We start from the raw sequence: 72,089 nt of genomic DNA on the forward strand, positions 1-72,089 counted from the left end.
CCCCTGATGTAAAGAAACGTATCCTTCTTGCAGGATGGAGTATCCTTTGAAGAGGTGGCTGTGCGTTTCACCACGGAGGAGTGGGACTTGTTGCGTCCAGCGCAAAGAGCTCTGTACAAGGAAGTCATGCTGGAGAACTTTCGGAATGTGTCTTCTCTGGGTGAGGATCCTTTTCTTCTGGGCTGATCCCAATAGCAGATCTGTGCTACCCTCCATGGTCCTTCCTCTGATTTGGGAGGCCCTTTGGGCTTACATTGCAGAGAGCAAACCACTGCCTGGCAATGCTGTGTTGGACCACCTGGATGGATGATTCTTGGCCCTGTACTGTCTTCTGTCCCAGTCCTAATACTTGCCTATTGTGTATTTCTAGATGGGCTGTCCAACTCACTGGGATAATTTATTTGCACTCAGGAGGGCTCTAATTTTGGTGATGGTTGTTTTCCCCAGATCCTCTGATTGCTAAGCCTGAGCTCATAGCCCAACTAGAAGAGGAAGCAGAGGTGTTTCTCAGGACCTTCGATGAAGAGGAGGGACTGGCAGGTAGCTACTATATGTGCCTTGGGCCTGTACTTTGCCTGTGCTTCCTTTTAAGAGCAGGTGGATTTCTATGAGGATTATCTTCACTGTTTGACTTTCCTCAGAGATTGAATGAGATGTGAATGTGAAGATGGTGGCTGTAGATCTGGAACCTATGAAAACAGCCTGCTTCCTTGTACCAAGTCAGATCACTTGTTCACTGTCCACCCTGAGTGGCTCTCTGGCAGGGCTGTTTCCCAGGCACCTGACACCCTTTCAGATGGAGATTGCAGGCACTGATCTGGGGGAATCTGTGGACTTTGTGGGTGGCTGCTGAGATGGGGGACCCTTCTGAGATGATACATGATTGAGAACAGTTGCTCTTTCTGATTGTGTGAAGTTATGTCGAGACTGTCTAATTTCTCCAATCCATTTCTGTAATTATTTTCCATTCCTATTTTTTCCCAGGTTTAGCTGAAATAAGAGAGAGGGAAAGTGGAGTTAGAGCCTTTGAGGGGACTGCTGCTTCTTCATTTTAATAAAAAGCTGGGGGAGAGAATGTGTCTTAACCAACTTCAAGAGTGCCTTTCTGAGAATCAGAGGACGATTCATTCATGCTCTGGCCAGGGGGACATTTGTGAGTCAAACACCACAAACAGAAAATTCCCACAAGAGCCCCAGTTCCATCAACCCTCACTGATCTGGGAACAGAAATCAATAAAGCAGTCAGATACATTTTTCACTTCTTAACAACAAAGTAGCAGGCCTGTGACTTCATTTGGGGGCCGGTGTTTTGACTTCCAGTTTAGGACAGTGCAGGATCTCTTAGCCAGAAACTTCCCCGATGAAATCCTATGCTACTTTTAATTGACACCAACTAAAGATCAGTCCGTATCATGTGGTATTTCACAGGACCAGATTGCAATCCAGGATTCTGGAAATGGTTTTTAGACACAGGGCGCTTCAGTTCTTGCATGCTGTACAACAAGTAATCTGTTCAGTCTCTAACATTCAAACTGTGGGGTTTTTTTTTAACTGTTCATACCACAGTGTTCCTCTCTTTCCACAGGAGAAGTGGAGTCAGGGAATGAAATGAAAGAGCATTACGTGAAGGAAAAACAAGATATATATTCAGATGGAAAAGACAGCACTGAATATTGCGATGCCCTGATAAAGGAGAACCCATATAAATTTCTGGAGTGTAGCAAAGACTTCAGTGAGTGTGGACAGCTTATCTGCCATCAAATCGTTCACACAGGGGAGAAACCATACAAATGCCTGGAGTGTGGAAAAGGCTTCTGCAAGAGGACACACCTCACTTCCCACCAAAGAATTCACACAGGGGAGAAACCATATGAATGCCTGGAGTGTGGAAAAGCCTTCAGTCACAGTTCAAGTCTTACTAAACACCAGAGGATTCACACAGGGGAGAAACCATACAAATGCCAAGAGTGTGGAAAAGCCTTCAGTCAGACAGCAAATCTTAATTCCCATCAAAGAATTCACACAGGGGAGGAACCATACAAATGCCTGGAGTGTGGAAAGGCCTTCCGTCAGAGAGACCTCCTTGCTTCCCATCAAACAATTCACACAGGGGAGAAACCATACAAATGCCAGGAGTGTGGAAAAGGCTTCTGCAAGAGGACACACCTCACTTCCCACCAAAGAACTCACACAGGGGAGAAACCATATGAATGCCTGGAGTGCGGAAAAGCCTTCAGTCACAGTTCAAGTCTTACGAAACACTGGAGGATTCACACAGGGGAGAAACCATACAAATGCCAGGACTGTGGAAAAGCCTTCAAACAGACAGCAAATCTTAATTCCCATCAAAGAATTCACACAGGGGAGGAACCATACAAATGCCTGGAGTGTGGAAAAGTCTTCCGTCAGAGTGACCTCCTTACTTCCCATCAAAGAATTCACACAGGGGAGGAACCATATAAATGCCTGGAATGTAGAAAAGCCTTCAGTCAGAGAGGAACTCTTACTTACCATCAAAGAATTTACACAGGGGAGAAAGCATACAAATGCCAGGAGTGTGGAAAAGTCTTCAGTCGGAGAGCAAATCTTACTTCCCATCAAAGAATTCACACAGGAGAGAAACCATACAAATGCTTTGAGTGTGGAAAAGCCTTCTGTCAGAGTGGAAGCCGTAATTTCCATCAAAGAATTCACACAGGAGAGAAACCATACAAATGCCAGGAGTGTGGAAAAACCTTCAGACTCAGTGGAGAGCGTACTTGCCATCAAAGAATTCACACAGGAGCGAAACCATACAAATGTCTGGAGTGTGGAAAAGCCTTCAGACGAAGTGGACAGCTTACTTCCCATCAAAGAATTCACACAGGGGAGAAACCATACAAATGCCAGGAGTGTGGAAAAGCCTTCAGGCAGAGTGGACAACACTTCCCACATCAAAGAGGTACACAGGGGAGAAACCATACAAATGCCAGGAGTGTGGAAAAGCCTTCAGACGAAGTGGACAGCTTACTTCCCATCAAAGAATTCACACAGGGGAGAAACCATACAAATGCCAGGAGTGTGGAAAAGCCTTCAGACTCAATGAATTGCTTACTTGCCATCAAAGAATTCACACAGGAGAGAAACCATACAAATGCTTTGAGTGTGGAAAAGCCTTCATTCAGAGTGGAAACCTTACTTCCCATCGAAGAATTCACACAGGAGAGAAGCCATACAAATGCCAGGAGTGTGGAAAAGTCTTCAGTCACAGCACAAGTCTTACTAAACACCAGAGGATTCACACAGGGGAGAAACCATACAAATGCCAGGAGTGTGGAAAAGCCTTCCATCACAGTGATCTCCTTATTTCCCATCAAATAACTCACACATGGGAGAAACCATACAAATGCCAGGAGTGTGGAGTAGCCTTCAAACACAGTTCCAGCCTCAATTCCCATCAAAAAATTCACACAGGAGAGAAACCATACAAATGCCTGGAGTGTGGAAAAGCCTTCAGACTCAGTGGAGAGCTTACTTGCCATCAAAGAATTCACACAGGAGAGACCCCATACAAATGCCAGGAGTGTGGAAAAGCCTACAGACGCAGTGGAATGCTTACTTCCCATCAAAGAATTCACACAGGAGAGAAACCGTACAAATGCCAGGAGTGTGGAAAAGCCTTCAGACTCAGTGGAGAGCTTACTTGCCATCAAAGAATTCACACAGGAGAGAAGCTGTACAAATGCCAGGCGTGTGGAAAACCCTTCAGATTCAGTGGACAGCTTAGTTGCCATCAAAGAATTCACACAGGAGAGAAGCCATACAAATGCCAGGAGTGTGAAAAAGCCTACAGATGCAGTAGACAGCTTACTTCCCATCAAAGAATTCACACAGTGGAGAAACCATAGAAATGTCTGGAATATGGGAAAGCCTTCTGTCAGAGTGACCTGCTTACTTCCCATCAAAGAATTCACACAGGAGAGAAACCATACAAATGCCAGGAGTGTGGAAAAGCCTTCAGTCAGAGTGGAAGCCTTACTACCCATCCAATAACTCACAAAGGGGAGAAACCATACAAATGCCAGGAGTGTGGAAAAAAATTCAGTTGGTGAACTAATCTTACTTCCATCAAATAACTCACTAAGGGGAGAAACCATACAAATGCCTGGAGTGTGGAAGAAGCTTCGGTCAGAGTGGAATCCGTAATTCCCATCAAAGAATTCACTCAGGAGAGAAACCATACAAATGCCAGGAGTGTTGAAAAACCTTCAGACAGAGAGCAAACCTTAGTTCCCATCCAATAACTCAATCAGGGGAGAAACCATACAAATGCCTGGAGTGTGGAAGAAGCTTCAGTCAGAGTGGAAGGCGTAATTCCCATCAAAGGATTCACTCAGGGGAGAAACCATACAAATGCCAGGAGTGTGGAAAAACCTTCAGACAGAGAGCACACCTTAGCTCCCATCAAAGAATTCACACAGGAGAGAAACCATTAAAATGCCTGGAGTGTGGAGAAGCCTTCAAACGGAAAGCAAATCTTACTTCCCATCAAATAATTCACACAGCGGAGAAACCATAGAAATGTCTGGAATGAAGCCTCCGGCCAGAGTGCGACCTCCCATTCTAATAAAGAATCTCACATAGGAGAGAAATGTGCCTGGAGTGTGGAAAAGCCTGCAGTTGGAGAACAAATCTTACTTCCCATCCAATAAGGGGAGAAACCATACAAATGCCTGGAGTGTGGAAGAAGCTTCGGTCAGAGTGGAATCCGTAATTCCCATCAAAGAATTCACTCAGGAGAGAAACCATACAAATGCCAGGAGTGTTGAAAAACCTTCAGACAGAGAGCAAACCTTAGTTCCCATCCAATAACTCAATCAGGGGAGAAACCATACAAATGCCTGGAGTGTGGAAGAAGCTTCAGTCAGAGTGGAAGGCGTAATTCCCATCAAAGGATTCACTCAGGGGAGAAACCATACAAATGCCAGGAGTGTGGAAAAACCTTCAGACAGAGAGCACACCTTAGCTCCCATCAAAGAATTCACACAGGAGAGAAACCATTAAAATGCCTGGAGTGTGGAGAAGCCTTCAAACGGAAAGCAAATCTTACTTCCCATCAAATAATTCACACAGCGGAGAAACCATAGAAATGTCTGGAATGTGGGAAAGCCTTCCGTCAGAGTGACCTCCTTACTTCCCATTAAAGAATTCACATAGGAGAGAAATGCCTGGAGTGTGGAAAAGCCTGCAGTTGGAGAACAAATCTTACTTCCCATCCAATAACTCAGCTGGAAGTTCCTTCTGCCCTCCCCTCTGGCAGAGGCATAGAGGGAAAATGGAGCCTGGTGCAAAATCTGAGTTTTGCGGCCCCCCCGCCCCGGCAGCCACTGTGATGCTGGAATCCACCCCCAAACAGCATCACTTTCAAAGGTGTTTAAACTAGAGAGCCCAGATTCTCCTTTTAAATCCACCTTAAAGGGAGAATCTGGGGTACCCAGTTAAACTACATTGAAAGTGATTCTGTTTGGGGGTGGATTATCCCCCACCGTGAAACAGCATCACTTTCAATGTGGCGTAGTGGTTAAGAGCAGGTGCATTTTAATCTGGAGGAACCGGGTTTGATTCCCTGCTCTGCCTCTTGAGCTGTGGAGGCTTATTTGGGGAATTCAAACTAGTCTGTGCACTCCCACACAGGCCAGCTGGGTGACCTTGAGCTAGTCACAGTTTTTCGGAGCTCTCTCAGCCCCACCTCACAGGGTGTTTGTTGTGAGGGGGGAAGGTCAAGGAGATTGTAAGCTCCTCTGAGTCTCCTACAGGAGAGAAAGGGGGGATATAAATCCAAACTCTTCTTCTTCTTGTAAACTGAGGACCCCATATTCTCCCTTTAAATCCATGCCGAAGGATGGATTTAAAAGGAGAATCTGGGGAAATTTGGGGGGTGCCTACTGTCAGGGGTGCAATTGTTAAGCTAGCAGCACCAAACTTTTAGGGTATCTTTAGGAGACTCTCCTAACGATACCACCCAGGTTTGGTGAAGTTTGGTTCAGGGGGTCTAAAGTTATGGACCCTCAAAGGTGTAGCCCCATCTCCTATTACCTTCCATTGGAAACAATGGGGGATGGGGGCACCCCCTTTGGAAGTCTATAGCTTTGGACCCCCTAGACCAAACTTCACAAAACCTGGGTAGTATCAGTAAGAGACTCTCCTGATGATACCTGCCAGGTTTGGTGATGTTTGGTTCAGGGTGTCCAAAGTTATGGCCCCCATCTTCTATTAGCTCCCATTGGAAACAATGGAGGATGGGGACACCCCCTTTGGGAGTCCATAACTTTGGACCCCCTGAACTAAACTTCACCAAACCTGGGTGGTATTGTTAGGAGAGTCTCCTAAAGATACCCTAAAAGTTTGATGCTGCTAGTTTAACAATTGCACCCCTGACAGTAGGCACCCTCCAAATTTCCCCAGATTCTCCTTTTAAATTCACCCCCTTCGGCATGGATTTGGGGGGTGCCATCATGACAATCTCACGAACTTTTGGGGTGCCATCATGACAATCTCCAGATGATACCCTGAAATTTTGGTGCTGATACGTCCAAAAATGCATCCCCTGCAGGAACATCCCAGAAATTTGCCCAAGATCTTTGTTCTGCATTGAGTTTTTTGAATTGCTGTCAATGGGGGTTGCAGGCGGGGGGGTGGGGGGGTGGGCACATTTCTGAAGGCACAGTCTCAAAACTTTCAGGGTCTCATCAGGAGACTTCCCTAATGATACCCCCCAGGTTTGGTGCAGTTTGGTTCAGGGGGGCCAAAGTTATGGACCCTCAAAACTGTAGCCCCATCTCCTATTAACTCACATTGGAAACAATGGGGGATGGGGCACCCTCTTTGGGAGTACATAACTTTGGACTCCCTGAACCAAGCCTCACCAAACTTGGGGGGTAGCATAAGGAGCATCTCCTGATGATACGCTGAAAATCTGGTGCTGCTAGCCTAAAAACTGCGCCCCCTGCAGGCCAAAAATGGAAAACCACTAAAAATACCCAAACACGAACCCTGCATTTTGATACCCCCCACAAGATGGTGCCCTGGGCAGCTGCCCACCTTGCCCAATGAGCATTACGCCCCTGGCCTGGAGCGTGGAAAAAGCTTCAGTGGGAGTGGAAAACTTACTTCCCATCAAAGACTTCACACAAAACTATACAAATGCTTGGAATGTGGTAAAGCCTTCAGTCGGAATGGACACCTTCCTTCCCATCAAAAAATTCACAAAGGGGTGAAACTGTATAAATGCCCAGTGTGTGAAAAAGGGTTCATTCAAAGTAGAAACCTTACTTTTCATCAAAGAATTAATGCAGGGCAGAAAACATGCTAGGAGTGCGGAGTAGTTTTCAGGCACAGCACAAACGTCACCTCCCATCAAAGAATTCACAGAAGGGAGAAACCGTCTTAATGCCTGGTGTGAGGAAAAGACTTCAGTCACAGGTGTGTCGTATGGCTGTGTTCAGAGGATCCTCTGAAGATGCCTGCCACAGATGCAGGCAAAACATAAGGAGAAAATACAGCCTGGAAACCACAACAACCCAGTGATTTCAGCCGTGGAAGCCTTCGACAATCCTTTGGTCATAGTACAAACCTCACTTGACATCAAATAATTCACACAGGGAGAAATGAAATAAATGCCTAGAATGCATAAAAAGCTTTCCATGAGAGTAGGGACTTATTTCTCATCGGAGAATTCACACTTATATGAAGACTTCATAAGTGCCTGGAGTGGGGGAAAAATTCAGCTGGCTTTCACACCTTACTTACCATTTTCTGCTGCAATCTTCCAGATAGCATTTGGCTCTGACACTTCTTATTGATGACTGATTCTTCTTTCTGATGTGGCCACCACTTCTAACATGAAAACACTGGCCGACGGTATCCTAAATATCTCCATAGACTCCATTTTCGGAACTATTTGTCTCTCAGTTATTTTGATCTAGATTACCTTTTTCTCTATTGAATCCTCTCTCTCTTTGTCCCAAGTTTTCTTCTGGCCATATTTTATTGCTCTTTTTTCTCTTCTTTTCCCTCCTGAGTTCTCAATCACTTTCTGTGATTGGCTGGTTTTCATATGGTTTTCATATGGTTCATATTGGCCGGGTTTTCATAGAATCAAACATCCCTTAGCATCCGAAAGTTCTACCTAACATTTAGGTGGAATCTCATTCCTTCACCTAGAATGCATTACTCCATGTCTTAATCTCTGGATCAGCAGAAAACAAGCTTGCTCCCTTTTCAACATGACATCCCTTCAAATATTTAAACATGGCTATCATGTCCCCCCTCCACTTAACCTTCTCTTCTTTAGACTCATCATATCCTGCTCCCTATGTTTTTTCTCATAGGGCATTTTTGCCCTACCCTTTATACCCAGCTTTATGGAACAGCAGATTCATACCAGTTTTATATAGGCAGATGCCAACAGCCATATATATGTGCGTGTAGCAGAATGTCAAGACCAAATATGATATTAAAACAGGCCAAACGTGCAAAAAGGGCTGTTTGCAAGGTTGAACCACTGAAAGAGTTAATTCAGTCAATATCTCTGGAAGCTTCATAGACATATCTTTGAGTACCACACCCCGCCAAGGTTGGTGCAATACAAAGGACCTAGGAAACACCCTGCCACAAGGTTTTGCATATCTCTGCCTTTAGCAACCATCTCCTTGACAATTACTCCTTTCCTGACAATGCACGCCTCAGCCAAATCTGCATACCTGGACAGACTCTTAAAAGAAACCTGGACAGACTCTTAAAAGAAACTCTGCATAAGCCATTCACAGCTACCCCTGATTCAATCAAAAGGCAATTGGCTCAATGGTCCTGGCATTTAGACATCAATAGGTAAACTGATTAATCAGCTCAACCCAGCAATCCCAGCATGGAAACCCAAGAAATCCAGGAAGAGAACTTTCTACTCAATCAATCAATATGCCTTTTATTAGCATAGTATAACAACAAATATATAAACATTTAAATAACTAATTAGATATAGATCAGCAGCAATAAGCAAATAAAAACAATAGCTATCGTTTTAAAATAATGTCCAGGAAGGAAGCAACTGCACAAGTAACATCAAAAGAATGGTCCTGTAAAAGAAAATGTACAGCATAAGTAGAGTTTTGTATTTTCTTTGCCAATAATACAGGGTGAATCAAACTCGACCGTACATCGGCATTTAGGAATCAAGCAGAATATGAGTCAGGGAGTCAAGTGAGCCACATCGACAGAACCTTTGATGTTTCTGGATTTTTTGGTATCTGCCAACATATACCAAACATAAAGGCCAACATAAAGGCCCGTCGCTGTTCAACAGATAAGGTAGAAACTAAGTATCTAGCTGGGACTCCATACTTAGGAGAAATTCCCAGTGCTCGAGGTGAACAAGTTGGGATCATGATTGAGTAAAAAAATGTCTCTCGTGATCTCTCAACCTATCACTAATTTGAGTCAAAATGAATTTTTCATTGCTATTGTATAATGCAGTTATGTCAATTCCAATATGTCTAATTTTTTGGACAATCATTTTAGGCCATTTTGAAATATAATTATCTGTAAGAAGATAGTATGTCATATTGTTTTGATTTGTTCTAAAATGAATCTTAAGCCAATACTTTATTGTAGTGATCCAAGCCTTGGCCTCAATTAATGATAAGCCAGCTTCAAGGCATAGTGCGGTAAGGGTTACACTATTAGGAACACCCGTAACTCACCTCAAAAGGTTTATTTGAACACGTTCAAGTTCTGAAGTAAAGGCTTCTATCCATATGGGGATTCCATAGAGGATCTTCCGGACTACTTTAGTTTGAAAGATCTTTAAAGCAGCATCCAAAGAATTTTGGCCTTTCCATAGTACAGGGGTAGGGAACCTGCGGCTCTCCAGATGTTCAGGAACTACAATTCCCATCAGCCTCTGTCAGCATGGCCCGAGATTATGCATGCTGGTAGGGCTGATGGGAGTGGTTCCCTGAACATCTGGAAGGGCTATGAGTCCATAGTAGAATTGCACAATACCCGAAGTTAGACATTTTCCAGATGTTACAGAACAGGATCTTTGTAGAGTCCAATTGAAATTATAATGGAAATTCAGCCCAAGATATTTAAATGACTTAACCTGTTCTAAGTAAATATTATCAATTTTCCATGTCAGTTGTTGCCATCGTTTTGAAAATACTACAATGTTTAATTTTGCATAATTGACTTTCAACCCATTCATATTACAATAATCAAAAAAGTCTCTAGGTATCTCTTAAGGCCAATTCTAGTTTGGGATAAAATGGCCGTATCATCAGCATACAACAAAAGTGGAATAGGTTTATGACCAAGTTTAGGGGGATGGCCGTCAAGATGCATTAAGATGGTCAAAAAGGTCATTTATATATAAACTGAATAGGTGTGGGGCCAATGCACAGCCCTGCTTTACTCCCCATGTAATTATTTTATTGGATAGTAAGCCTGAATGATCCAATTTAATTTGGCAAGATGTGGCATTATGCATTTTCTGAATTAGTATGAGTAGACGAGGATCCATATCTAATTTTGATAGTTTGGTCCAAAGGAGGTTCCTAGAAATTGAGTCAAATGCATTACTTAGATCCAAGAATGCAACATACAGTTTTTTTGGACTTTTATTGATATACTTATCTATGAGATGAGAGAGGATAAGACAGTGATCGGTTGTGGATTTCCCTTCCCTAAAACCACCTTGTTCTGGACCAATTATATTTCCACTGGTTATCCAAGCTTTTAGTTTTCCTTCCAGATATTTAGCATAAAGCTTGCCCAAAATAGATAAGAGACTAATAGGTCTATAATTTTCTGGTTTGTCTGTTGGTCCTTTTTTATGGATTGGGATAACAATTGATGCTACCCAAGTATCAGGTATTAAACCATGATGATTAATAAATGTGAAGAATTTGACTAAGATCGGGGCCCACCAGTCAGCATGTTCCAAGAGAAGTTCAGGCATGTGGATAAGGGGGAACCAGTGGATATTGTCTACTTGGATTTCCAAAAGGCTTTTGACAAAATTCCTCACCAGAGACTATTGAGAAAACTCAGCAATCAAGGAATAAGAGGGAAAGTCCTCCTATGGATTAAAAACTGGTTGAGAAACAGGAAGCAAAGAGTGGGTGTAAATGGAAAATTCTCACAATGGAGAGATGTAGGGAGTGGTGTCCCCCAAGGATCCGTATTGGGACCAGTGCTCTTTAACCTATTCATAAATTAACTGGAAGTAGGGGTGGGTAGCGTGGTGGCCAAGTTTGCAGATGATACCAAATTAGGTAGGGTGGTGAGAACCGCAAAGGATTGCGAAGAGCTCCAAGCGGACCTTGACAAATTAGATGAGCGGCTAAGAAATTGCAAATGCAGTTCAATGTAGCAAAATGCAAAGTGATGCACATAGGGGCAAAAAATTCAAACTTCACATACACGCTACAAGGGTCAGTGCTATCAGTCACAGACCAGGAAAGGGATTTAGGCGTCTTTGTTGATAGTTCCATGGGAATGTCAACTCAATGTATGGCAACTGAAAAAGGCAAACTCTATGCTGGGCATAATTAGGTCAGGAATTGATAATAAAACTGCAAAGATTGTCATGCCCTTATATAAAGCAGTGGTGCGACCACACTTGGAGTACTGTGTTCAGTTCTGGTCGCCACATCTCAAGAAGGATATTGAAGAGATAGAAAAAGTGCAGAGAAGGGCAACGAGGTTGATTGAGGGACTGGAGCGCCTTCCTTATGAGGAGAGGCTGCAGCGTTTGGGACTCTTTAGTTTGGAGAGGAGACGTCTGAGGGGGGATATGATTGAAGTCTATAAAATTATGCATGGGGTAGAAAATGTTGACAGAGAGAAATTTTTCTCTCTGTCTCACAATACTAGAACCAGGGGGCATACATTGAAAATGCTGGGGGGAAGAATTAGGACTAATAAAAGGAAACACTTCTTCATGCAATGCGTGATTGGTGTTTGGAGTATGCTGCCACAGGAGGTGGTGATGGCCACTAGCCTGGATAACTTTAAAAGGGGCTTGAACAGATTTATGGAGAAGTCGATCTGTGGCTACCAATCTTGATCCTTCTTTGCCTTAGCAGACCAGGTGCTTGGGAATAGCAGCAGCAGAAGGCCATTGCTTTCACCTCCTGCATGTGAGCTCCCAAAGGCACCTGGTGGGCTACTGCGAGTAGCAGAGTGCTGGACTAGATGGACTCTGGTCTCATCCAGCAGGCTCTTATGTTCTTATGTTCTGGGTTGTGTGGCCGAGGCCTGGTAGTTTTTGCTCAGCGCGTGGGCGGAACATTAGGAGCAAAGACTCCTAATTGGGCTGTTGGCAGCTCCTTCTTGCGGGTTTTGTTGCGTGCTATTTAGAGTCCCTGGAACACACAACGCAGAGCCGCTGATGGATCCGAGCAGTTTGCTTTCACCGAGCAAGACAGTCGGTAGGAGTCAGATCAGCAAATCTGGCCAATTTCAGAGCAAACAAACCAACTTGAGGGGGTGGGAGGGAGAGGGTGAGGTTGAAGCAGGGCCAGCAGAGGTACAGCAGCAGCGTAAAGCTAAACCAAGACTTGTAGAGTTTTCTCCCCAGAGGAAAGATCTCGCTGTTGTTTTTTACTGTGGATCCTGCTGTCCTTTGGGGATCTTGCCTTGTGGCTTGCCAGTTTTCAGTTCTTCTCTTTAAGCAGAAACGGGACTTTTCCTGGTCTACTTTTTAATTTATTCAATGTATCAACCGTTCTCCCTCGATGAGTGGAGCTCAGAGCAGTGCACAACAATATATACCATTAAAACTGTACAATAAAATATGAAGGTTTAAATCTACAATTCCCACAATATGCAACCCTTTCCTTTTTAAGCCTGAGGGCAGAGTAAATAACAAGTATAAAATATCAATGAAGAGCATAAACTGGAAAAAGGACACAAAAGATCATAAAACAGTTCATAAAAGGAGAGGCCGGCTAGATTGTCCAGCACTGGTGTCCTCCTCCATGGGCCTGGTGGAACAACTCCATCTTCTCCTGGGGTTGGCCGGGGCCAGGGCTGAACTGAGTCACTCTCCCCCTGCTTAGAAGGCCAGGATGAGGCCTGAATGACCTCCTAGTGTCCTCCACAGCAGTTTGATTGGCAGGAGAGGCTGGGCCAAAGGGGGGCTCCAAGTGGAACAGGGTTGCCAACCTCCAGGGGGTGACTGGAGATCTCCCAGCATCACAGCTGTCCTGCAGACAACAGCGACCAGCTCACCTGGAGAAAATGGCCCCTCTGAAAGGTGGATCTCCGGCATCATCATCCCCCATGGAAGACCCCTCCCCCTCCGCAGACTCCACCCCCAAACCTCCAGGTGTTTCCCAGAACGGAGTTATTATGCTCTATGGGACAGTAAGATGAATGCAGAGAACCGGGTTTGACCCCACACACCCCCTTTCTTCCACATGAGCAGTGAACTCTGATCTGGTGAACTGGGTTTTGGGTTGGAGGTATATTCTGTTTATAAAGTATTTAATGTAAATGGAAGAGCGGGGGAAACACCCCTGCTGAGAAAGGGACATTTCTGCGGGTCTCCCAGGCGCCCGCCGGCCCCTTCTGCGGCCCTCGGAGGGTTAAAGGAAGAGAGAGAGACGCAGTCCCAGAGCGGCGGCGGAGGGAGGGGGAAATACACTTCCGGGACGTCTCGGAAGTCTCCTCTACTCAAAGGTGGTCAGTTGTGCCCCAAAACCGGCCCTCGGAGGGTTAAAGGAAGAGAGAGACGAAGTCCCAGAGCGGCCGGAGAGAGAGGGGGAGACAAACTTCCTGCCCCTCCCGGAAGTCTCTACTCAAAAGTGGTCAGTTGTGCCCCAAAACCGTTATGGAGAGGGGGGTCATTCAAAGAACTTTCACAGGAAACGTGTTTGTAGCACAAAAAAGGATTTCCCCGCCCCTTTTATTTCTCCCCCTCCCCGGCAAGAGTGAAAAGACACGCTTGATGCCTCCTCCGCCATCTTCTGCACTGGGCAAAAGGAAGAGAGCCGCCATGCAGCCAGCTCAGGTAAGGGGGCGGGGACTGGCCAGACATGCACGAGAGGGCAGGGGTGGTTCCTTCTGTTCCAGGGCTCGCAGGATCGGGCTCCTTGCCCTTGGTTCTGCTGCTGCCAGATTTCAAGACTGCCCGTGGGAACTATGAAACAAAACTGGACCATTAATTTCCCATGTCAGTTACCGGGTGGAGATCTGTGGCCTCTTCCTCACAAGGCAGCTAGCCCCCCTGCCAGGGAAGAGAGTTGCTCTGGCTCCAGAATGAACATAAGAACATAATAAAGAGCCTGCTGGATCAGACCAGAGTCCATCTAGTCCAGCTCTCTGCTACTCGCAGTGGCCCACCAGGTGCCTTTGGGAGCTCACCTGCAGGAGGTGAAAGCAATGGCCTTCTGCGGCTGCTGCTCCTGAACACTTGGTCTGCTAAGGCATTTAAGAACATAAGAACAAGCCAGCTGGATCAGACCAGAGTCCATCTAGTCCAGCTCTCTGCTACTCGCAGTGGCCCACCAGGTGCCTTTGGGAGCTCACCTGCAGGAGGTGAAAGCAAGGGCCTTCTTCTTCTGCTGCTGCTGCTGCTCCCGAGCACCTGGTCTGCTAAGGCATTTGCGAAGAGAAGGTTAAGAAGTGACATGAAAGCCATGTTTAGATATTTGAAGGGATGTCATGTTGGTGAGGGAGCAAGCTTGTTTTCTGCTGCTCCAGAGACTAGGACCAGGAACAATGGGTTCAAGGTGAAGGAAAAGAGATTCCACCTAAACATCAGGAAAAACCTCCGGACTGCAGGGCAGTTCGACAGTGGAATGGACAACTTCGGAGGGTGGCGGAGTCTCCTTCTTTGGAGGTTTTTAAACGCTGAATGGCCATCTGTCAGGAGTGCTTTGATTGTGTGTTCCTGCGTGGCAGGGGGTTGGACTTGATGGCCCTTGGGGTCTCTTCCAACTTTATGATTCTATTATTTCTCATGATCCTGAGATTGCCAGATCCCCCCCGCCACAGATGGAGAGGGAAAGGGTTGGGGTTGCTAGATCCAGGTTGGACACGGTTAGATGGAGACCGCAATTTCATAAGGCTGTCTGGAAACAACATGGAGTTCAGTGAACATCAAATGGTAGGAGTTTTATTGTTAAACATGGTGTTGGTTTATAATCGCAGGCTGACAAACTGGTTTGCTTTCTCTTTATTGAAGAAGAGAGGATTTAGATTTATACCCCACTCTTCCCAACTGAAAGTAGTCCAAAAGCGATTCACAAATTCCTTTCCTTCCTCTAACTACAACAGGCACCTTGTGAGGCAGGTGGGGCTGAGAGAGTTCTGAGAGGTCACCCAACAGGCTTCATATGGAAAAGTGGGGAATTGAACCCAGTTCTCCGGATTAAAGTCCGCTGCTCACGTGGAGGAGTGGAGAATAAAACCCAGTTACGGTCAGCTGCTCTTAAGGACATAAGAACATAATAAAGAGCCTGCTGGATCAGACCAGAGTCCATCTAGTCCAGCATTCTGCTACTTGCAGTGGCCTACCAGGTGCCTTTGGGAGCTCACATGCAGGAGGTGAAAGCAATGGCCTTCTGCTGCTGCTGCTGCTCCCGAGCACCTGGTCTGTTAAGGCATTTTCAACCTCAGATCAAGGAGGATCAAGATTGGTAGCTATAAATCGACTTCTCCTCCATAAATCTGTCCAAGCCCCTTTTAAAGCTATCCAGGTTAGTGGCCATCACCACCCCCTGTGGCAGCATATTCCAAACACCAGTCGCACGTTGCGTGAAGAAGTGTTTCCTTTTATTAGTCCTAATTCTTCCCCCCAGCATTTTCAATGAATGCCCCCTGGTTCTTAATCACTACCCCACTCTGGCTCTGCATGGCTGCTCGACAATGTATCTCTGCACACAGGTCTACAGTTATATTTTGTGGATCAGGCATTTTGTCTTTGTCTTGATATTTTATGTAGACAGAGATTCCCAAGCATCCCTGATTACAAAATGGGGGACGTATAGGAAGTTAACAAGCGATTGGGGGAGCGGAATAAACCAGAGCACAGAATTTCCGCCAGAAAAAAAAACAGGAACGACTGAAGCACGTCAACTTGATATCTGGCTTTCCTCCCCGTTCTCAGTTCAGGTGACCAAGTTGTTAAACATTCCCAAACCACATTTCGTGGCCACGCCAGTAAAATGATGTGGTGACATTTCAGTTGTAATAAGCCGAATAATGTTTCCTGCATGCCACATTTCCCTTCTGTTTGCAAGAGCAGGGTGAGGCCCTGACTCAAGCACCGGCCGGCTCAAGTTGTGACGAGGACATTCCTTTTTTTTGCAAACACGCCAGCCTATTTCAGCATCCCGACAAGATTTGCTCTTCGCACCTGCCCACGATCGTCACGGCATGAACTTAAGACCCAGACGGCATTTCTCCTCTCCGTACCCACAGTAAGGCTGCCCGAGACTTGAATTTGTTCAGATCTGCTGCCCGGGAATTTGTGGGAGGAAGTGGAGAAAGGCTCCTGAGCACCTGGTCTGCTAAGGCCTTTGCAACCTCAGATCAAGGAGGATCAAGATTGGTAGCCATAGATCGACTTCTCCTCCATAAATCTGTCCAAGCCCTTTTTAAAGCTATCCAGGTTAGTGGCCATCACCACCTCCTGTGGCAGCATATTCCAAACACCAATCACACGTTGCGTGAAGAAGTGTTTCCTTTTATTAGTCCTAATTCTCCCCCCCAGCATTTTCAATGGATGCCCCCTAGTTCTAGTATTGTGAGAAAGAGAGAAAAATTTATTTGTCAGCATTTTCTACCCCATGCATAATTTTGTAGACTTCAATCATATTCCCCCTCAAACGTCTCCTCTCCCAAACGCTGCAGCCTCTCCTCATAAGGAAGGTGCTCCAATCCCTCAATCATCCTTTTTGCCCTTCTCTGCACTTTTTCTATCTCTTCGATATCCTTTTTGAGATGTGGCGACCAGAGAGGGGTGGGGGTGGGGGACCAAATGTCTCCACATGGCTCTGCTCCCTTCCTCTTTGTGCAGCTGTTCCACTATTAATTAACCGTCTCTAAAAATTAAGCGCATGGGACCACAATTCAGGAAGGATGTAGACAAACTGGAGCGTGTCCAGAGGAAGGCAACTGAAAGGGCCAGAATCCACACCCTGTGAGGAGAGGCATGTTTAGTCTGGGGAAGAAAAGGTTCAGGGGTGACATGATAGCCCTGCTTAAATATTTGAAGAGATGTCATGTTGAAGAGGGAACGTAGCGACCTCCTTTGTTGTCTAGCAAGGCAGGAGCGAAGGAGCCCAAGCCGGAACTATGAAACAAAACTGGACCATGAATTTCCCGTGTCAGTTACCGTGTGGAGATCGGTGGCCTCTTCCTCACAAGGCAGCTTGCCTCCCTGCCAGGGAAGACAGCCACTCAGGCTCCAGAATGTCCCTAAAGAGGGATGGGGGTGGGGGGCCAAATGTCTCCACAGGGCTCTCCTCCCCTCCTCTTTGTCCCAGTCCTAATACTTGCCTATTGTGTATTTCTGGATGGGCTGTCCAACTCACTTGGGGGAATTTATTTGCACTCAGGATAATTTTGGTGGTGGTTGTTTTTTTCCCTGATTCCAAGGTCCTCTGATTGCTAAGCCTGAGCTGATAGCCCAACTAGAAGAGGAAGAAGAGGTGTTTCTCAGGACCTTCGATGAAGAGGAGGAACTGGCAGGCAGCTACTATATGTGCCTTGGGCCTGTGTTTTGCCTGTGCTTCCTTTAAAGAGCAGGTGGATTTATATGAGGATTATCCTCACTGTTTGACTTTCCTCAGAGATTGAATGAGATGTGAACGTAAAGATGGTGTCTGTAGATCTGGAACCTATGAAAACAGCCTGCTTCCTTCTACCGTCAGATCACTCATTCACTGTCCACCCTGAGTGGCTCTCTGGCAGGGCTGTTTCTCAGGCACCTGACATCCTTTTAGATGGAGATATCAGGCATTGATCTGGGGGAATCTGTGGACTTTGTGGGAGGCTGCAGTCTGGACCCTTCTGAGGTGATACATGATTGAGAACAGCTGCTCTTTCTGATTACGTGAAGTTATGTCGAGACTGTCATCTAATTTCTCCAATCCATTTCTGTAATTATTTTCCATTCCTATTTTTTCCACCAGGTTTAGCTGAAATAAAAAAGAGAGAGGGAAAGTGCAGTTGGAGCCATTGAGGAGACTGCTGATCCTTCATTTTATTAAAAAGGTGGGGGAGAGAATGTGGCTTAAACAACTTCAGGGGTGCCTTTCTGAGAATCGGAGGACGATTCATTCATGCTCTGGCCAGGGGGACATTTGTGAGTCAAACACCACAAACAGAAAATTCCCACAAGAGCCCCAGTTCCATCAACCCTCACTGATCTGGGAACAGAAATCAATAGTCAGAGACATTTTTCACTGCTTAACAACAAAGTAGCAGGATTGTGGCTACGTTTGGGGGCCGGTGTTTTGATTTCCAGTTTAGGACAGTGCAGGATCTCTTAGTCAGTAATTTCCCCGATGAAATCCTATGCTCCTTTTAATTGACACCAACTAAAGATCAGTCTGTATCGTGTGGTATTTCACAAGACCAGATTGCAATCCAGGATTCTGGAAATGGTTTTTAGACACAGGGCGCTTCAGTTCTTGCATGCTGTACAGCAAATATTCAGTTCAGTCTCAAACATTCAAACCGTGGGTTTTTTAATACATACCACAGTTCTCCACTCTTTCCACAGGAGAAGTGGAGTCAGGGAATGAAATGATAGAGCATTGTGTGAAGGAAAAACAAGATATATATTCAGATGGAAAAGACAGTATTGAATATTACGATGCCCTGAAAAAGGATAACCCATATAAATATCTGGAGTGTAGCAAGGACTTCCATGAGAGTGGACACCTTATCTCCCATCGAATCTTTCACACAGGAGAGAAACCAAACAAATGCCTAGACTGTGGAAAAGGCTTCCGCAAAAGGGCACACCTCACTTCCCACCGAAGAATTCAGACAGGGGAGAAACCATATAAGTGCCTTGAGTGTGGAAAAGACTTTAGTCAGAGTGGAACCCTTATTTCCCATCAAAAAATTCACAGAGGGGAAAAACCACACAAATTTCTGGTGTGTGGAAAAGCTTTTAGTCACAGCACAAGTCTTACTAGACACCAGAGGATTCACATGGGGGAGAAACCATATAAGTGCCTTGAGTGTGGAAAAGGCTTTAGTCAGAGTGGAACATCATGGCCAGTGCAGGCAGGGAGGGCAGGAACTATTTCCTTGGATGGCAAGTTTTCTGTGTGCGGGGAGATAGTCACTCCTAGCTGTCACCTGCAACTTTTCGTCAAGCAGTCTGTCCCTTCCCCTCAGGATGCTGCCTGCTCAAAGCCAGCATAACCCCCCTAAATGTGCTGGGTAGGGTGTGGCGTACCTTCAGGCATGTCAGGAACTCTTTGGCCCGGATTGGATGTGCAGGGGTTGTAATGGGGGTGTATGAATGTGGGACCACTCTCAAATACAGTGGCTCAGTGGGAGAAAGATGATGGGTCAAACATTCTGGATCCTTTCTAAATCAAATGTGGTCCCCTCAAATGTGCTCCCCAAAGCCATTATGGAGAGAGGGTTATTCAAAGAACTGGCTCAGGAAACATGTCTGTAGCGCAAAGAAGGAATTCCCCACCCCTTTCATTTCTCCCCCTCCTAGGCAAGAGTGAAAAGACACACTTGATGCCTTCTCTGCCATCTCCTGCGCTGGGCAAAAGGAAGAGAGCCACCATGCAGCCAGCTCAGGTAAAGAGAGAGAGAGAGTGTGTGTGAGAGAGAGAGACTGGTCAGACATGCACGGGAGGGCAGGGATGGTGCCTTCTGTTCCAGGGCTCGCAGGATCGGGCTCCTTGCCCTTGGTTCTGCCAGATTTCAAGACTGCCTGTGGTGACCTCCTTTGTTGTCTAGCACAGCAGAAGCGGAGAAGCCCAACAAAACTGAATCATGAAATTTCCCGTGTCAGTTACTGTGTGGAGATCTGTGGCCTCTTCCTCACAAGGCAGCTAGCCCCCTGCCAGGAAAGACAGCCCCTCTGGCTCCAGGATGCCCCCAAAGAGGTGTGGGGGTGGGAGGCCAAATGTTCCCCCAGGGCTCTGCTCCCTTCCTCTTGGTGCAGCTGTTCCACTATTAATTAATTGACTCCTAATGTTAAGCGCATAGGACCACAATTCAGGAAGGATGTAGACAAGCTGGAGCATGTCCCGAGGAAGGCAACCAAAAGGGTCCAGAATCCACGCCCTGTGAGGAGAGGCATGTTTAGTCTGGGACAGAAAAGGTTCAGGGGGGACATAATAGCACTGTTTAAATATATTGAAGAGGTGTCATGTTGAAGAGCGAACAAATTTGTTTTCTGCTGCTCCAGAGACTAGAACACCAAGTAACAGATTCAAACCGTGAGAAAAGAGATTCCACCTAAACATTAGGAAGACGTTCCTGATGGTAAGGGCTGTTTGGCAGTGGAATGCGCTGCCTTGGAAGGTGGAGGAGTCTCCTTCTTTGGAGGTTTTTAAGGAGAAGCTGTATGGCCATCTGTGAGGAGTGCTGTGATTGTGTGTTCCTGCATTGCAGCGGGTTGTACTTGATGGCCTTCGGGGTCTTCTCCAAATCTATGATTCTATGGATACAATAGAGATTCTGAATCAACCCAGTGCCAAAGCCTGGAATACAAAATGGCTGCATAAACCTTGCCATTGTTGACAGCAAATTCATGGTCTGATAATTTATGGGACTACCAGCACCACCTTTTTTGTGGGAACTATTATTGCTCGCTTCCACTCTGCAGGAATAATTCCTGATGCATTCATTTGAGTGAAAGGTGAGGTCAACAGGTTTTTCCAGTTTAAATAAGCAAACCCATTGTTCCTTCGATCAGGAACAGATTTACCCTGGAATCCATCTCAATTTACCCTGGAATCCATCTCAATGTGTCTGTTTTTGGCTGTCCAACCCACAGACCACCTTTCCACTGATGTAAAGAAATGTATCCTTCTTGCAGGATGGAGTATCCTTTGAAGAGGTGGCTGTGTATTTCACCACGGAGGAGCGGGACCTGTTGCGGCCAGCTCAGTGGGCTCTGTACAAGGAAGTCATGCTGGAGAACTTTCGGAATGTGTCTTCTCTGGGTGAGGATCCTTTTCTTCTTGGCTGATCACAAATCTGTGCTACCCTCCATGGTCCTTCCTCTGATTTGGGAAGTCCTTTGGGGTTACATTGCAGAGAGCAAACCCCTGGCTGGAAATGCTGTGTTGGACCACCTAGATGGATGATTCTTGGCCCTGTACTGTCTTCTGTCCTAATACTTGCCTATTGTGTATTTTTGGATGGGCTGTCAAACTCACTGGGGGAATTTATTTCCACTCAAGGGAGCTCTAATTTTGGTGGTGGTTGTTTTTTCCCCCCTGATTCCCAGATCCTCTGATTGCTAAGCCTGAGCTCATAGTCCAACTAGAAGAGGAAGAAGAGGGGTTTCTCAGGACCTTCGATGAAGAGGAGGAACTGGCAGGTAGCCACTATATGTGCCTTGGGCCTGTACTTTGCCTGTGCTTCCTTTTAAGAGCAGGTGGATTTCTATGAGGATTACCCTCACTGTTTGACTTTCCTCAGAGACTGAATGAGATGTGAATGTGGAGATGGTGGCTGTAGATCTGGAACCTATGAAAGCAGCCTGTTTCCTTCTACCAAGTCAGATCACTTGTTCACTGTCCACCCTGAGTGGCTCTCTGGCAGGGCTGTTTCCCAGGCACCTGACACCCTTTTAGATGGAGATATCAGGCATTGATCTGGGGGAATCTGTGGACTTTGTGGGAGGCTGCAGTCTGGACCCTTCTGAGATGATACATGATTGAGAACAGCTGCTTTCTCTGATGATGTTTCAACTCAAAGGGAAAGAATGATGATGTTATGTCGAGACTCTATGATTTCTCCAATCCATTTCTGTAATTATTTTCCAATCCTATTTTTTCCCCAGGTTTAGCTGAAACAAAAAGAGAGGGAGAGAGGGAAAGTGGAGTTAGACCCTTTGAGGGGGCTGTTGCTCCTTCATTTTAATAAAAAGCTGGGGGGAGAGAATGTGGCTTAAACAACTTCAGGGGTGCCTTTCTGAGAATAGGAGGATGATTCATTCATGCTCTGGCCAGGGGGACATTTGTGAGTCAAACACCAGAAACAGAAAATTCCCACAAGAGGTCCAGTTGCATCAGCCCTCACTGATTTGGAAACAGAAATCAATAAAGAGGTCAGAGATATTTTTCACTGCTTAACAACAAAGTAGCAGGATTGTGGCTTCAATTGGGGGCCGGTGTTTTGATTTCCAGTTTAGGACAGTGCAGGATCTCTTAGCCAGAAACTTTCCCGATTAAATCCTATGATCCTTTTAATTGACACCAACGAAAGATCAGTCCGTATCATGGACCAGATTGCCATTCAGGATTCTAGAAATGGTTTTTAGACACAGGGCGCTTCAGTTCTTGCATGCTGTACAGCAAGTAATTCAGTTCAGTCTGTAACATTGAAACCATGCGTTTTTTAATACTGTTCATACCACAGTTCTTTTCTCTTTCCACAGGAGAAGTGGAGTCAGGGAATGAAATGATAGAGCATTGTGTGAAGGAAAAACAAGATATATATTCAGATGGAAAGGACAGCATTGAATATTGTGATGCCCTGAAAAAGGAGAACCCATATAAATGTCTGGAGTGTGGCAAAGCCTTCAGTGACAGTGGACACCTTATCTCCCATCAGATCTTTCACACAGGGGAGAAACCATACAAATGCTTGGAGTGTGGAAAAGGCTTCCTCAAGAGGGCACACCTGACTTCCCACCGAAGAAGTCACATAGGCGAAAAGCCATATAAATGCCCGGAATGTGGAAAAGGTTTCAGTACAAGTGGACACCTAACTTCCCATCAAAGAATTCACACACAGGAGAAACCATATAAATGCCAGGAGCGTGGAAAAGGCGTTAGTCAGAGTGGAACCCTTATTTCCCATCAAAAAATTCACAAAGGGGAGAAACCACACCAATGTCTGGTGTGTGGAAAAGTTTTTAGTCACAGCACAAATCTCACTAGACACCAGAGAATTCACACACAGGAGAAACCATATAAATGTCCAGAATGTGGCAAACACTTCAGTGACAGTGGAAGCCTTACTTCACATCAGAGAATTCACACAGGAGAGAAACCATACAAATGCCTGGTGTGTGGAAGAAGCTTCAGTCAGAGTGGAAACTGTAATTCCCATCAAAGAATTCACACAGGAGAGAAACCATACAAATGCCTGGTGTGTGGAAGAAGGTTCAGTCGGAGTGACCTCCTTGCTTCCCATCAAAATAGTCACAAAGGGGAGAAACCGTACAAATGCCTGGAGTGTGGAAAAGCTTTCAGTCACAGCACAAGTCTTACTGGACACCAGAGGATTCACACAGGGGAGAAACCACACAAATGCCTGGAGTGTGGAAAAGCCTTCAGACGCAGTGGACACCTTACTTCCCATCAAATAACTCACACAGGAGAGAAACCGTACAAATGCCTGGAGTGTGGAAGAAGCTTCAGTCGGAGTGGAAGACTTGCTTCCCATCAAGGAACTCACAAAGGGGAGAAACCGTACAAATGCCTGGAGTGTGGAAAAGCCTTCAGTCACAGCACAAGTCTTACTATACACCAGAGGATTCACACAGGGGAGAAACCGTACAAATGTTTGGAGTGTGGAAAAGCCTTCAGTCGGAGTGACCTCCTTACTTCCCATCAAATAACTCACAAAGGGGAGAAACCACATAAATGCTTCGAATGTGGAGCAGCCTTCAAGCACAGTGGCAACCTCACTTCCCATCAAAGAATTCACACAGGAGAGAAACCATACAAATGCTTCGAGTGTGGAAAAGCCTTCATTCAAAGTGGAAACCTTACTTCCCATCAAAGAATTCATACAGGGCAGAAACCATATAAATGCTAGGAATGTGCGAAAGTGTTAGTGCAAACCCTAATACAAACCAGTACAAACCTTACTTCACCTCGAAGAATTCACCTAGGTGTAAAACCATATATCGGTATATGCCTGGCCTGTGGGAAAGCCTTCATGTTCAGAGCAGAACTTACTTCCCATCAAAGAACACTCACGGCAGAAACCATATTCATGTCTGAAGTGCGACAAGCACTTCAATGAGAGGGGGTACCTTACTTCACATCAAAGAATTCACAGAGAGAAACCATGTATGTGCTAGGAATGTTGAAAAAGCTTCACTTGCAGAACAAAACTGATTTCCCATCAAGAATGAATCTGCCACACAGGGAACAAAACACAAAATTGCCTAGGAACTCGGGGTCTGCAACCCAAGCCGACTCCAGATCTGCATCTGCTCTTTCTATCCCAACTTGCACTGCGTCTCCAGCTGCGGCTTGGGTCCTCTTAGCCTCCTTCAGAGAGTCGCCCTAAGGGTTAATGGGAAAGAGTCCCCGTTCCTAAAGAGGCACAGCCTGAGACGGCTATCCTAAGCCATTTCCAGCTTCCCTGTCCCAACTGCCTGGGAGTTGAATTCAATATCTCGAGTTGAATTCAATATTTTTTGGAAATCCTTTCTTATTGAGTGCCTCTGGCACATGAGGAGCCAGCGTGTCAAATTTCAAGTGCTTAGGTTCAGCGGTTTTTGAGTTCCGTTGGCAAGTGAGTCAGTGAGTGGAATTCGCTTAGATATGTGTGTGTGTATATATGTGTGTATATATATATATTTTAGTGACTTTGGAATGGTATGATATTTTACCGAATGTAATTAGATTCAATTTTATTGTTCTTGGTTTTATTGTTACTGTATTATTTGACTACATTTTGGAAGCCTCCTTGAATATGGCTATAAAAGGTAGGGTATAAATACTTTCAATAAAGGAATAATAACGTATTAAAAATTGAGGTATAAGTAATGAATGGAAATACACCTGCCAACAAAAAATTATTTGACCCTTATCCATTTGTATACAAAAGATCCCAACTTCAAGTTAAAAGGACCCGGTAGGAAGTGATATAAAAGATCTTTCTCCACCTGAGCCGCTGCCAGCTGCCGGAGACGCGCCTGAACTTAACAGATCAAGGGAACAGCAGCTTCGTGGGACATTCCCACAGTATCATATGTTTGCTCCCACAAGGGTCACTAATGACAGACCCACCATGAGACTGATTTGCAAGACCGACGCAAGGCTGTTGAGATATTTCAGAGGTCATTCATTCATAGGGTTCTCCATAAGTCAGAAGAGACTTGATGGCACTGAACACACAAACTGACCTTCAGTTAATTGCTTTACATTCATTCGTTCATTCATTCATTCATTCATTAATTCATTCATTGGACTTGTACCCCGCTCTCCCCCATAGGGCTCAGAGCACCTAACAACCAACAAAACAGAATAACTGAATCAAATATGAACAATAAATAAATATGAACAGCAACAAGTACCCCAAAACCATAGTCCCAGCTTATCAATTATCAAACATCACTAAACATAGCATATCAACAATATTAACATTTCTTAACAGAATAACAAATAGCAAAAACATATTAGCACATAGCATAAAATATAACTGCATCATACAAATAATAATATTATAATAAGATAACAGTTTGACCTCATCAGCAATTGTATAGCAACAAGCATGAAATAAACAGCAACAGCAAGCAACAAGCATGAAATAAATGGGGGTGGCTCAGCTTTGAGTGAATGATGCTTAAGAGCTCGGGAGTCTTGCTGGATCCAGGGCTGCTGTTGGAGAAACAGATGGCCACAAATGCTCTTTCCTCCCTACCTGTAGTTAAGAAGCTGGCTCCCAATTTGCAGGTGCCTGATCTGCTCCCACCAATCCCTGCTTCAGGAACCTCCAGGCTAGATTAATGCAACATGCTCTACATTTCTCATTCTCTTCCAAGCAAAACCTTCAGCTGTTCTTCAGACAACAGCAATCAGCTCTCTTGGAGAAAATTACCCCCTTGAAAGGTGGATCTAGTGTATCACACCCCATGGAAGTCTCTCCCGTCCCCAAACCTCAGACTCTGCCCCCAAATCTCCAGGTGTTTTCCTCGCCTACTTTACATAGCTCCGTGGTGGCGAACCTATGGCACTCCTGATGTTTATGGACTACAATTCCCATCAGTCCCCTGCAGGGGCTGCTGGGAATTGTAGTCCATGAATATCTGGAGTGCCATAGGTTCACCACCATGGACATACCCTGTTTCCCTGAATATAAGACATCCCCTGAAAATAAGACGTAGTAGAGGTTTTGCTGAAGTGCGAAATATAAGGCATCCCCCGAAAGTAAGATGTAGTAAAGTTTTTGTTTGGAAGCATGCCCGACGAACAGAACACAGAAAAATAAGACATCCCCTGAAAATAAGACATAGCACATATTTGGGAGCAAAAATTAATATAAGACACTGTCTTATTTTCGGGGAAACACGGTAGCTTGTGTTGTGGGGTGGGGAAGAGGAGTTTGAAAGCCGCTTTCAGACTCCTTGCTATTGAGAAAAGCAGGGTTTAAATCCAAACTCTTCTTCTTCACATGAAGCCTGCTGGGTGACTTTGGGCTAGTCATAGTTCTCTCCAAACTCTCATTGGACTGACTACTGATGTCTCACTGAGTGGCTGGAAGGCACATTGTGTTTATACTTTTCTGTACAAGGTGGATGATCTAATTTGCAGAAAAATCTTCCTACAAATTTGTTTGAGAGCAATCAGATTGGCCCTAACTGGATTTACAGAGGTACTTTCAGTGAGGATAGTGTTGATACAAACAGAAAATAGGACAGAGGCAGAAAGAAGGTTGCATAGTTTGGATGTGATACAAGCTCTTCTCTTTTAACTGGATAGGACTAAAGAGTTTAGGAAAAGTAGGTTTTTATTTGTTACATACGGAGGCCCCAGTAAGAGATCCGAAGCATCATCTCAGACATTATCAAGGTGGACAATACACAGAGGTGGGGAGGTCGTATCCATAACAGGTTTGGGCACATTCAACTAGGGCTCGAGCAGCCTCTAAGGCAGTGATGGCGAACCTTTTCGAGACCGAGAGCCCAAACTGCAACCCAAAACCCACTTATTTATCGCAAAGTGTCAACACGGCAATTTAACCTGAATACTGAGGTTTTAGTTGAGAAAAAACGGTTGGTTCTGAGGCGTGCGTTACTTGGGAGTAAGCTTGGTGGTAGTCGGTGGCTTTCCTTTGAAGCAACCGTGCAACTCTTCCAACGGGTGAATCACGACCCTAGGAGGGTTTACTCAGAAGCAGGCTCCCAGGTAAAGGATTGCGCTTTAGTTCTTTGCATGAAAATCAGTGGGGTTTAACAGCGCTTAACAGGATTACCTACACTGCTTCCCCAAAACTAGGTCTTAGGTTTAATTGAACCCAGTGGCCCAGGCCAGCCTAAATGTGTGTGTGTGTGTGGGGGGGCACTCTGCGCGTGCCCACAGAGAGGGCTCTGAGTGCCACCTCTGGCACCCGTGCCATAGGTTCGCCACCACTGCTCTAAGGCATTCCACAGAGGTGTTATCGATCCACGACATCTACAGAGCAGCAACACAGCCAATCAGCAGAGACCTGCAAGCAAGAACAGAAGCAGCCGTTGGGAAAACACTTTTACGTTCGATTGTTCAGCAAGGTTGGTTGGGAACTCAGCCCATTTCCTGTGTCTGCATAGCTGGTTAAAACCCCACTGTGTGGAAGGCACAAAAGAGTGAAGAAGTAGAAGGAAGGGTTGCACTTACCCGTACCTGCTGCTCTTTGAAGTCTTCTGTGCACACACACAGCCCCTCCCTCCTACCCCACCCTCAGTTCCCCGGGGGGGTTCAGGAGGAACTGGGGTGGGGGCACTCTGCCATTAGTTGGAGGGAATGTCCTAAGGGCAAAAGTGCCCCCCCCCCCCCGGGTGTGGAAGCTTGAGACTTTTTCTGTTCAAGCGGACAGAGGGAGCTTTTTCTCCCTGTCCCATAATATGCTAGAACTTGGACCCCCCAATTAGGAAATAAGTTCAGAGAGAAGGAAATAAGTGTTGTACCTGAGGAATTCCCTGCCTGTGGATATAGTATGGCCACAAGTAAAAGGGATTTTGATTAATCAGGGAGAGGTCCCTCAATGGCTACCAGCCATGGTGACTGAAGTGAACCTCCAGACTCAGAGGCAGCAAACCCCTGAACATTCGCACTGAAAGGCAGCAGCAGTGTAGGGCCTCCTTGGCCTCTCTGTCCTGTTTGCTGGTCCTCCAGGGCAATCGGTTTGTCACTGGGTGCCGCAGGATGCTGGGCTGGACGGACTTTGGGTCTCATACAGAAGGGCTCTTCTTGGGCTCTATTTATTTGTTCATTCATTCATTCATTCATTCATTCATTCATTCATTCATTCATTCATTCATTCATTCATTCATTCATTCATTCATTCATTCATTTATTTGCCGCCTCACCCCCGAAGGACTCGAGACGGCTCACAATATGGCTGTTCTCTTAAGACAGCAAATCAACAAATCATTACAAAAATACAACTTAAACCCATTAAAAACTTAAGCAGCAGTTACAAAAAATAAATACAGATTAAAACAACAGAAGTTGTTAAAAACAGGCACCTGATCTAAAGGCCAGCAAAGGGAGGGGGTAGGTGGGACCCAAGATGGAATCAGGGCCCAACCAGGATGGAAAGTAGGTAGCCTCAGTCTCAGTGGGGGGCGGTAGAACCGTGGCCACCCCCCCCCCCAAGGCCCGGTGGAATAGCTCTGTCTTACAGGCCCTGCGGAACTCACCAAGGTCCCACAGGGCCCAGACAGCGGGAGGTAGAGCATTCCACCAGGCAGGGGCCAGGGCCGTAAAGGTCCTGGCCCGGGTCGAGGCATGTGAACCTAATTACAGCTGGTGCAGAGTGGCGTAGGCTGACAATTGTCAGGGGCTAGCTGGGGAGAGCAGATGTTGCCCATTTTGACACAGCTACATGGGTGGGCTGCTGGTTTGTGACTGAATTTAGGATGCCGGCTGTGGCATTTAAAGCCCTCCATGGCAAAGGTCCCAAGAAGGGCCATCTCTTCCTGCATGTCCCTGCTGTTTCCTCCCACCAGCGCCCGGGGCCTTTTCTGGGGTGGCTCTTATTCTGAGGAAGGAGTTGCCTAGAGTGAGGAGGAGGGTCCCTTTGTTGTTGCAGATCTTCAGGAGATGCTGCAAGATTTGTTTCCCAGGGCTTTCGGTGGGCGACGAACAGCAGGCATTTTGTAGGTTGGGGGCGTTGGGGGCGTGTTATTGTTACCGCCCAGGAAAATAAACAAAATATTGTCCTGAGTCAGGTTACCTGACTACACTGGCTCCATGCCCGGACGCGGAGACTTGTGTGGCTCAGAAGCCCCCATAAGGCTTGCAAAGGTCATGATTATGCCAATGTTGTATGGTTTCCTTCTTGCCTCTGCCCTCTTAAGTATAATGAAAGCCCCTTTAGAGTTGAATTTATGATTTGCCTGTTGTTTGGGATTTTAGTTTGACTAGGTTCCCCAGTTAGCTTAAGGTTTTGTTGTTGTTAATTTAGGAGATTGTTATGTGTTTGTGTTGTACTGTGTTCCCTAATGTTTAAGTTTAAAATGTTATTTTGAAGATTTGTGTTTGTCAGCAAAAGCAGTAGCCTGTAAAGGCTGATATTAAGGGACAAGGAAGTTGGCTCTGGAATGCTGCTTAGACCAACACCCAGCCGACTCCTTAGCAAAGACAAAGACCCCCTTTGGACTTGCAAAACAAATCTGTTGGCAGCACCCAGAGGTCCCCAGCCGTTGGAAGACGTGCAGGGACCACCATTGGACTGTTTGAACTTTTCTTTGTTGCAGAGATGAGGCGCGGGAGCCTCAGGGCATTACTGAAGGAAACAGCCATCTGATAAAGAAGATAGCTGGGTGCGGTAGCGAGCCCACCTAGATTTCCTGAATGTACCTTATCGGCTTTCCTTTCAGCACCATTGCGAGATCTCGCGGGACTACGTTTGACTACGGGATTTCGTGATCCCATTCAAAAGTTGTAATTGTATCTTGCCTTTGTACTGTTGTTTTCTTATTGGTGTTTGGTGAGGGACTTGCCCCCTCATCTCCCCTTTCTACCTGCCCCTTTGCCCCTTTGAAGTTTTGGGAATAAAAGTTCTTGCACTTGGTTGCAAGGGCGCGATTCTCCTGCCTGAGCTGTGACCATCACCTCCAAATAAAATCCTTTGCTTTGAACAGGGGTCCCCAAACTTTTTAAACAGGGGGCCAGTTCACTGTCCCTCAGACTGTTGGAGGGCCGGACTAAAAAAAACTATGAACAAATTCCTATGCACAAATGATTGTAAAATGTTTGATTTCACCTTTCAGCCTTTCTGTCATGGTCTATTTTTAGAACAGTGACCAAAGTATGTCAAGTACAGGGTGGGCTCCAAATATTGTTGGGGAGGCTGTGGAATACCTTCCCCTGTAAAAAAAAGCAGACCTTTCCCACTGAAGCATTCCATCTAACCCAGGATCAGGTATCTTCAAGGGTTCTTTCCTCCTAGCAGCCAGCTTAGCGATTCACTGTAGCCTGGCTGATGCCAATGGGAGTGAGGCGGAACAGAAAGCCTGAGAGCAACACATGGAGTAGCTGAGAGGGAAGGGCGGAGCAGGCGTTGCCACATGTAAGGTTTCCAACTCTGGGTCAGAAAATGCATGGAGATTTGGGGGTGCCATCATGTAACTGCAATCAACGGCCGTTGGGGCCAGTTCCTCCTCTCCCTCAAGCCCCCACTGCACATGAATGGAGCCATCGCTGCCATGCCTGGCGGGCCGGATAAATGCCTTCAGGGGGCCACATTTGGCCCCCGGGCCGTAGTTTGGGGACCCCTGGCTTTGAAGAACGCTGGCTTCCTGCGCCTCATTACGCTGCTGAGCTGAAATCACTTATTGTTACCCGAGCAGCAGCGGTAACATTATTTTGTTTTGGTTTTTAACTTGTAATTTTTTTTGGCCATTGTAAGCCGCCTTGAGCCGCCAAAGGGAAAGGTGGGGCATGAATATTGTAATAGCCACGTGTATAAAGGATGAAGCTGTCAGGTGGTCCGAAGCCTGCTCCTGTCTGCCTCCCGGTATCCCATAATAGCCCAGCAGGGAGGGCACGAGAAGGAAGTGAACCGTGGATGCATTTTCCCCGCATGCAAGAGAGAAAAAAGAGCTTGAAAAAGAAGAAATAAGCACATTTGGAAAAACTAGGCGGAATAAAGAGCAGAAAGTGCAGGACTTTTTGCCTGGCCTTTGAGCCTTTAGTGACCCTGGAGGAGGAGGAGGAGGAAGAGGAGGAGGAGGAAGAGACTCCCAGCAATTCCATTAAACTTCCAGTCATCTGTTAGCAGGGAGATTATTCCATTTGTGACCCAACTCGAGGCACTCCAGGCAGGTTTTTCATTTGCACTCATAAATGCTACAGCAATTTTAGGTGCAACAATTGTTTGCACATCTGTCCAGAATCCTCTGGAATAGGGGGGGGGGTTTAATATTATACAGACACATATTATTAGTTATTATTGGCCCCTTCCGCACATGCAAAATAATGCGTTTTCAAACCACTTTCACAACTGTTTGCAAGTGGATTGTGCTATTCCGCACAGCTTTAAAGAGCACTGAAAGCAGTCTGAAAGTGCATTATTCTGCATGTGCGGAAGGAGCCATAGTCGCTCTCCTCCCAGGTGCCCCCAGACGTGGAACCCCACTGCTGCCCACTCGCAGACCACCGCAGCGGCCCTCTGAGGGTTAACGGGAGAGAGAGTGGCAGTCCTAGAGAGGCCGCGGCGAGAGGGAAGCCACTCTCTGCCCCTCCCGGAAGCAACCTTTGGTCCCCCTGGGACGCCGATGAGCTGCAAGGGGCTGCAATGCGGGTGGGCTGGGCTGCGGTGGGGGGCTGCAATGCCAGGGGGGAGGGTCCCTGGGCCCCTTCGTGCAGAGGAGCCACGAGGCCTCCGCGGAGGGTTGTGGGGGGCGGGATCCGAACTCGGCGCCCGGGAGGCTCGACGGGGCTGGAGCGGTTGGGGGGTCCCAGAGGCGCTTTTCGGAAGGAGACGCAGGAAAGGAGGGAGGGGGGAGCCTTTGGGTGGGCGGGGGGGGGGGAGAGACCAAGGGACCGAGGGGGGTGGGGTGCGGTGGAAGATCAAGTGGGGAAGGCGGGCTGTGGGGCGCTGGACCCGCGAAATAAGGAGACCCCCCTCTTCCCCCCCCCCCAGCCCCGAGCCAGGCTCTGCTGCCCCTCCCCCTTATGGGCAGAGTTCAGGTTCCTGGAGGGGAGAGCAGAGCCTGCAGCTGCAATGCAAAGGGGCGTTTCTGGCTTAAGGGCTCCCCCTTGGGAATCCCTTGGGGGTGGGGTAGGGTGGGTGGTGGAACCAACGAAGGGCCAGGCAGAGCTTTAGGGTTGCCCTCCGCGCTGCTGGGCTGTGAGGGAGGAGGCGTCTCTGGTGCCCAGAGCAGGAAGGGGGAAAGGGCAGGGGGCGGGGGCAGGAGCCAGGGGGCCAGCTGACATCCCAACAGATTTTCCCAGGACCTGAACCCCCCCCCCCTTTAGGGAATCAGAGCAGGGACCAGAGACCCCTCTGCACAGGGGGGGTTGCCCAAGAGGGGATGCTTCTGGGAAGGAGCTTGTGTCCTTTTTTCCTCTGCACCTGAGCCACTTCAGGGGGCTGCCATTTTGAACCCCCTTGGGGTGGCAGGGTCAGGAACTCTTTGCCCCGGAGTGGGTGTGCAGAGGTTGGAAGGAGGGTGTATGAATGTGGGACCACCCCCAAATACATTGGCTCAGCGGGAGAAAGAAGATGGATCAAACGCTCCGGAGCCTTTCTTGATCAAAAGTGGTCCCCTCAAATGTCCTCTGAAGCCGTTATGGAGAGAGGGTTATTCAAAGAACTGGCACGGGAAACGTGTTTGTAGTGCAAAAAAGGAATTCCCCACCCCTTTTATTTCTCACTTTCCCAGGCAAGAGTGAAAGGACACATTTGATGCTTTCTCCGCCATCTTCTGCACTGGGCAAAAGGAAGAGAGCCACCATGCAGCCAGCTCAGGTAAAAGGGGGGGGGGGGGTTTACTGGTCAGACATGTACAAGAGGGCAGGGATGGTTTCTTCTGTTCCAGGGCTTGGAGGATCGGGTTCCTTGCCCTTGGTTCTGGTGCTGCCAGATTTCAAGACTGCCCAGATTTCAAGATCCCCCCTGCCTGTTCCCTTGTCAAGCAGGCCAAGCAGGAACTATGAAACAAAACTGGGGCATGAATTTCCCATGTCAGTTACCGTGTGGAGATCTGTGGCCTCTTCCTCACAAGGCAGCTAGCCCCCTGCTAGGGAAGACAGCCCCCCTGGCTCCAGGAGGCCCCCAAAGAGGGATGGGGGTGGGGGGCCAAATGCCTCCCCAGGGCTCTGCTCCCCTATTCTTTTTGCAGCTGTTCCACTATTGATTAGCTGCCTCTTAATATTAAGCTCATGTGTCCACAATTCAGGATATTGACAAGATGGAGCGTGTCCAGAGGGAGGCAACCGAAAGGGTCTAGAATCCACATCCTGTGAGGAGAGCCTTAGGGGGCTGGGTATGTTTAGTCATTTAACCCCAAAATTAACAAAGTTGGAACAGTGAGCAAACACGGGTGTCGGGATCGAGGTAGAATAGAATTGCAGAACAAAACGCTCTTAATGAAAAGGACCAGGTATTCGTTTGACCCAAACCAAGGTCAGTAGAAAATGGAATACTTTTAAGAAAACAAGTAAGATATTTGCTAGCTGGACCAGTTAATAAACCTTCCTGGATAAGGGGAAATATTTACAGCCGTATAATTTGGCTTATAAATTAAATAAGCAAGTCCTCTATCATGAGTAGATTTAAATGTCCATTTAAGCCTCAGACCCGGCTGTCTCTGCTTTTGACTTTTCTGCCCCCAGACCAGCTTTCCACTGATGTCAAGAAATGTTTCCTTCTTTTTGCAGGATGGAGTATCCTTTGAAGAGGTGGCCGTGCTTTTCACTAAGGAGGAATGGGCCCTGCTGCGGCCCGCCCAAAGGGCGCTGTACAAGGAAGTGATGCTGGAGAACTTTTGGAATGTGTCTTCTCTGGGTGAGGATCCTTTTCTTCTGAACTGATCCCAATGGCTGATCTCAGCCACCCTCCATTATCCTTCCTCTGATTTGGGAGGTCTTTTGGTTTTACGTTGCAGAGAGCCAACCCCTCCCTGGCAATCCTTTTGCTGGACCACCTGAGAGGACTTCAGAAGAGGTGTCAAGGAAATGTCCGGTCTGGGTCTTGCTTACAGCTGGCATTTTCATCTCAGTTTGGAAGGGAACGCCAAAAAACTGCCAATTCTGGATGGATGATTCTTGGCTCTGTGCTGTCTTCCATCCCATTCCTAATACTTGTCCATTGTGTATTTCTGGATGTGTTGTCAACCTCACTTGGGGAATTTATTTGCACTCAAGATAATTTGGGTGGTGGTTGTTTTTTTCTCCTGATTCCCAGGTCCTCTGATTGCTAAGCCTGAGCTAATAGCCCAACTAGAAGAGGAAGAAGAGGTGTTTCTCAGGACCTTCGATGAAGAGGAGGAACTGGCAGGTAGCTACTAAATGTCCCTTTAGCTTGTACTTTGCCTGTGCTTCCTTTTAAGAGCAGGTGGATTTCTATGAGGATTATCCTCACTGTTTGACTTTCCTCAGAGATTGAATGAGATGTGAATGTGGAGATGGTGGCTGTAGATCTGGAACCTATGAAAGCAGCCTGCTTCCTTCTACCAAGTCACATCATTTGTTCACTGTCCACCTTGAGTGGCTCTCTGGCATGGCTGTTTCCCAGGCACCTGACACCCTTTCAGATGGAGATATCAGGCACTGATCTGGGGGAATCTGCGGACTTTGTGGGAGGCTGCAGTACTTCTGAGATGATACATAATTGAGAACGCCTGCTCTTTCTGATGATTTCAACTGAAAGGGAAAGAATGGTGAAGTTATTTCCAAGATTGGACATCCTTTGAATGTAAACGAGACCCTGTAATTTCTCCAATCCATTTCTATAATTATTTTGCATCCCTGTTTTCTTCCCTGGTTTAGCTGAAATGAAAAAGAGAGAGGGAGAGAGGGAAAGTGGAGTTAGAGCCTTTGAGGGGACTTCTAATCCTTCATTGAATTAAAAAACTGGGGGAGAGAATGTGGCTTAAACAACTTCAGGGGTGCCTTTCTGAAAATAAGCAACGGGTCATTTATGTTCTGGCCAGGGGGACATTTGCGAGTCAAACACCATGAGCAGAACATTATCATGAGAGCCCCAGTTTTCCATCAGCCCTTATGGACCTGGGAACATACATCAATAAAGCAATCAGAAATCTTCATCACTTTGTAACAACAAAGTAACAGGGCTGTGGCTACATTTGAGGGCTCATGTTTTGACTTCATTGCCATCCAGGATTCTGGAAATGATTTTTAGACACCTGGTGCATTAGCTTTGGAAGGTTGTACAGCAAGTATTAATCCGGTTCAGTCTCTAATATTCAAACCATGGCTTTTTTATATTGTTCATACTGCAGTTCTTCTCTCTTTCTACAGGAGAACTCAAGTCAGAGAATGAAGTGAAAGAGCATTGTGTAAAGGAAAAACAAGATACATATTCAGATGGAATAGATGGCACTGAATACTACGATGCCCTGCAAAAGGAGAACCCATGTAAATATCTGGAGTGTGGCAAAGACTTCAGTGAGAGTGGACACCTTATCACACATCAAAGAATTCACATCATGGAGAAATCATATAAATGCCGGGAGTATGGAGTAGCCTTCAGTTGTAGTAGAAGCCTCACTTCCCGTCAAATCATTCACACAGGGGAGAAACCATACAAATGCCTGGGGTGCGGAAAAGCCTTCAGTCACAGCTCAAGTCTTATTTCCCATCAGCGAATTCACACAGGGGGGAAACCGTACAAATGTCTCAAGTGTGGGAAAGCCTTTAATAAGAGTGGAAGCCTTACTTCCCATCAAAGAATACACACAGGGGAGAAACCATACAAATGCCTGGTGTGTGGAAAAGACTTCATTCAGAGTGGAAATCTTTCTTCCCATCAAAGAATTCACGCGGAGGAGAAACCATATAAATGCCTGCAGTGTGGAAAAGGTTTCAGTAGGAGTGGAAGCCTTACTTCCCATCAAAGAATTCACACAGGGGAGAAACCATATAAATGTCTGCAGTGTGGAAAAGGCTTCAGTCAGAGTGGAAGCCTTCATTTTCATCAAAGAATTCACACAGGGGAGAAACCATACAAATGCCTGGAGTGTGGAAAAGACTTCATTCAGAGAGGAAATCTTTCTTCCCATAAAAGAATTCACGCGGGGGAGAAACCATATAAATGCCTGGAATGTGGAAAAGATTTCAGAAGGAATGGAAGCCTTACTTCCCATCAAAGAATTCACACAGGGGAGAAACCATATAAATGCTTGCAGTGTGGAAAAGGCTTCAGTCAGAGTGGAAGCCTTTAAACATCAAAGAGGGAATTCTGGGAGAAACCATACAAATGCCTGGAGTGTGGAAAAGACTTCCGTATGAGTGAACACCTCACTTCCCACCGAAGAATTCACACAGGCGAGAAACCATATAAATGCCTGGAATGTGGAAAAGGTTTCAGAAGGAATGGAAATGCTTAACACCCACATGAGGAAGAATACACACAGGGGAGGAAATAGTAATACTCAAATGCCAGGAGTTATTGGGAGAACTAACTTCCAGTCATAGTGGAAATACTTGCTTTATCAAATAATTCACACAGGGGAGAAACCATACAAATGCCAGGAATGTGGAAAAAGCTTCAGTCAGAATGGAAGCCTTACTTCCCATCAAAGAATTCACACAGGGGAAAAGCCATATAAATGCCTGGTGTGTGGAAAAGACTTCATTCAGAGTGGAAATCTTTCTTCCCATAAAAGAATTCACGCGGGGGAGAAACCATATAAATGCCTGCAGTGTGGAAAAGCCTTCAGTCGCAACATGAGTCTTACTTCACATCAGAGAATTCATATAGGGCAGAAACCGTACAAATATCAGGAATAGCCTTCAGGCACAGTAAAAATCTCACATCCCATCAAAGAAAACACATGGGGAGAAATCATATAAATGCCTTGAGTGTGGAAAAGGGTTCAGTAGAGTGGAAACCTTATTTCCTATCACAGAATTCACACGGGAGCAACCGTATAAATGCTTGGAATTTGGAAAAGGCTCCAGGCACAGTACAAGCCTTACTTCCCATCAAAGAGTTCACACAAGGGAAAAACCATATACGTGGCTGGAGTGTAAAAAAGACTTCAGTAGTGTCTTTAGTGACAGTAGAAGGCTTACTTCCCATCAAAGAGTTCACACAAGGGAAAAACCATATAAGTGGCTGGAGTGTAAAAAAGACTTCAGATGTAGTGTCTTGCATTGACAGTAGAAGGCTTGCTGTGAAAGAGTTCCGCACACAAGGGGAAAGGCATATATGTGGCTGGAGTGTAAAAAAGACTTTAGTAGTGTCTTTGAAGAGTGACAGTAGAAGGCTTACACTTCCCATCAAAGAGTTCCACACAAAGGGAAAAACCATATAAGAAGTGGCTGGAGTGTAAAAAGAGACTTCCAGTAGTGTCTTTAGTGACAGTAGAAGGCTTACTTCCCATCAAAGAGGTTCACACCTGAGGGAAAAAACCATATAAGTGGCAGGAGTGTAAAAAAGACTTCAGTAGTGTCTTTAGTGACAGTAGAAGGCTTACTTCCCATCAAAGAGTTCACACAAGGGAAAAACCATATAAGTGGCTGGAGTGTAAAAAAGACTTCAGTAGTGTCTTTAGTGACAGTAGAAGGCTTACTTCCCATCAAAGAGTTCACACAAGGGAAAAACCATATAAGTGGCTGGAGTGTAAAAAAGACTTCAGTAGTGTCTTTAGTGACAGTAGAAGGCTTACTTCCCATCAAAGAGTTCACACAAGGGAAAAACCATATATGTGGCTGGAGTGTAAAAAAGCTTTGGTGGTGTCGAACTTGGTGTGTAGAAGGCTGTCCCATCGAGGGGTTTGGCAAGGGAAAATGCCTATAAGTGGCTGGAGTGTAAAAAAGACTTCAGTAGTGTCTTTAGTGACAGTAGAAGGCTTACTTCCCATCAAAGAGTTCACACAAGGGAAAAACCATATAAGTGGCTGGAGTGTAAAAAAGACTTCAGTAGTGTCTTTAGTGACAGTAGAAGGCTTACTTCCCATCAAATAATTTACATGGTGAGAAATGGTGTAAATGTCTGCAGTAAAGTGAAAGCTTCTGTGAGAGTGGAAACTAACTTCCCATCCAAATTTTCACACCTTACATGGAGAAACAATATAATGCCTGGAGAATGGGAAAAAAATTTCAGTTGGATTTCACATCTCAGTTATCATCAAAGAATTCACACAGGGATGAGATATAAATGGTAAAGACAGTAAATACAGCTAACCAGTAAATATAGCTGACCAGTCTCCATCTTCTACTGCAATCTCCGATAAAAGTTTCCTCAGACATTTCTGGTTGAATGTACCAAAAATTCAGAACTGCCTGTGAACCTGACAGCTCATCAGTTCAGCTGAAGAAATAGCAGATTTACCGCTCAATCTAGAGCTGAGGTGGGGCAGCGCTATTCCCCCTGCTCCACAGCAGTTTTTTTTAAAAAATCCAGCTCCCCCATAGGGGAGAACAGGAATACGTCACAAAAACCGTGGTGTATCTCCGCCAGCAGCTCCACTAGGATACGGGGCCAAGAGGGGTCTGGAGGCCAGCTAAGGTCAATCCCACTGCCTTAAAGGCTGGTGTAGCTGGGGTTGTGTGAAAGTGCCGGTGCAGTTGGGCATCACCCGTATAAGTGCCCCCCCAAGAGGGCATTTATGCCGGCAGAAGCCCAAACTGCATCCAGAGGGGGATTCACACACACACTCCTGGATCGCACTACCGTTACTCCTTAGTATCAAGCAAGTGCTGTTAATGATATTCAAGAGAGATGTATTTGTCTTTCAGTCCCTTCACTCTAATAAGTGACATATAAGGGTCTGATCAGACTTTCTGCTGGAGGAGGATTCCAGTTGAAGAAGATATTGCATTGTATGTAGCAAAGTTTGAGAAATGCTGGAAAACCTGGGTTTTGTTGCATGATTTTTCTGCACTTGAAGCTGAATTTTGCACTTAAGCTTAATTTTCACCTATTTATATTAGTTCTTACCTAATAAAAAGAGATCTGCTTTATTTTAAATGAAATCATTAACAGTAAGAAGTCTTCTGTTTCTTCTGTTGACCAGTGGTCTGACATCTGACTGATATTATTGCAATCCAAATCATAATCCTTTTTGAAAATATTTTCTTTAAACATTACTGTGATGCCCACTGTTATTTCTTTACACACATGCACACATATATATACATATACACACTGTCTGTCTGTCTGTCTGTCTGTCTGTCTGTCTGTCTGTCTGTCTGTCTGTCTGTCTGTCTGTCTGTCTGTCTGTCTGTCTGTCTGTCTGTCTGTCTGTATATGGCTCATTCCGCATATGTAGAATAATGCACTTTCAAACTGCTTTCAGTGCTCTTTGAAGCTGTGCGGTATGGCAAAATCCACTTGCAAACAGTTGTGAAAGTGGTTTGAAAATGCATTATTTTGCGTGTGCGGAGGGGCCTTTGTTTGTGTGTGTGTGTACATCTGTCTATGATAGATAGATAGATAGATAGATAGATAGATAGATAGATAGATAGATAGATAGCCTTTAATGGCATATGGATCTATCTATCTATCTATCTATCTATCTATCTATCTATCTATCTATCTATCTATCTATCTATCTATCTATCTATCTATCTATCTATCTATCTATCTATCTATCTATCTATCTATCTATCTATCTATCTATAAATACATACAGTTTCCCCGAAAATAAGACCTATCCTGAAAATAAGCCCTAGCATGATTTTTCGGGATTTTACAGATTCCCCAGCGTGGCTGATCTGGTCACGTGATCTGGTCTTTTGTTCAGGAATAAATGTAGACTGCTGTTTGTGGAAAAAAAATAAGACATCCCCTGAAAATGCAGAACCGCACTATGGGGTGCACAAGATTCTGGACTTGAGGATCCCTCAAATGCTTGCAATATTTAGTGTCCTGGACTCATTTTCCATCTAGCCAAAATGAATGGGTTGATGCCTGTCAGGTGAGAGCTCTGTGGCTCATCAGCTGGTGCTGGTGGAGGGCCCTAGAAGGGGCAGAATGTCAGGCTGAGGCCTGTCTGCATGCTGAGTGGGAGGAGGTGGAGAATGTTCAGGCTTAACTTGCGCTTTTGCAGGTGCGCGGCTATCTACAGTCTGGCCTTGAGTTTCTGGTGCTGGGACAGAGCTCATATCTACGCAGTGGCATAGTGGTTAAGAGCAGGTGTACTCGAATCTGGAGGAACCGGGTTTAATTCCCCGCTCTGTTGCTTGAGCTGTGGAGGCTTATCAGGGGAACCAGATTAGCTTGTGCACTCCAACACATGCCAGCTGGATGACCTTGGGCGAGTCACAGTCCCTTGGAGTTCTCTCAGCCCCACCTACCTCACAGGGTGTTTGTTGTGGGGGGGAAGGGAAAGGAGATTGTCAGTCCCTTTGAGTCTCCTTACAGGAGAGAAAGGGGGCATATAAATCCAACTCTTCTTTCTATGCTCTCATGTAGGAGTTGGGAGTGGGACTCATATTATTGGGGTTTTGGCGCTCTTCCTCAGAATTGTCTTCTTCCCCATATCCTTAAGTCCTGCCAATAAAATCCTGTGGACCACCTGAAGTGTTTTACAGGTTCAGATCTGGGGATTTGACAATCTATGCATTTCATTTTTTTTTTTTTTGCCAAAGTGTAGAATCTTCAATTTCTATTGAAATTCATGTTGTTTGCTTTGGCCCAGCTCTCTAGTCTGTCCAGGTCGTTTTGAATTCTGACTCTGTCCTCTGGGATATTACTTCTGCAGGTTCTTTACATCCTGGTCAGTCTTTAGGTGGTGGCCGGATATTCTTCCAGGTCTCTTCTAACCATCCCATAATTGTAAGGCAAACGTTGCAAAATATAATAACTGTTCTCCGTGTGGAACTAAGTGATCATCAACAGCAAAATCTCCAAGTGCCGGAAAAGGACAGACTTTTTAAATGACTGTTTCATTGAGGGGCGCTCACTTGCAGCACTCCTACGATTAATCAGTCATTGCAGGTCCCAAAACGTAGGGAAGTTCTATAGTGCTATAGTGCTCAATCCGACCAGTGAGGCTCCACCTAGTCCAGCATCCTGTCTTACACAAGGACCAACCAGTTGTCCTGGAGAGGCAGTGAACAAGGCATAGAGGCCAAGGCCTTTGTTGATACTTCTTTCTAGTCCTGGGTTTCAGAGGTTGACTGCCTCTGAGCATGGAAGTTCCATTTTGCCACAATGAAAAGAACAAAACTGTCTGATCAACATCTGCATAACTGGCACAAAAGGAAAAAAGGAAGAAAAGTGCCGTGTGTGTGTGTGAGTGAATGAGTGTGTGTGTGTGTGTGTGTGTTAGAGAGAGAGAGAGAGAGAGAGAGAGAGAGAGAGAGAGGCCTGAGACCCTGCAGAGTCACTGCCAATCTGAGTGGACAGTGCTGACCAGAGGTGGGGGGAAATGGCACCTGGGGTGGCATACAAGGGAGGGAGGGAGGGTCCGGCATCTGGACATGGCCCACCCGCCCTAGCAGAGGGAGGGGAAGGGGAGTGAGGGGTGGCACGCAAGGAAAGGGGAGGGAGTAAGGGGTGGCATGCAGGGGAGGGGGCCGGCATCTGGACATGGCCCACTCACCCTAGCGGAGAGAGTGGGAGGGGTGGCATGCAAGGGAAGGGGAGTGAGGGAGGGGTGGCATGCAATGGAGGGGAGGGAGGACCCAGGGAGAACATATATATATGTTTATATATAAACACACACACACACACCCAGATACACACACACACTCCCCACTGAATCTCCCCCCTCCTGCCCCCTACATAATTAACACCCCTGCCATAAAGTGTCCTGTACTTTGAATGGCATTAACAGCAATGAAGGAAAGAGAAGAACAACCCAATCACACAGATCTCACAGGGGAAGACAATTCTCTCCACTTCTTCACTTCTATATTTGGATTTGTAGTAAATTGCCAATGATTTAGCTATACTCTTATTGAATAGGTAATTCCTCTTGATTTTGAGTGATGTGCCACAAGAGCTGGTATGCATTTTTTCTGGATTAAAACTGCAGGCATTCATTATTCCTCCGTGACAAATGCTTCACTCTAGTCTAGAGTGTAAACTCACCTCCAGATGAGTTTACCCGCTCTATTGCTGCATGAGTCATTGTTCTGGGTCTCCTCCCTCGGATAACAGGTCATGCTGATGCACTACCTCATCCAGCGTATTTGACTAATACAGTCATACATGATGACGCAGAGAGACGGCAGCATTATCCCTTTCCCTAAAGTGTGATGAAAAGTAAGCACGACCTGGAGCAATAAATCATGCAGAGATATGATGGGCAACCTCAGCTCGGTGTGTCCTTGGGCCATAACTTAAGTGTATTTTTTTTTAAAATGTTCCTTCAGCATACTGATATTTCTACCTGGTTTTCACCTGGTTTGCTGTTGGGAATGAATACCCAGTGGGTGGCACTGGAGAGTCAGAAATAGTAACACTGGAGCCATATGAGATAAATGTATGAGTTCTCTTAGCGTAGAGTAATGGTTAAGAGCAGGGGACTAATATGGAAAACAGGTTTGTTTCCCCACTCCTCCACATGGGGGGTGACGGAAGAAGAAGAGAAGAGTTTGGATTTATATCCTCCCTTTCTCTCCTGCAGGAGACTCAAAGGGGCTGACAATCTCCTTGCCCTTACCTCCCCTCACTTAACAAGCACACCCCTGTAGAGGTAGGAATGGGGCTGAGAGGAAGTCTCCGAGAAGCTTTGTGACTAAGCGCAAGCTGTCACCCCAGCTGCCCTGGCGTGTGTGGGAGTGCACAGGCTAATCTGAATTCCCCAGATAAGCCTCCACAGCTCAGGCGGCAGAGCTGGGAATCAAACCCGGTTCCTCCAGATTAGATAGACGAGCTCTTAACCTCCTATGCCACTGCTGCTCTTATCTGACTCTTATCTGGTGAACTGGATTTGTTTCCCCACTCCTACACCTGAAACCTGCTGGGTGACCCTGTTCTCTCTGAACTCTCTGACACAGTTCTCTCTGAACTCTCTCAGCACCACCTATCTCATAAAGCATCTGTTGTGGGGAGAGGAAGGGAAAGGAGCTTGTCAGCCTTATTGAGTCTCCTTACAGGAGAGAAAGGTGGGGTATAAATCCAAACTCTTCTTCTTCTCCAGACTAAACATTCTCGAGTCCCTCAGCCTTTCCTTATAAGGCTCGGTCTCTGGGCCCCTGATCATCCTCATCCATAAGAGGTTTTTATCTTTTTTAAAAGAAGAAGAGTTTGGATCTATACCCCACCTTTCTCTCCTGTAAGGAGACTCAAAGGGGCTGACAAGCTCCTTTCCCTTCCTCTCCCCACAACAGACACCTTGTGAAATAGGTGGGGCTGAGAGAGTTCTGAGAGAACTGGGACTGGCCCAAGGTCACCCAGCAGGAGTGTAGGAGTGCAGAAACACATCTGGTTCACCAGGTAAGCCTCTGCCACTCAGGTGGACGAGTGGGGAATCAAACCTGGTTCTCCAGATTAGAGTGCACCTTCTCTTAACCACTTCACCATGCTGGCTCTCAACAAGTGGCTGTTGTGATTTTTCCAGGCTGCGTTTTTTAAAAACAGCTTTTATGGACTATTTGAAGCGCAAAGGCTAGTTACAGATGTCAGTTTAGACTGCTGAGTGCTGAATTGTCCCCCTGCTTGCTTTACGGCTTGTTTTAAGGTTGATTTTTATGTTGTTGTCATGATTTTACTATATTGGTTTTACCTTGTGAAAGGAGACGTTGAATGCTCTAAATCAGGGGTCTACATTTCTGTGGCTCTGTATGTAACCAAATAAGGTCTTCTAAAACCAGAAAATCAGGTCTTTGAGTTGATTTTTATAGGGCTCGGGGATTTCTCAGAGATGCTTTATAGACAAGGAAATGATTGCGGGCGAGCGGCTGCCAGGAATCCAAGTGTGAAGTGTACATAGATTTATGTCGGTGCGCTGAAACAATCGCACAGGACATTCTGGCGGGTATTTATGACTCCTTATGCATTTATGCCACTTCCTAATTAAGGACCGGCAACGAGCAGTTTTTGAATGAACGGTGGAAACTTGATGGATGACTAATCCGCAGGTCAGTTATAAGGAATGTTGCTTTCAGTTATGCAAATGAGGTGCTCACAGTCTCTTCGCTGACCTCTAGCTCTAAATTTTCACGAAGCTCTTCAGTTATAAAAAGTTGCTAACCCGGCCCTAAATAAATATGGGAGCAGGAGTCAGAGGCGTATAGGGAGGAAATGGCGCCCTGGCTCTGGCTTGCTCCAGCACCCCCCCCCCCACTTACTGCATCCGGGCATTATTTGGAACCGGGCTGAGGCCGTCTGGCATTCTCCCAAGCCATGGCAAGGCCCTGGGGGAGGTGCCCTGGCTGTCACCAACCCCCCCAGCCTTGTCGAGGGGCCGGCAGGGCCAGCAACTGCAGGTGACGGCCAGAGTGCCCCCCCCCCCTGGTGCCTAACTGCAGCCCAGGAGAATGTGGCCAGACGGCAACGGCCCAGGGCGCTTCCCCGGAGAGTCCAGCAGTGGGGGGGGGGCAGGATGATTTTGCCCCCCACATGGTGTCCAGGGACATAGAGTGCGCACCAAGTGTTTTCAGAAATTGGGCGGGCTCCTGCCCAGCAGGGCTTCTGATTGGCCACTGAAGATCTGATTAGCTGTGCAAATTTAAATGTTTCCGCTGCAGCTTCTGTCTCGGTATGGATACTGGTCCTTTCTGCTCAATGGTAAAAAGACCAGTGCTCACTTTTTTTGTCCGCACAGCGTGGAACAATAAAGTATGTGCAGCCACCATGGGGTTTTTTCCTGTCATTCTTAGGTCCCTTCTGCACAGCAACTGTATAGTGGGTTGCAGTCATGAAAAAGGAACCCGTTTTCCTGTTTTTGCGTTCACATGCATGCTGTGCAGGCAGCGATCGAAGCCCATGGAAACAACCCAGGTTGCTGTCACACCTTTGCACGGAGATGCATCTCTGGTTTTTTTAATTAGTTCCCACACATGCGTAGCTACAGAGGCATGCAGAAATGAAACCCCCACAGCCATGACAATGTTCCACGATGTTCCACAATACTAAGGTGACCAGATTTTCACGTTTTGAATGAGGGATGCACGCTCATGCGGCCGCAGGAGCGCACTGCCTTTTGGGGCGCTCCCCTGTTTCCCGCCCTGTCACAGGGCGGGAAAAGGGGAGCGCCCCAGAAGGCAGTGCGGCAGCCTTCCAAAAATCGGGAGAATTAAACAACCCTTCAGGACGCGTGACAAATTGCTCAAAAGCAGGACTGTCCCGCCAAAAGCAGGACGCCTGGTCACCTTGCACAATACCAATTTTCATGGTGAGGGGGTGACGCTTAGTGACAAAGTCTACTTATGCTTTGCATACAGAAGGTAAAAAGAGGCAGAAGTGGCAGCAAGGCGGCAGGTAGTGGCAGAGAGCGGCAGGAAGTGGCAGGGGAAGAAGGAAGCAGGGTGGAAGAAGCAGCAGGAAGCAGTGGGGCAGCAGAAAGCAATGGTGAGGTGACAGGAAGTCGGGGTGGTGGGAAGCAGTGGGGGTAGCAGAAGGCAGCGCAGGGCATCAGAAGCAGCAGGAAGCCGAGGTTGTGATATGGACATATAGTTTATGATGTTTTACGCCATTGTATTTAGAATAGAATAGAATAGAATCTTTATTGGCCAAGTGTGATTGGACACACAAGGAATTTGTCTCCGGTGCATATGCTCTCAGTGTACATAAAAGAAAATACATTTGTCAAGAATCATAAGGTACAGCACTTAATGATTGTCATATTTAATCATACAAGTTACATGAGAGTGATTCACTGGGCACCAAGCACTTCAGAAGCTTACTTTAGTTGGAAGAAACGAAACTCATGGGGCAGCCTGACACTGAGTTTTTCAGGTGGTTTGGGGAAACAGGGCCCCACCAAGGAGATAGGGAATTAGCAGAAGCTCACAAATACAGATAAAGGTAAAACAGAAACCAGTAGTTGTTATAGAAACCTTTTACGCAAGGTGTTTTTGACTTAAGTTTCACCAAATAGGGGAATGGGCAAGGTTCAATGGTAAAGGTGGGATGAGACGACCAGGTCTGTACGTCTTCTTGACTCAAACCAACGGTCAGAAGACAAGGAGGGATGTTTGTCAGAGGGTATAAATTATGTTACGCAAGCAACAGCCCCTTGAACCTCCTCCCTGTTGCTAACAGAGGAGAGTTCCCTCTTCTGCGCAGAATTGAATGAAAACAATAAATCTCTGAACACTGAAGAAGCTTTTGGATGGTTATTTTTGTAACCAGTCAGAGCTTTTGCTCTGTGGACAGGACCTTGCCCTGTGCCTATCAGTTGCAGAAGGGAGCTTCAAGGCAGTGGAAAGCAATGGGGGTGGCAGGAAGTGGAGGCAGCAGGAAGTGGCAGGGTTGCAGGAAGGTGTATATGATCCAGGAGGAAGGGAGAGTGGTGTGGGAGGTGATTTTGTGCACCCCACATGACTAAGTGGCCACTGCCCCAGGGACATTTGACCCCATATATCCCCCTGGGCGGTACGCCCCTGCTCTTGCGTGTGTGTTTGTGTGAAGGAAGGTAGCCTCCTTTAGAGCAGGAAGCTTTGCGTTTGCATGAAAAGGAGTATTTGCCCTCCCAACCCTGTTTGAGACTGTACATATTTGTCAGCAAGGGCCCACAGTCCTGAGAACAGAAAAGGAGCCTATGCTAGATTTTCCACCACTTCGTGCCATATGAATGAACGTGGTTTTGTCAGAAATTATGGGCACTGGACCTTTTGTTTTCAATGGGGTGTCTGCAAAGCTATGGAGACCCGGAATATGCACATGCTGCCAATTCTCATATAAAGTCTAAATTTATTCATGCGCTTGAAACAGTCAAAATACAGAAGAAGAAGAAAAAGAAGAAGAAGAAGAAGAAGAAGAAGAGTAGTAGTAGTAGTAGTAGTAGTAGTTTGGATTTATATCCCCCCTTTCTCTCCTGTAGGAGACTCAAAGGGGCTTACAATCTCCTTGCCCTTCCCCCCTCACAACAAACACCCTGTGAGGTAGGTGGGGCTGAGAGAGCTCCGAGGTAATGTAGCTGAGCTCTTCTTGGACCCTTCACTCAGGATCCAGTTTTGTCTAGCATCTCCCAAATTTATGACCTTCAGGGCAATGGGGTTGAATATCTGAAGTGGTGTCTTCTTTTAACTGGTCCGTGTCTAGTCAGACCTGCTCCAAATAGTACAGCCTGTTTATTCCTGAACTCCCACTTGTTTATTCAGTCGACCCTTCTTTCGCAGTCTTTCATCTGTGCGCTATGCATGCTTGGTATGTATGTGATATGAATATGCTAAGCTTATAATGTTTTACGCCATTGTATTTAATCATACAAGTTATATGAGCGTAATTCACGGGGCACCAAGCACTTCAAAAACTTACTTTCGTTGGAAGAAACGAAACTCACAGAGCCACCTGACACTGAGCTTTGATTTGGGAAAACAGGGCCCCTCAGTAGAGATAAGAAGTTAGCAGAACCTCACAAATACAGATAAAGATGAAGTAAAATCTTAGTTGGTATAGAAACCAGTAGTTGTTATAGAAACCTTTTACGTAAGGTGTTTTTGACTTAAGTTTTGCTAAAAATGGGAGTGGGCAAAAGTGTGTGTGTATAAGAGGTGGGATGAAATTACCAAGGTCTGTGCGATCTTCTTGACTCAAACCAATGAGCAAAAAAAAAAGACAGGAGGAGGTATGTTTTTACAGCTATAAATTATAATACACAGACGGCAGCACTCAGAACCTCTACTCTCTGTCACACCTGCTCGACAAAGGAGAGTTCCCCTCTTCTGCGCAGAATTGAAAGAAAACAATAAATTTCTGAACACTGAAGAAGCTTTGGGATGGTTATTCATAACCGGCTATTGCCTTGAGGGCAGGGCTTTTGACCTGTGCCTAACATATGGGCTACATGGCACCATCTTGGCATTACCATTAGAGCAAAATATGGCTGGCACAGCGAGTTTGGGGTAGGAAACACAAGGTGGCCTCTTTGACCAGCCTGGCTGAATAACTTGTCGCTCATATCCTGTATCCGCCTGGGAGCTCTGACCCCCAGTGACAGGCAAACGTGACATCTTTGGTCACCAGTGCTTTAAGATACATGCTCAGTAAAAAAAAGAAGTCAAATAATAAAACAGCAAGACAAGAGAATGGGTGGTTTACGAGGACACGGCCACACACAGAAAGGGGAGACAGCCAAAGCTCAAAAACCATCAATCCATTTTATAGGGTTGCTGGAAAACAGACACTTGTTTTCGATGAGCTGGCCCCAAACCTGATTTTCTAGCAGCGGTAAAGCACCCGGCACATTTCCATTGGCAAACAGGTGTGTTGTTGGAAGTGAAGGACCTCCCACACGAGTACATATGAAGCTGCCTTCTTCAGAATTAGACCATCAATCCATCAAGATCAATTTTGTCGACTCTGGCTGATAGCAGCTTCCTGGGATTTCAGCCAGAGCTCTTTCACAACACCTGCTGCCGGATCCTTTTAACTGGAGATGCTGGGGATTGAACCGGTGATTTTTTGACTGCAAGTAAGGCTTCTTGTCAGAGGCGTTCCTCCCATTGGGCAAAGTGGGCAGTTGCCCTGGGCGCAGCCCTAATGGGAAGCGCAGGTTTTGTTGTACGTAAGGATTTTTTGTATTTTCAGTGTTTTTCCTTTTTTGGCCTGCAGAGGGCGCAGTTCTTAGGCTAGCGGCACCAAAATTTCAGGGATGTTTTGGGAGACTCTCCTGATGCTATCCCCACCCAGGTTTGGTGAGGTTTGGTTCAGGAGTCCCAAAGTTATGGACTCCCAAAGGGAGACCCCCATCCACCATTGTTTCCAATGGGAACTAATAGGAGATAAAGAGGCTACACCTTTGAGGGTCGATAACTTTGGACCCCCTGAACCAAACTTCCTGAAGCCTGGGAAAATTATCATCAGGAGAATCTTTACTGATACCACCAGGTTTTGTGAAGGGGATTTGAGGGTCCAGGGGGGGTCCCAGAAGCTATGGACTCCCAAAGGGGTGCCCCCATCATCCATTGTTTCCAATGGGAGCTAACAGAAGATGGGAGGGCTACAGCTTTGAGGGTCGCATAACTTTGGCACCCCTGAACTAAATTTCTTTCCTGCAACTCTGGGGAATTGTATCATTAGAGAATTATCTTCTAAAAGATACCCTGAAAGTTTGGTGCTGCTGGCTTAACAATTGCACCTGCCAGCAGGCACCATCGCATAAAATTTCCCTACAAGATTTTCCTTTTAAATCCCCCGCCTTTGACAGCATGGATTTTAAGGGAGAATCCCTAGGGTCCCCAATTTAAACATTGAAAGTGAGGCTGTTTTCAGGGTGGGGGAGAATCCAACTCCAAGAATAGCATCACTTCCAATGTTGTTTTAAACTGGGAACTAGATTCTTCAACTTTAAAAGATTGGATTTAAAAGGAGAATCTGGGCTCCCTAGTTTAAACACCATTGAAAATGATGCTGTTTGGGGATTGGATTCCCAGCATCACTTGTTTAAACTAGGGGGGAATGCCCAGATTCTCCTTTGAAACATTGAAAGTGATGCTGTTTCCCCAACCATAAAATGTTTTTCATATAGCAGTAATAAAACATTTTGAAAGCATTTTGAAAATGTTTTCAAAAATTTATTTCTGTTGTGTGGCATGGCTTATTGCTGTGCTCAGATCTGTGAGTTGGGGTATGTTCTATAATGTGATGGTGACTTTGAAACAACCTGGTGGAAAAAATCATTGCTTGGTCACAGTGGGGAGGGTGGCTGCCCATGCCAGGGGTGCCAAACTCCAGTTTGCCCCCTAGATAACGCACTGGGGCGTAGCTACAAGGGGGAGGGAGGGTCGCGGCGTTGCATTGGGCACGCTAGCCTTGGCATACAGAGGGCATCAAACTCAGGTTTTGCCCAGGGCTCCAGTTTGCCTAGTTACGCCACTGCTTCTTGTTCTCCAGAGGCAGCAGAAGAGCTCAAAATGTGGGTGCGTTATGTTACATGGTGTCAAGGTGCTTCAACTACATGCAGTGATGAAGGGAGGGGGAACTGTGCCCAGGGCATGAACTGCCCACGTGCACCCTTTCCTCTCCTCCCTAAAACGCCACGCCCCAAAACACCCCCTGCCCCCGCCTCCCCACAGGACTGCAATGGCGGCGCCCAGGACAAGCTTCCCCAGATGTCCCCATTGCAGCTGCACACCTAACTGCATGCAATTAAAAAAAATCACCCTCACAATCGGTATTACAAGGAAGGTGGAAACCTAGGGCTTCAAAAGTGGAATCCTCTTTATTGGAAGATGATATTCCAAATCAATACAGACTGCTTTTTAATGTTTCTGTCTACTGTTGCAAGAACGTTGTATGTAGGGGTGAGCCCCGCGAACCCAGCAGAGCTTCAGACAGAGCGCAGGAATGCCTGTGCCATCTGGTAACGCCTGGGTTACTGCAGCTCACCTGTCCCCAGGCCCCCGTGAGTCATAGGTCATGAGATGCCTGACTCACTGTCACAAGGTGTCCTGGACATAGGGACAAAGGGGTGCATGCCCCCAGGTATGGATTAGGTCCGGACAGGAACGTTTCCTCTCTCACGTACGCAGCCCCATGAGTCATGTACTGTACAATATTCTCCCACTCTCCCGCCTCCCAACCCGCCTCTCGGCAAACCCTAATAAAAGGTGCCAGGGACCAAACTGCGGCAGAGTTGCCAGATCCACGGATCATGCTTCCTGCCACTGGCTCTCTCCACCGGATGATATCGCTGCGTCTCGCCTCTTCCTTGTGACCCTCGCGGACCGACTTCAGCTGTATGTGCAGAAATGGAAAAATAATCAAATACCAACAAAGGAAGATGGGATACTGACTTTCAATATCCCACCTTCCTTTGTTGGTATTTGATTATCTTTCCATTTCTGCACATACAACGTCCCTGCAGCAGTTGACAGATACCCAGAAATAGCAAAATTAACAACTTTGTTAGGGGACAGTAATACAGAGAAGTTTGCAGAAAACTGGATTATCTATTGAAAAAATATGGTAGAAGAGAAATGCAGGATTTGAGATCTGAAAGAAAACAGCAGAATGAATTAGAATATTAACAATGATTCAGTGTGTAATTGATAAATTGTTTAATTTTATATAGATGCATGAACCTGGAATGGGTTAGAATTAAATAAGGAGATAGCAGGAAGTCACTATATGTTTTCTTTTTTTGTATTTTAAAAAACTTTTATTTTGTATTAATGTAATGTAAGTGGAAGTGTATAGTGGTATAGTGGTATTTTTTATGCTGAGAAAATAAACATTTATTATTTTTTAAAAAGTGGAATCCTCTACAGCGTTCATTTCACATATGGTAGGTCCGCATACACAGAATAATGCACTTTCAATCCACTTTCAATGCACTGTGAAGCTGGATTTTACTGTGTGGAATAGCAAAATCCACTTTCAAACAATTGTGAAAGTGGATTGAAAGTGCATTGTTCTACATGTGTGGAAGGGGGCATAGTGGTGATCTCTGTTGGAGATGTCGAGGTTGGGTCTTTCACATATGGTGGACTTGTAGAAAAAATCAAGAAGTATTGAATAGAAGTACATATGAAAATGCAAAAAAATACTTAAACAAAAGTTTTGTGTTACCGCTAAAACGATGCTATTAGGCGTTTTGCCTGAAAATCTTCCAAAGAAGCTTAATGAACTGTGCTGGCACTTATTAACAGCTGCAAGGTTAATAGTTGCATCCTGTTGGAAAACTGAGAGAGATCTTAGCACAGAACTCTGGGAAGATAGGGTTAGAGAAGATGCTACAATTAACAAATCTGGTAAACAGACAGTCAAAACAAGAGTTTGATGAGAAATGGGAACTGTATTTATTATATGTGGCTGAATTATTTAGAACAATAACAATAGTAAGAATATTAATTTGTTATTGATTAAGATATAAGTAACTGCTTCCTAGATGTTGACAGAGATAAATTTTTCTCTGTTTCTCACAATACTAGAACCAGGGGGCATTCATTGAAAATGCTGGGAGGAAGAATTAGGACTAATAAAAAGAAACGCACTTCTTCATAGCGTGTGATTAGGTGTTTGGAATATGCTGCCACAGGAAGGTGGTGATGGCCACACCTGGATAGTTTTAAAAAGGGCTTGGACAGATTTATGGAGGAGAAGTCGATCTCTGGCTACCAATCTTGATCTTCCTTGATCTGAGATTGCAAATGCTTTAGCAGACCAAATGCTCGGGAGCAGCAGCCGCAGAAGGCCATTGCTTTCACATCCTGCATGTGAGCTCCCAAAGGAGAGCACCTAGGTGAGCCACCTGCGAGGTAGCAGAGTGCTGGACTAGATGGACTCTGGTCTGATACAGCAGGCTAGTTCTTAGGTTCTTATGTTCTTAGATACTTATTGTTGCTTTGGAACCAAAGGTTAGAAGGTAACAAATTTAAAAACAATGTAATGTTCATTCTAAATTATATTAGTTGTAATTTTAAGATCCAATGTGTTAGAGTTAATGAATGCTTGATTTTCCCTGTTTCCCCGAAATATAAACCCTAGCATGATTACCTTTTTCCCACTTGGGATTTTTTGGAGGAAACTTGAAAATATAAACCCTACTTTCCCAAAAATAAAAGCTCTAGTTACAAGATTCCCCGTAAGCAGCTGATCTGATCATGTGTGGGGGCGCAAAATCATGGAAAAAATAAGACATCCACTTGAAAATAAGCCCTAACACATCTTTTGGAGCAAAAAATTAATATAAGACCCACTCTTATTTTCGGGAAAACACGATAGACAGACAGACAAATAGTTAGTTTATGAGTAAGTGCATTTTCTTTTTTCACTTTCTGTACTTCCTTTTCTGTTCTGAATTATATTTCAGAAAGTTAATAAAAATATTATTTTTTTAAAAAGTCATTGTTACCCAAAATACGCTGTCTCCACTTTTAGTTGGGGGAGTTCCATTTCGGAGTCAGAGCTTAGTGAGAGGAGGTAACCAAGATTTGTAACCAGCGTTTACATGGATGGTCCAGATGGCATCTCTTAAATGAGCAGGCTGTGGTATAATTAATATTTTAGTTTTATGAATGAAATTTTAAAAAAGAATGAATGAAAACTGTATATATTAATCAACCATACACATGCAAAAGCTAACTAGAAGAGAAGGGAGAAAGTTAGATATGGTTTCAGTCATGGGTGATAGTTACCAGACTTTCAGTTACCAGACTTGGGGGGGAGTAATTAGGACTAATAAAAGGAAACACTTCTTCACGCAACGTGTGATTGGTGTTTGGAATATGCTGCCACAGGAGGTGGTGATGGCCAGTAACCTGGATAGCTTTAAAAGGGGCTTGGGCAGATTTATGGAGGAGAAGTCGATTTATGGCTACCAATCTTTATCCTCTTTGATCTCAGATTGCAAATGCCTTAACAGACCAGGTGATCGGGAGCAACAGCCACAGAAGGCCATTGCTTTCACATCCTGCATGTGAGCTCCCAAAGGCACCTGGTGGGCCACTGCGAGTAGCAGAGATTTGGACTAGAGGGACTCTGGTCTGATCCAGCTGGCTTGTTCTTATGTTCTTATGTTCAGAGGGGAGGTCCAATGAAAGCGGCCGCTGAAAAGGAAAAGGAGCCCCCATGGAACGTGTGGCTGTGGGCACGGATCCAAAAACATGCACACCCACACACTGACAACTGCCACAAGACTAATATTTATAGTCAGAAATGGGTCTTGAAGCAGTATGAGGTAAGCTGGCAGGTAAGTTGGCACAGAGCCCTGATTAAATCACCTCAGGGCGAGAAAATGGAGATAAGCTAACCCCATTGTTGACCCAAGCGCCAACTTGCGCCATGGGAAAAATACAGCTTCCAACGTCTTTTCACCCCATCCTTTGACACACAAGGCAGAGATCCTGAAATCTCCGGGGAAACGCCATTTTGTCTGTGCCCCTTTGGCCCCGGGTCACTTAGCCCGGTTTCATGTGGAGAATGAGAAGTCAAACCCGGTTCTCCAGATTACAACCGCGTGCTCTTAACCCAGTGGGTGGGATCCAAAAATTTTAGTAACAGGTTCCCCATAGTGGTGGGATTCAAACAGTGGCGTAAGCGCCAATGCAAGGGCCTGGGCGGGGCACGACTAGTGAGGGGCCGGGCATTCCGAGAGCGGGGCATTAATAATTTCTCTGTTACTGAAAAAAACTCTTACTGTAAAAAAAAAGTTCCCTAATTTCAAACAGGTATCTTTCTGTCCATAGATTTTAAACTCATTATAGCAAGTCCTATAGAGTCTACTGCCAACAGAAACAACTAACTTCTCCTCTAATTGACTGCCTGTCAAATACTTAATACTTTCAAATACTTAATTTTGTTTCTAGCAATCCAAAGAAGGGAGACTTTCCTTAAAACAAAGGAACTTTACCATATTTCTAAAGAGCATAGTGTTTAAAGAACAGCCCAACAAGGAGAATTATCCCGTTTTCTACCTTAGCTAACCAGCCACCATAGGAAACAACGGGACTTCTATGATTTTTTGGACCCTATTAGTATGGGATTTCTAGCGGAAGAAAGCAGACCCAATTAGTAACCCGCTCGTGGCACACACAAATAATTAGTAACCCCCTCTTGGGAACTGGTGAGAACCTGCTGGATCCCACCTCTGTTTTAACCACTACATCATGCTTGGAGGGTGAGGGCAAAGTTGCCCTGGTGGCTAGCTCCCACTGGCTACAGGCTACAACGGCAAAGGACGCCACTCAAGTGATGACTGTAACAATCAACTGTAAGTAGGAGGGAAAGGCCCAAACTGTCCTCAAACAGATTGGTTTTTGATACCCACCCACTACATTCAGTAATTCTGCAGCCCCTTCCTTGGCTGTGCCGCAGAGCTCCAGAATCATTAAGACCACCCCAGCATGATCTTCTGAGAGGTTTAAGCTTCTGTCGACTGTTATTTAAGAAATGAAGCATGTTTGATTGTCCCGAGCCCCCAGATCCCCTGCAAACTTCTCCCCCCTCCAAACTTCTCCCCCCTCCTGGCCGGCCGCAGGCGAAGGATGCGCCTGCCCTGCTGCTTGCAGGGCAGGCAGGAGGCTGGGCCCGCGGCGCGGCCTGGCCGGCCGCGGGTGAGGGATGCACCTACCCTGCTGCTTGCAGAGCCCCGGGTGAAAGATGGGCCAGCGGCAAACGGCTCATGGAAAAACACCGCCAGGAACGAAAGCGGCCGGAAGAACGCATCGCGGCCTCCACGAGCCGCATGGGTTCCCGAAACCCCTAAGGGCACAAAGAAGAACATAGCAATCTTATAGGTCATAATCAAGATTTTCTCTCCCGCTGCCGGGGTACCCATATTCGAATTTTGCTACTGAAGCTTGCTGGGTGGGCTAGGGCTAATCATACAAACCTACCCCTCAAGACAAGCGAATGATTGTTTTGGGTCCCTATTGGGGAACACAGCAGGGTACAATTGACTAAAGTAGGCTGTCAGGGCCAGTGGCGTATCTGCAATGGGTACAGGAGGGTCAAATGACCCCTGGTGCAACAGCGGAGGGGGGGTGCAAAATCACCCCCATCTCCCTCCTCTCCCGTGCTGACCCGGTTCGGAAGACAGAGCCAGCCTGCTTTGTCTTTAGGCGTCTGAGGAGGGCAGGAGGCGGCCTGCAGGGAGGCCAGGGGGCGGCTCGGAGGGGCATTTCTGATGAGCGCTGCAGCAGTAGGCCGGCCCAGGAGCTGATCTGCCGCTGTGGTGCCTGTCCGAGCTACCTCCGAGCCCCACCCTTGAGCATGGGGGCACAGGGAGGTGCCTGGAGGAGGTGTTGTCCCTGGGTGCCATTTCCTCCCGATACGCCTCTGGTCGGGACCATATCATTCTGGTCTTGGCCTATCTACATTGGCTTCAGATTTGTTTCAGGTGTTGACGTTAACATACAAAGCCCTAAACAGCTTGGGTACTGCCCACCTGAAAGAGCACCCTGTGCCTGAATGTACCTGCCCTGGCACTGAGGGCTCAAAGGGAGGCACTCCAGATGGCATCCCCTCCAGCTAATATGTGGGGGTAGGGGTGCATGGGAGGACTGACTGTCCCCATGGTATGGAATACACCCCCCTTGGATATTCACCAGGCATCTACCTGTTATGGGTTTAGGTGCATGGCAAAGACTTTTCTGTTCACCTGGACATTCACCTGGACTAGCTTCTTCTGAAAGTCACCTCTACAGCTGATGTTCTCAGGGGTCGATTCCGCACTTGGGTTATTGACCTAAGTTCAAGCTGCGTTCGACCGAAGTGCTCCACACAACCACTGGGATCGACGTGGTTTTGTACCAGCTTCGCCCCTGTAATGGTCAAATTTCCGACTCCAGTTGGGAACTACTACTTTTTCAGGGAACCATGCTCGAACTCAGCTCGATTCCAGTAAAGTGTGGAATCTCTGGTGCCAGGAGTCCCCGATTCAGCCAATCACAGCTGAGTGTTTCGGGCACGTGTACAGCTGGCCAATCAAAAAAACGCCACCTTCGTCCCTCCATTCCTGTGGCAGTTTTAAATAGCGATTATTAATGAGGATATAAGCGGAACATGGCCGTAGAACAGTAGCCAATCGGAACGGAGCAGCGAAGAGGCACAGGATGATTCCGCCCTCCGAGCTGGGATCAAGCTGGTTGCAGTGGGGAACAACAATGGCTTCGACCTAGGTCAGTACCCTTCTCAGGGAACTGGGTCGAACCTATTTTACTCGTGTGCAGAATAGCCCAGGGTGCCAGTTCCGGGTGTTCTGTTCCACTTCCTCCCACAAATTCCTGGGCAGCAGATCTGAACAAATTCAAGTCTCGGGCAGCCTTACTGTGGGTACGGAGAGGAGAAATGCCGTCTGGGTCTTAAGTTCATGCCTTGAAGATCGTGGGCAGGTGCGAAGAGCAAATCTTGTCGGGATGCTGAAATAGGCTGGCGTGTTTGCAAAAAAAAAGGAATGTCCTTGTCACAACTTGAGCCGGCCGGTGCTTGAGTCAGGGAGCGGGCCTCACCCTGCTCTTGCAAACAGAAGGAAAATGTGGCATGCAGGAAATATTATTCGGCTTATTACAACTGAAATGTCACCACATCATTTTACTGGCGTGGCCATGAAATGTGGTTTGGGAATGTTTAACAACTTGGTCACCTGAACTGAGAACGGGGAGGAAAGCCAGATACCAAATTGACGTACTTCAGTCGTTTCTGTTTTTTTTTCTGGAGGAAATTCTGTGTTCTGGTTTATTCCGCTCCCCCAATTGCTTGTTAACTTCCTATATGTCCCACATTTTTTTATCAGGGATGCTTGGGAATCTCTGTCTACATAAAATATCAAGACAAAGACAAAATGCCTGATCCACAAAATATAACTGTAGACCTGTGTGCAGAGATACATTGTCGAGCAGCCATGCAGAGCCAGAGTGGGGTAGTGATTAAGAACCAGGGGGCATCCACTGAAAATGCTGTGGGGAAGAATTAGGACTAATAAAAGGAAACACTTCTTCACGCAACGTGTGATTGGTGTTTGGAATATGCTGCCACAGGAGGTGGTGATGGCCACTCACCTGGATAGCTTTAAAAAGGACTTGAACAGATTTATGGAGGAAGTCGATCTCTGGCTGCAATCTTGATCCCTCCCTTGATCTGAAGGTGCAAATGCCTTAGCAGACCAAAGGTGCTCAGGAGCAGCAGCAGCAGAAGGCCATTGCTTTCACATCCCTGCACCATGAGCTCCCAAAAAAAGGCACCTGGTAGGGCCACTGCGAGTAGCAGAATGCTGAAGACTAAGATGGACTCTGGATCTGATCCAGTCAATAGGAGCTCTTTTTCATTATGTTCTTATGTCCTGGAAAGAGCAGCCTGACCCGTAACTGGGTTTTATTCTCTCTCCCACTCCTCCCGTGAGCGAAGCGGACTTTAATCCGAGGAGAACTGGGTTCAATTCCCCCACTTTTTCCATATGAAGCCCTTGTTGGAGTGATGACCTCTCAAGAACTCTCCTCAGCCCCACCTGCCTCCTACAAAGGAATTGCCTGTTTGGCAGATTAGAGGAAGGAAAGGAATTTGTAAATCGCTTTCAGACTACTTTCAGTTGGGAAGAGTGGGATATAAATCCAAATCCTCTCTTCTTCAATAAAGAGAAAGCAAACCAGTTTGTCAGCCTGCAATTATAAACCAACACCATGTTTAACAATAAAACTCCTACCATTTGATGTTCACTGAACTCCATGTTGTTTCCAGATAGCCTTATGAAATTGCGGTCTCCATCTAACCGTGTCCAACCTGGATCTAGCAACCCCAACCCTTTCCCCCTCCATCTGTGGTGGGGGGGATCTGGCAATCTCAGGATCATGAGAAATAATAGAATCACAAAGTTGGAAGAGATCCCAAGGGCCATCAAGTCCAACCCCCTGCCACGCAGGAACACACAATCAAAGCACTCCTGACAGATGGCCATTCAGCGTTTAAAAACCTCCAAAGAAGGAGACTCCACCACCCTCCGAGGTAGTCCATTCCACTGTCGAACTGCCCTGACAGTCAGGAGGTTTTTCCTGATGTTTAGGTGGGATCTCTTTTCCTTCACCTTGAACCCATGACTCCTGGTCCCAGTCTCTGGAGCCGCAGAAAACAAGCTTGCTCCCTCACCAACATGACATCCCTTCAAGTATCTAAACATGGCTATCATGTCACTTCTTAACCTTCTCTTCACCAAATTAAAATCCCCAGCTCCCTAAGTCTCTCCTCGTAGGGCATGGATTCCAGACCTTTGGCCATTTTGGTCGCCCTCCTCTGGACCTGTTCCAGCTTGTCAATGTCCTTCTTGAATTGTGGTGCCCAGAACTGTACACAATGGCTGAGGGTTTGCATTCCTTTGTCATTTATGAGAGGTCGACATAAAATAGATCTTCTGGATTCGATCAAAGTCCAGCATCTTGTTGCCATCAGTGACCAGTGTTTTCAGGAAGTCAGGCAGCACACAACGATACAATTAGACCTCGTATATAACGTTATAGGTTGACACAGTGAACTGTAAAATTTACAGTTTCAAATGAGCCGTTGTGCGCTGGGTAGAAGTTAGAGTGTCAGGCTGGGATCCAAGAGACCCGTGTCCAAGTTTTACTCTATTGATTGATTGATTGATTGATTGATTGATTGATTGATTGATTGATTGATTGTATTTGTATACCGCCCTCCCCGAAGGCTCAGGGCGGTTTCCAACAAAATAAAAATTTAAAACATCATATATATAAGTTAATTAAAATACATAAAATACATACATAAAATATTAAACTAGAGATGGCATCAGCTATTCTATTCCCCCTTTTATGAACCCACGGGAGGCCAGATGTTTGCTTTTTATCGCGGTTGATATCATCCCGGCTGGCCAAACGCCTGGCGGAACAGGTCCGTTTTACAGGCCCTGCGGAAACTTTGTAAATCCCGCAGGGCCCTGATCTCCACCTGGAAGCCTGTTCCACCAGGTAGGGGAGCCACTTGCAGAGCTGTAAAAGCACCTGGCCCTTGCTAAGAGCCAGCCAGTGAGATAATACCCATGGGGCCAGGGATTACACCAGTAGGTCAGCCTCTGATGAAACGGAGGGGCCTAGAAGAAGGCGATATAGGAGGCGGTCCCTATAGATATGCACGGGGTTAAGGCGGCCGAATGGCTTTAAAAGGTCAAAACCAAAACTTTAAACATGACCCGGTACTCGATGCGGCAGCCAGTGCAGTTGGTATAGGACGGGAGTAATCCGATCCCTCGCTGTTGCTAGGAAAGGAGTCTGGCTGCCGCGCATTCTGTCTGAAGTTTCCAGTTTCGGATCATGGCCAAAGGTAACCATGGCGTAGAGCTTGAAGTTACAGTAGTCTAATCTAGAGGTGAAGCCGTGGCATGGATCACAGTGGCCAGATCAGAGCGAGGAGAGATCACGGGGCCAGTTGCCGTGCCTGCACTTCAGATGGTAAAAAAAGCTGCCTGGGCTGTGTCTGGGTGACCTGGACCACCAATGATAGAGATGGATCCAGAGTCACCCCAGGCTCTTGGCGGTCAAAGTTAGTTTTAACGTCTCGCCAAGAATTGGTGGAGGCAGAGCCAAAGGCCACCGGACACTCCCCGGCTCAGCCACAGGACCTCCGTCTTAGTGGGATTCAACTTCAGCCGACTTGCACTCAACCAACCAGCCACAGCATCAAGACAAGCGCTGGAGAGCATCAGGGGCCGAGGTCGGGCTGCCCTCCATTGTGAACAAGAGCTGGGTGTCATCAGCGTATTGGTGACACCGCGGCCCAAAACTCAGAACTAAGGCTAGCCAGGGGGTGCATATAGATATTAAAAAGCAGCGGGGAGAGTATCGCTCCTTGCGGCACCCGACACATAACGGGGCGACGCTTGGAGATCTCACCCCCCGATGCCACCTGCTGTCCCCGATCTCGGAGGAACGAGATCAGCCAATTTAAGAGCTGAATCTCGGACCCGATACCACCAGCGGCGAAGGCGGTGGATAGCCAAAGGTAAATAGAGTGGTCTACCTCATGCTCCGAGCCTTTCTGGCGGTGAGATCTAACAACACCAACAGTGCCGAACCGCCTCTGTCCAAGTGTAGTCGGAGGTCGTCCACAACAGTGACCAGCACTGTGGTGCTAGGAAGATCCCTGGGAGCTTTAGGCCAATCAAGCTCACATTCATCTTAACCCACCTTGCAGGATTGTTGTGAGAATATAGCAGAGGGAGGGGAGACCCACATACACCACCTTGCTCTCTCTAGAAAAATGACAAGAGAGTTTAAAATGTACTAGGTAGGCCGTTTTCACATGGTCCAAATATTCCAGGATGAGCAAGTGAGCAACACCCGGTTCGTGCAAGTTTTGCACAGGGTTTCCATAATTAACTTCAAAAAAACAGTGGCGTAGGAGGTTAAAGAGCTGCGTGTTAGCCATCCCTGAAATCTGGAGGAACCCGGGTTTGATTCTGGCAGCTCTGCCGCCCTGAGGCTCGCGGGGAGGAGGAGGGCTTGTCTGGGAATTCAGATTGGCCTGCGCAACACTCCACCACACCACGCCAGCTGGGTGACCTTGGGCTAGTCACAGCTTCTCGGAGCTCTCTCAGCCCCACCTACCTCACAGGGTGTTTGTTGTGAGGGGGGAAGGGCAAGGAGATTGTAAGCCCCTTTGAGTCTCCTAAAGGAGAGAAAGGGGAGATAGAAATCCAAACTCCTCCTCCTCCTCCTCCTCCTCCTCCTCCTCCTCTTCCTCTTCCTCTTCCTCTTCCTCTTCCTCTTCCTCCTCCTCTTCTTCTTCTTCTTCTCCTCCTCCTCCTCCTCCTCCTCCTCCTCCTCCTCCTCCTCCTCCTCCTCCTCCTCCTCCTCCTCCTCCTCCTCCTCCTCCTCCTCCTCCTTCTTCTTCTTCTTCTTCTAAGTGGCCCTGCCCCGGTTTTGCCTGGGATTTTCAAAAATTGGCCAAAACAGACACTGGCCACCTGAGCTGGTGTGGAGAGCTGTGTTAAATATAAATAACAAAACATATGACATCAGTGGTATTATTTGACCTCCTGAAAGTGTCCCTGGACCCAGTGGTTCCCCTGAGCTGCCCCCATAACACACAGCTGGGACTGGAATGAATGGGCTGGAAATAACACCCCCCCCCCCCTCAGTGTGGTGTAGTGGTTTAGAGCAGTGGATTCTGGGCTGTATCAATAGAAGTATAGTGTCTAGATGGAGGGATGTAATTGTACCTCTCTGTTCTGCGTTGGTTAGACCTCACCTGGAATATTGTGTACAGTTCTGGGCACCGCGATTCAAGAAGGATATTGACAAGCTGGAACGGGTCCAGAGGAGGGCAACCAAAATGGTCAAAGGTCTCGATTCCATGTCCTTTGAGAAGCAGCTAAGAGAGCTACATGTGTTTAGAGAAGGTTTCGTCTGGAGAAGGTCCTGAAGGTTTCTCCTGTAAGGAGACTCCTAGTGGCTTACAAACTCCTTCCTTTCATCTCCCCATAACAAATGGAGGAGAAGTCGATCTATGGCTACCAATCTTGATCCTCCTTGATCTCAGATTGCAAATGCCTTAGCAGACCAGGTGCTCAGGAATAGCAGCAGCAGAAGGCCCTTGCTTTCACCTCCTGCACGTGAGCTCCCAAAGGCACCTGGTGGGCCACTGCGAGTAGCAGAGAGCTGGACTAGATGGACTCTGGACTAGATGGACTCTGGACTAGATGGACTCTGGTCTGATCCAGCAGGCTAGTTCTTATGTTCTTAAATACTTTGCAAGGAAGATGGGGCCGAAAGAGTTCTGAGAGAACTGTGATTAGCCCAAGGTCAGCCAGTAGGCTTCATGTGGAGAAGCAGGGAAACAAACCCGAATTACCAGATAAGACTCCGCCGCTCACGTGAAGGAGTGGGGAATCAGACTCTCAGATTAGAGCCCACCAGCTTTTAACCACTACACCTTGCTGGCTTTCCAGGGGGATGCATGTACTCTATGCCTTGCAGTGGGCTATGAGCATGCCCAGTCCTTACGAGAAAATTTATTTGGGTTACTTCTGCTCAAAATCTATGAATGAATGCTTTCCTTCCTAACTGTGGAGAGGCACGTATGAGGAAAACTACATTTTCTGAGCATGACTGCACCTAATGTATTTCTGGATTGGCATGATTATTTTTAGAAGGATTCTAAAACAGTTACTCATGATTGCAACACTTTCTGCCAACGGCACCCATGAAACGCTAACATCCTTCTTCCTTTTCAGTTTTTTTTAGGGGGTGGTGGAGGATTTTTATCTCCCATTCCATGCCAGGATTAATTTCTGTCCGGTTTGCAACGATAACGACAAAGGACCCCAAACGCCAACACGAACGTTGTGTTTGTTCGTTTAATCTTTTGATGCCGCCGGGTGACGCGGGAGGGCCTTGGCTCTCCATTGAGCAATTTCGGGGAAAAGAAGGTTTCGCTTTTCTACCCTAACATGTCGAAGAGGGAATCGAAAGTATCTCAAGATTCCTGGAGGGTTTCTGTTCTTGTGCACGGAGACGGTGTATTTGCAGAGGCCTGGGCGTGGGGCTGAGAGCGGCTTTCCTGTTGAACCGTTAAAACCGCATATTCTTTTTGGGCACCTGGGTCCAAGGGTGTGGGTGGGCAAGCAATATCTCCCACAAACCCTCTTTTGCAGAGGAACTGTTTCTAGGGTTGCCAACTTCCATTTGACACTGATGTGAGACATGTAGAGGATTCTTCTCTCTTGACAATTGGGAGAGTAGCACAGGGGTTTACAGTGTAACCGGAAAAAAACATATTTGAAAATTTATTTGACATTTTCTTTTTTTGAAGCCAGAAAAAAATCTATTTAAAATATCTACCCAATCCGGAGGTGGCATTGCCTTTGATGTGTGTGTCAATTATTTGCAATTATTACCGTTATTGTAGGGGGAAAAGGAGGACCCTAATAATTACTGTCCAGTCAGCTTGACATCAATACCTGGGAAGATTCTGGAGCAGATCATTAGACAGATGGTCTGCCAGCACTTAGAAGGGAATACTGTGATCCCCAAAAGTCAGCATGGGTTTCTGAAAAACAAGTCATGCCAGACCAGTGTTGTCTCTTTTTTTGATAGAGTGACAAGCTTGGTAGATGAAGGGAAGGCTGTGGGCGTAGCATACCTTGATTTTAGTAAAGCTTTTGACAAGGTGCCCCATAATATTCTTGGAAGTAAGCTGGTGAAATGTGGACTAGACAATGCTACTATTAGATGAATTTGTAATTGGTTGATTGATCGAACTTAAAGGGTGCTCATCAATGGCTCATCTTCATCCTGGAAAGAAGTGACGAGTGGGGTGCCCACAGGGTTCTGTCCTGGCCCCAGTTCTATTCAATATTTTTATCAACGATTTGGATGATGGAATAGAGGGCACACTGATCAAATTTGCAGACAGCACCAAATGAGGAGGGGTAGCTAATACCCCAGAGGACAGATGACGAATTCAAAATGACCTGGGCAGATAAGAGAGATGGGCCAAAACAAACAAAATAAACTTCAACAGAGATAAATGTAAGATTCTATACTTAGGCAGAACAAATGAAATGCACAGATATAGGTTGGGGGACACCTGGCTTGAAGACACTATATGCAAAACAGATCTGGGAGTCTTAGTAGACCATAAACTAAACATGAGTCAGCAGTGTGAATGTGGTGACCAAGAAAGCCAATGCGATCTGGGCTGTGTCAATAGGAGTATAGTGTCTAGATCGAGGGATGTAATTGTAGCTCTCTATTCTGCACTGGTTAGACCTCATCTGGAATATTGTGTACAGTTCTGGGCACCACAATTCAAGGAGGATATTGACAAGCTGGAATGGGTCCAGAGGAGGCAACCCTTGTTTTCGGCTGCCTCAGAGACTCACAGATTCTCAAGGATTCAAGGTGCAGGAAAAGAGATTCCACCTAAACCTTAGGAAGAACTTCCTGACTGTCAGGGCTGTTTGACAGTGGAATTCATTGCCTTGGAGAGCGGCGGAGTCTCCTTCTCTGGAGGTTTTTTAAGAGAGGCTGGATGAACGTATGTCAGGAGTCGTTTGATGGTGTGTTCCTGCATGGCAGGGGGTTGGACTGGATGGCCCTTGGGGGTCTCTTCCAACTCTATGATTCCACGATTCTATGATTCTACAAGTCTGAATTACTTTCTACTGTTGAGATATTTGTGAATTTGTATGCCGCATCGTTTTTGTTGTACAATTTTGCCCAGCTTTATGTAGAGGCAATTTTCAAAGGATTCTTGTTTTCATCCAAGGTATTATATAAACTAATCGTTTTGAGGCTGTTTCCAAGTTGACTCTCAATTGTTCAAGGCTGGTGTATACATTTGGTGCAGAGGTGTTCCAGGTAAACCTCCAACTGTTATAACTGTTGTCCAGGAGACAGGGATCAGTTCTCCTGGAGAAAATGGTTACTCTGGCACTTGGACTCTATGGCACTGAAATCCCTCCCCCCTTCTCCAAACCACGCCCTCCTCAGGCTCCACCTCCAAAATCTCCAGGTATTTCCCAACCTAGAGCTGGCTACTCGATCTGATTCTGACCTTCGGTAACCCATCGCCCCTATTTTGAGCATTTGGGGATCTCTTCTGAAAATGTTGCCATTCTGGTATTCCTGGAATGCAACGGCCTTCCTATGATCGCCAGAAATAAAACTCTAAGGCCAGCTTGGCGTAGTGGTTAAGAGCAGGTGCACTCTAATCTGGAGAACCGGGTTTGATTCCCCGTTCTGCCACTTGAGCTGTGGAGGCTTATCTGGTGAACCAGGTTAGCTTGTGCACTCCAACACGTGCCAGCTGGGTGACCTTGGGCTAGTCACAGTTCTTCAGAGCTCTCTCAGCGCCACCCACCTCACAGGGTGTTTGTTGTGAGGGGGGAAGGGAAAGGAGCTTGTAAGCCACCTTGAGTTTCCTTACAGAAGAGAAAGGGGGGATATAAATCCAACAATTCTTCTTCTTCTTAAAGCACAGCAGAGGGTTGTTCTTAATCTGTGCCCCACCTCTGGGTAGTATGAAGCTTGGCCATCGTCAGAAACAGGAAGAGGCACAGAGTGGGCCTTTGATTTGATCCACAGGACAATTCTGACAAGGTCTCACAACATCTCTTCAGCTAATATTTTGTCAACAACATGGCTCTTTAACCACAGGTCATTGCGGCAATAAAGGCAGCGCAACTCCGAGCAAGACAGAGCAACGTGGCCATAAAAACAGCAGCCGGTACCTCGGGGAAAGGCAGCAAATCTTTAGGGGCGTTATCTGTCAGAGCCACTGTGAGAAAGGGCTGTGGGCTCCGGTTGCAACTGGAATAATCCTATAATAAAAGTGACATGAGTCACCAGTATCTCTAAATAGAAGCTAAAATTGCAGCACAAAGGAAGGCAGTGCTTGGGTGAGTGGAGGCTATGGTACAGGAATTCCCATTGCAATCAGGAAGGTGTGCGATAGCTTGTCAAACACCTGCCTTAGAGAAAGGTGAAATAGGTATTCTGTGGGGTGGGAAGTGCCATCCATTTGCAGATGACTTCTGGTGTCCCAGTAGTAGTAGTAGTAGTAGTAGTAGAAGAAGAAGAAGAAGAAGAGGAGTAGGAGGTGGAGGAGGAGGAGGAGGAGGAGGAGGAGGAGGAGGAGGAGGAGGAGAAAGAGCAGTTTGGATTTATACCCCCTTTCTCTCCTGTAAGGAGACTCAGGGTGGCTTGCAAGCTCCTTTCCCTTCCTCTCCCCATAACACACACCTTGTGAGGTAGGTGGGGCTGAGAGAACTGTGACTAGCTCAAGGTCACCCAGCTGGCACGTGTTGGAGTGCACAAGCTAATCTGGTTCACCAGATAAGCCTCCACAGCTCAAGTGGCAGAACGGGGAATCAAACCCGGTTCTCCAGATTACAGTGCACCTGCTCTTAACCACTACGCCAAGCTGACCTTAGAGGTTTATTTCTGGTGATCATAGGAAGGCAGTTGCATTCCAGGAATACGATGTAGGAGTGCGGAAACACATCTGGTTCACCAGATAAGCCTCCACCACTCATGTGGAGGAATGGGGAATCAAGCCTGGTTCTCCAGATTAGAATCCACCTGCTCTTCACCACTACACCACACTGGCTCTGTAGGATTTTCAAGGCAAGAGATGAACACAGAACATGGTTTGCTGTTTCCTGCTCCTACTTTTTAAAATAGATTTTAAAAAATTTCTCAACATACAAAAAACCCACATATGCACTTTCACCCTATCCTTACCTTAATAAAAAACACAAACATGAAATACAAAAGAACACACACACACACACAAAATTAAAACACAACTCTTACAATAACTGGACTCCACCTGTTATAACCAACTAGAGTACACCCCATAACACCATATAATGACTTCCCGCTATTTCTAATCCATCCTAGGTTCATGCATTTATTTAAAACGGAACAATTTATCAGTTACACGCTTTATCATTTCAATCTGCTGTTTTTTTTAAAAAAAATCTCAAATCCTGCAATTATTTCTCCTCTACCATATTTTGTCAATAGATAGTCCCTATGAAGTTTTTCTGCAAACTTCTCTATATTACTGTCCCTTAGTATACACTTTCGCACCACCCCCACAAAACAAAAATATGAAATACAGCAAAGAAAAATAAACACACACAAAATTACACCAAATAATGACTTCCCACTATCTCATTATCTAATCCATCCTAGGCTCATGCATCTATTTAAAATTAAACATTATCATTACTAGTACTCTCATTCAATCTGCTGTGTTCTTTTAAATCTCAAATCCTGCAATTATTTCTGTTCTACCGTATTTTTTTCAGTAGATAGTCCGTAAAAGGTGGTCTCCCATCCAAGTAATTAATGGCTTGATGTAAATCCATTGATTGTTATTTATAGGGATTTTAAGTATGATTTTAGGCTTTATGCCATTGTAAGGTGCCGTGGGCCCTTTGTGGGTAATGTAGTGTATAAACAAACAAACAAACAAACAAACAAATAAATATAATTGCTGCGTCAACCTGGCAGAGCATCTGTGTCTTACAGGCTCTGTGGAATTATAATAAATCCTGCAGGGCCCAGGTCTTACTAGACGAGAAGAAGTAAAAAAGAGTTTGGATTTATACTCTGCCCTTCTCTCCTGTAAGGAGACTCAAGGCAGTTTACGAACTCCTTTCCCTCCCTCTCTCCACAATGGACACCCTGTGAGGCAGGTGGAGCCTAGAGAATTTGGAAAGAACCATGATTATTCCAAGGTCACCCATCAGGCTTCATGTGGAAGAGTGGAGAAATGAACTTGGTTCACCAGATTAGAGTTTGTCACTTATGTGCATGAGTGGGGACTCAAACCCAGTTCTCCAGATTAGAGTCTACCTGCTCTAAACCACTAAACCACAGACAAAACATAGGGGCATTTGGTTGCAGCGACCGTTAAACCCTTCTCACATTTCCGTCAAATGTTCAAGGCGGATCGGCCACCCTTTCTCTGGAATAGCTGCTAGCCAGCCATCTGTGTCCACATTTAGCATTGTGAGTGGAGGCTGTGTGGCAAGCCGGCCGTTTGTGTTTTGACAACACAGGGAGAATTAATTTAGCCCGGGACGAGGCACAGCTTCGAAACTTTCCACCGAAGAATGTTTGTCATGCGATCCGTTTAACGTGCTTCTGAAACCTACTCAGAGAGGGCCGGCCTCTGTGTTTCGGAGGCTTTCTGTGGTTTCAGGATGAGAAGGGTCTTTCCAAACATCTCGCATGGGAGAGGAATGACGGAAACCTTCCTTTGGTGGGCAAATTATGAGCCTGCCACTGAACCATGAAAGAAGACTTTTGTTAGCTTTGCTGCTTATAAACGGAGATGCCAGAAACCGAACCGAGGGCCTTCTGTATGGCCATTTACTCGCGGTCCAAATATCCCGGAATGGGCAAGTGAAATATCCCAGTTTGTGCAAGTTTTCCACACGGTTTCCTGTGCTAAAGTGGGCCTGCCCTGGTGTTCCCCCGTGATATTTCCCTTAGCTCGGGATTTTCAAAAACCGCCAAAACGGCAATTTTTTCGAATATCCAGGGGTGACCCTGCTGACATGCAAACACCACCAGAGCAGAACCGGTTTATTTTTCCCGCCTCGCCGCTCTCAACCAATCAAGAGGTTTGCACACGCAGGGATGCACTTGCAGTGTAAATACAAAAGACCCAGGTTTATGAGGAACAAACTGGAGTATTACTTCCCGGTTCTAACTCGGCTCCTGGAAAGAAATGGGCGGCTATGCGGAGGGAGAAACAGGGATAAAATAGACCTAGGTTTAAAAAAACCTGTAGGCACACAAGTATAATTTTGCCATGCGGAAACAGCCTATTTCCACCAAATAAGCTATGCCCCTTCCCAACTCAACTTACTTATCAGTGTTTTTTTCCGTACGACCAAAATAAGACGTAACAATCTCATTTTTTGTCTGAATAGCATTTTTGCGTCCTCAGGATTTGTGCTGTGCAGATTTGAATCCTGTTACTTTGGAGTCAGGACTGGTTTGTATATAATTTTTACAATTTTTTCCATTATATATACCCTGTTTCCCTGAATATAAGACATTCCCGGAAAATAAGACGTAGTAGAATATATACCCTGTTTCCCCGAATAGAAGACATCCCCTAAAAATAAGACATAGTAGAGCTTTTGCTAAAGCGTGAAATATAAGGCATCCCCCGAAAGTAAGACATAGCAAAGTTTTTGATTGGAAGCATGCCCGATGAACAGAACACAGAAAAATAAGACATCCCCTGAAAATAAGACATAGTGCATCTTTGGGAGCAAAAATTAATATAAGACACTGTCTTATATTCGGGGAAACACGGTGTGTGTGTGTGTGTGTGTGTGTGTGTGTGTGTGTATATATATATATATATAAAACAGGATACACACACACACACACACACACACACATACATCTGATGATTCTTAGCCTTTTTAAAATCGTTTTTATTGTATTATTGATGGGATTTGGCAAGTGCCAGTCACACAATCCAGTAATGAAGGAGTTAATTGTTGCATACTAATTAGTTAGTGAGGTCAGATGTCAGTGACCAGGTAATTGATACCTATTGGTTGGGTGGGCTACATGCAGGTCTGCACGTAGGCTTTAGATATATCTTCTTTGTGTTGCACTCTGCACGTGGTCAGTTTCAGTCTGTCTGTAGCTTAGTAGCCATGTAATAGTCTAAGCAGCAAGCTGGCTGTTGGTGCTAGCTAGTAAGAAAGACGTTTATTGTTTTTCTTCCAAGTTTCCCTTCCCTGTAGTAAGTAAACTTTATTTCAGTAAAGCAACTGGTCTCTGCCTCATTATTGCATTAACTCTGCTAATTAAGTATTTGTCCACCCGACAATTGTGTATTAACTTATTTGCAGGATATGGTAGACAGTTGTCTGACCATTTTTTCCCTGCGGAGGCAGCTTGCTCTACAATATATACACTTCCGGTATGAGATTAGATCTGATTTGATTTTCATTTTTGCACTTGGAAATGTACATATCACATCATTCAATTAAACAAAAAGGGTTGGTTTTTTTTAGGTTTTAACATTCAGTTCAGGCGAGGCATGGTTCTTTGTTTATTATGCATTCTTTTCCAAAAAGAATTTGGTGATATTTTCTCCCTGTGTGTTTATTTTTGACCATTGAGGGAGACTATTACTGAAACTAATTTAGCCTTTTATTTGTGCTTTGTAAACAAAGAGGTATTTTGTACTGATTTATCTATTTCTACTTTTCCTGCTTTTGAATGCACACAGGGGGTGACCTTGGGCTAGTCACAGTTCTTTCAGAACTCTCTCAGCCCCACCTTCCTCACAAGGTGTCTGTTGAGGGGAGAGGAAGGGAAAGGAGCTTGTAAGCCACCTTGAATCTTCTTGCAAGAGAGAAAGCTGGGGTATTAATCCAAACTCTTCTTCTTCTTTTCACAACAAGCAAGCTTGGCTGAGAATAAGGAAAACAGCACCCAGTTGGGGCCCATGGCCGAACAAAGATTTGGATCCAGATCTCCCATCTCTACATCACCTTGGCTTTCTGATTAATGGCCTTTGGGGTGCAGAGGAAGAAGAAGAAGAGTTTGGATTTATATCCCCCCCTTTCTCTCCTGCAGGAGACTCAAAGGGGCTGACAATCTCCTTGCCCTTCCCCCCTCACAACAAACACCCTGTGAGGTGGGTGGGGCTGAGAGAGCTCCGAGCTGTGACTAGCCCAAGGTCACCCAGCTGGCGTGTGTTGGGAGTGCACAGGCTAATCTGAATTCCCCAGATAAGCCTCCACAGCTCAGGCGGCAGAGCTGGGAATCAAACCCGGTTCCTCCAGACTAGAGTGCACCTGCTCTTAGCCACTACGCCACCGCTGCTCCAAGGAAATGCTCCCTCTTTAGGGTTTATTGGGGCATTGAACCCGGAAACATCGCTGGCACAAAAGGAGAGAAAGATAGAAAGGGTTGCTTTGAGCCAGGAAAACCCCCCCACAAATGCTTCTATTTCCGTGTCCCAGACAGTGAGAAGTTACTTAAAATAGCCCGTCTTTGTTCTGCTAATAAAGATGGCACACGGCGACCACAATGATGGGCGGGGAAGCGATGGAGATGGACCGCATCCAACCGTGAATGAAGCACTGGTGAACGGCACACCTGGAAAGCGACAGGCAGTGGCTGTACCAACGTGGCCACAAGCACAAACCCATCCGAATTTTGGAGCCCACGAATATACCATAGCTGCTGGCAACTGCAGAGTGCCACACTTCCGGCATTATGTCAGCAGGAAACAGAGTTGACCCTTTTTTTATTCCCCTAGCCGCGCAGGGGTAGGGAACCTGCGGCTCTCCAGATGTTCAGGAACTACAATTCCCATCAGCCCCTACCAGCATGGCCAATTGGCCATGCTGACGAAGCTGATAGAATTATGGTCCCTGACTCAGGCTGCATTCTTTAAACGTCGGGGACTCGTTCTATTTTCTGCTCCCTGTCCTGACAAAGCCTATTCTCTATTTTGCTTTTAAGACTATCCATTTAGTCTCAAAATGTCCCTTTGCCTCCTGACTGGTTTCAAAGCTCCGTTTTTACCATTAAGAAGAAAGAAAGAAAGAAAGAAAGAAAGAAAGAAAGAAAGAAAGAAAGAAAGAAAGAAAGAAAGAAAGAAAGAAAGAAAGAAAGAAGAGGAGGAAGAGGAGGAGTTTGGAGAGTAAGGGTTGTGGTGGTTTTTCCGGGCTGTGTGGCTGTGGTCTG

General features: G+C 46.2%; 1 protein-coding gene and 1 pseudogene across 1 annotated transcript; both read left to right on the top strand.

The window, feature by feature from the left end:
• Positions 1-36: 36 nt before the first annotated feature.
• Positions 37-37,140, top strand: LOC125425263 (zinc finger protein 420-like). Its single transcript, XM_048482861.1, is given in 13 exon segments — positions 37-160; positions 448-540; positions 19,733-19,818; positions 21,068-21,194; positions 21,482-21,574; positions 22,637-24,232; positions 31,799-32,093; positions 32,934-33,117; positions 34,029-34,155; positions 34,555-34,647; positions 35,631-36,545; positions 36,609-36,656; positions 36,841-37,140. Coding segments are annotated over 13 exon segments (3,972 nt in total). The 5' UTR covers positions 37-126; the 3' UTR covers positions 37,122-37,140.
• Positions 668-4,565, top strand: LOC125425261 (annotated as a pseudogene).
• Positions 37,141-72,089: the final 34,949 nt, after the last annotated feature.

The sequence above is a fragment of the Sphaerodactylus townsendi genome, unplaced genomic scaffold (assembly GCF_021028975.2).
Source record: "Sphaerodactylus townsendi isolate TG3544 unplaced genomic scaffold, MPM_Stown_v2.3 scaffold_24, whole genome shotgun sequence".
NCBI classification, from domain to species: Eukaryota; Metazoa; Chordata; class Lepidosauria; order Squamata; family Sphaerodactylidae; genus Sphaerodactylus; species Sphaerodactylus townsendi.